The sequence below is a fragment of the Trichosurus vulpecula genome, chromosome 4, assembly GCF_011100635.1.
Source record: "Trichosurus vulpecula isolate mTriVul1 chromosome 4, mTriVul1.pri, whole genome shotgun sequence".
NCBI lineage: Eukaryota > Metazoa > Chordata > Mammalia > Diprotodontia > Phalangeridae > Trichosurus > Trichosurus vulpecula.
The window spans coordinates 162,321,599-162,392,476 of NC_050576.1; the positions used below are offsets into that span (position 1 = coordinate 162,321,599).

At 43.9% G+C, this 70,878-nt stretch overlaps 4 protein-coding genes across 4 annotated transcripts; 2 read left to right on the top strand and 2 right to left on the bottom strand.

Moving 5' to 3' along the window:
* The first annotated feature begins 7,846 nt into the window (after positions 1 to 7,846).
* LOC118846904 (ferritin light chain-like) lies at positions 7,847 to 8,594 on the top strand. The gene has a single exon (XM_036755583.1). It carries the CDS (start codon positions 8,007 to 8,009, stop codon positions 8,592 to 8,594), a length of 588 nt encoding a protein of 195 aa, XP_036611478.1. The 5' UTR covers positions 7,847 to 8,006.
* Positions 8,595 to 19,878: 11,284 nt separating this feature from the next.
* On the top strand, positions 19,879 to 20,520 carry DPM3 (dolichyl-phosphate mannosyltransferase subunit 3, regulatory). Its single transcript, XM_036757130.1, has 2 exons — positions 19,879 to 19,962; positions 20,120 to 20,520. Exon 2 carries the CDS (start codon positions 20,125 to 20,127, stop codon positions 20,401 to 20,403), a length of 279 nt encoding a protein of 92 aa, XP_036613025.1. The 5' UTR covers positions 19,879 to 19,962; positions 20,120 to 20,124; the 3' UTR covers positions 20,404 to 20,520.
* Positions 20,521 to 21,614: 1,094 nt separating this feature from the next.
* SLC50A1 (solute carrier family 50 member 1) lies at positions 21,615 to 24,166 on the bottom strand. Its single transcript, XM_036755967.1, has 6 exons — positions 24,041 to 24,166; positions 23,633 to 23,710; positions 23,347 to 23,470; positions 22,612 to 22,773; positions 22,076 to 22,195; positions 21,615 to 21,995 (listed from the first exon to the last, which is right to left on the bottom strand). The coding sequence occupies exons 1-6, from the start codon at positions 24,118 to 24,120 to the stop codon at positions 21,894 to 21,896; spliced, it is 666 nt and encodes a 221-aa protein (XP_036611862.1). The 5' UTR covers positions 24,121 to 24,166; the 3' UTR covers positions 21,615 to 21,893.
* A 3,184-nt stretch (positions 24,167 to 27,350) lies between these two features.
* EFNA1 (ephrin A1) lies at positions 27,351 to 35,172 on the bottom strand. Its single transcript, XM_036757505.1, has 5 exons — positions 34,931 to 35,172; positions 30,478 to 30,773; positions 29,426 to 29,491; positions 28,605 to 28,658; positions 27,351 to 28,166 (listed from the first exon to the last, which is right to left on the bottom strand). The coding sequence occupies exons 1-5, from the start codon at positions 35,020 to 35,022 to the stop codon at positions 28,054 to 28,056; spliced, it is 621 nt and encodes a 206-aa protein (XP_036613400.1). The 5' UTR covers positions 35,023 to 35,172; the 3' UTR covers positions 27,351 to 28,053.
* Positions 35,173 to 70,878: the final 35,706 nt, after the last annotated feature.

The following is a 70,878-nucleotide window of genomic DNA, read 5'->3' on the forward strand; positions in this document are numbered from 1 at the left end:
AGTGTCAAGTGTCTGAGGTCAGATATGAACTCAGATCCTCCTGACTCCAGGGCCTGTGCTCTTTTCACTGAAACACCAGGCTGCCCCCCCTCCCCCCTTTTTTCAGCTGTGTGACTCTGGGCAAGTCATTTAACCCTGTTTGCCTCAGTTTCCTCATCTGTAAAATGATCTGGAGAAGGAAATGGCAAACCACTTCAGTATCTTTGCCAAGAAAACCCCAAATGAGGGTCTTGAAAAGTTGGACATGACTGAAATAACCAAACAATATCACTTGGGAAATGACTGAACAAACTATGGTACGTGAAATGAAAGGAACAGATTTAGAGAAACTTGGGTAGACTTGTACAAAGTGATGCAGAATGAAGTGGGCAGAACCGGAAGAACAATTAGTATGGTAACTCACATGGGAAAAAACCTTTGAAAGACTTAAAAACTCTGATCAACGTGGTGGCTAATGACAAAGCCTGCTCCCACCTCTTAGCAGAGAGGCGATGGGTCAGGGGTTCAGAAGGAGACGTACATGATTGCTATCACTGCTTTATAGATCTTTCAGGTTTGCAAAGCATCTTACGGAGTGTTATCTTATTTGGTCCTCATGACAACCCTGTGAGAGAGGTACTATCATTATCTCCAGTTTACAGGCAAGTCAAATCAACAAGCATTTATTAGGTGCCTAGTATGTGCCAGGAACTATACTAAATCCCACAGATATAAAGAAAGGCAAAAAAAAAAATCTCTGACATCAAGGAGCCCACACTCAAATGAGAGGAGACAACATGGGAACATGCAACAAGATAGTTGCGGGATAACTTGGAGATCATTTTGGTTGGTCGTTGTCCTTCGTTCCTGAAGGGGACCAAAATGACATCACTATGCTTGAGTCAAGATTCAATGTGTCCGACTGTGGCTGATCAGGCCAATACGAGCTTGGAATGCTCTGCCACAGCTCAGCACAAATAGTCCATGTGAACATTTGGGGTGGATGCTCCAAACGCACACCCTGTGTTTCCTTTGAGCTGTTCCAGTTCTGCTTTGCTCAGAGAGCACAGCACCTTCTCTGATGTGGGCATGCCATGCTGGGTGGTCCTGTGCCAATGTCTCCCATGTCACACAATCAATTCCAAAGTTCTTAAAAGAAACCTTGAGTGTCTTTGTATCACTTCTTCTGGCCACCATGTGAATGCTTGCCCTATGTGAGTTCTCCCTAAAATAGTCTTTTAGGCAAGTATACATTTTGTGTTTGAACAATGTGGCCAGCTCATTGGAGTTGAGCTCTGCATTAGAGTTTGAATGCTTGGAAGTTTGGTTTTGAGAAAGGACCTCAGTATCTGGTATCTTCTCCTTCCAGGTGATCTTCAGAATCTTCCTAAGACAATTCAAATGGAAGTGATTCAGTTTCCTGGCATGGCACTGGTAGACTGTCCAGGTTTCACAGGCATACAACAGTGAGGTCAGCCCCACAGCTCTGTAGACCTCCACTTTGGTAGTCAGTCTAACACCTCTTCTCTCTCACACTTTCCTTAGGAGCCTCCCAAACACTGAGCTAGCTCTGGCAATTTGTGCATCAACCTCATTATCAATGTGTATGTACATCCCTGGAAAGTTTACTGCCAAGGTAAGAGAATTTATCCACAGCATTCAAAACTTCTCCATTTGCTGTAACCAGTGGTTCTATGTATGGGGGTTATGATGCTGGCTGGTGGAGAACCTGTATTTTATTGGTGTTAATTGTTAGGCCAAAATTAATACAAGCAGCACAGAAATGATCCATCCTTTGTTGCATCTCAGCATCAGAGGCTGCACTGAGTGCACGATCATCATGCATCAACCCTCCCTCCACTTTGGTCTTGGCTTGTACCCTTTTCAAGTTGAAGAATTTACCATCGGTGTGGTAGCTGACCTTGATGCCGAGTTCATCCTCATTGAAAGCATTTGACAACATGGCTGAAAACATCATGCTAAAAAGATAATTTTAGAGGAGAGAAGGAAGGAGACATCTATTAAGTGCCTACTATATTCTATATCAGGGCTGTCGAGAATGTGACCCACAGCGTGATTTATGTGGCCCGCCTGCAAGCATAGAAATTTACGTAAATGCTTTAGTAAAGGAAGCCAAGCTACCTCAGAGCTCTCACTAAAATGGCAAATCGAAATATATTGTCTATTGTTTCAATAAAAACCTAAGGTCGGACAGCCCTGGTGTACATATTGTTCCAAGACTTTACAAATATGATCTCATTTGATCCTCACAACAACTCTATGAGGTAAGGGCTATTGTTATTCCCATTTTAAAATTGGGGAAACTGAGGCAGGTGGTGGCTAAGGTCACTTAGCTAGGTAAGTGTCCAAAGCTGGATTTGAACTCAGGTCTTCCTGGCCCAGCTCTCTATCACATTGTGTCACCTAGCTGCTAATAGTAAAAAGGACTAGGAAAAGTTTTTTTGCAGAAGGTAGATTTTTAGCTGAGATGTAAGGGAAGCCAGTAGCAGAAGTGAGGAGGGAGAGAATTCCAGGCATGAGGGACAATCAGGGAAAATAATGAGGAAACCGAGGTTGAAAACCGAGGGTGCCCAGGGTTACATAGCTAAGAAATGTCTAAGTCAGGATTGGAACTCAGATCTTCATGCACCACATCCCATACTCTGTCCGCTGCAACACTTAGCTGATATTTTTAGACATGGTTAATGTCTGAATTTGTTTTGCTTGACTATACAAATATAACTCTGAATTGCTATGAGAGACACTCAAGTAGACAGTATCCCACAAATCCACCAACTAGTGACCTTTTGGAACGGGGAACTCTGAGAGGGGTTGGTGTGGATTTCTGGACGAAAATAAGAGAAAAGAACAGAAGGATCAGTTGGGGCAGAAGTTTAGCAAGAAGGCAGATAGGTTGTCACTGCATGGGTGGGATGTGAGATGTGCCTCCTACAGAATCCAACTCACCAGTTCAGCACCATTCTGGGAAAAGTCTGGGAAGATTCCTTTATCTGTGACAGAAGACCTTCAAAGCCATCATCTCAGAGTCCAGCAGCCTTATGCAGCATCTAGTCATTGTCCTTCTGCAAGAGGACTAAAATGACATCACTATGCTAGAGTCAAGCTTCAGTGTGTCCGATTGTGGCTGATCAGACCAACACAAGCTCGGAATGTTCTACCACAGGTCGGGCACAAATAGTCCATGTGAACATTTGGGGTGGATTCTCTAAATTTGCGCATCTTGTGTAGGACCAAAGAATGGGAAGAAAGGAATGTATGTAGACTACAGAAAAGGCTTTGAACAGAACTATAGTAGAACTGTACACCATTCTTGGGGTTGCCTTGGACTCCCTCCTGGGTAGGCTGTGGTACTCAGTCTTGGATTTACATGGTGGATGATACTAGATCCCTATGGCTGAGACAGACAACAAGAAGACTATTTTCATCTGCCAGGCTTGAGTTTACTTTTCAAGTGTGTGCCCCCAAGGCATCTGGGGGCACCTGGCATTTCCTAATGGTGATGGAAAAGTAGTCAGAGACTAAAACTACCCAGAAGCATCACGGTACCTTGATGACATTATTGGAAAGACACTGGAAGGACATGAGGAGAGAATGATGAAAGCATTAAATTAGCATGATAGTGATTGTTCCAGGATGATTTCTATCTGAACCTCTTCCAAAAATATCGGGAGGATGAGATAATAATGAGTATATAATTATGTAAAATAAATATTATAGCGATAGCTGACATTTATATGGAGCTTTAAGGCCTGCAAAGCACTTTATATACATTATCCCATTTGAGCCTCACACTATCCCTGTGAGGTGCGTCCTGTGGTCATTATAAACCCCATTCTACAGGTGATAAAATGAACACCTGGAGAAGTAAAGTGAGTCATCACACAGCTGCTAAGTGTGGAGCTGGGCATCAAAGCCAGGACTCAGGCTCTGAGTCCAGTAAGTACTCTTTCTTTTTTTAATTAAATTTTATTTTATTTTCAGTTCTGAATTCTCTGTCTCCCACCTCAGTCTAAGCAAGGACTCCTTCCTCTGTATCACATTGCCTACAGGTCTATTATCCTAAGAGTAGCTGATCTCCAAGGTCCCTTTCATCTCTTACTGTCTTATGACTCTATAACTTTATTAACAACAGACCTGGTTTATTGTGTTTCTTTCCTGAAACCTACCCTGCTTCCCCAGTTGCCGGCACTCCTTCCCCTTTATACCTCCCTCCAAGACCTTGAAAACTCCTCATAAAGGCTCAGATGGTTTTCTCAAGTACACAAGGCTTATTCTTGTGTCCTCCCTTCCTTAACCTTTCCGCTACACTTCATCCATTTTCTCTTTCCATCTAAGACTAAGGCAGGCTCCTCTAGGAAATCTTCCTGGAGTCACTCACCCCATTTTCTCATCAAGTAATCTCTGAACCACCTTTTTTCCTCACCACACTCCTGTCGTGTTAGAATTAGGTATTTGGGTTGATTATATGGGTGTTTGTCTTTTCTCCCCTATTAGACTGTGGGCTCCCTTAGGCAGGGGATAGGCACAATTCATTATCTGGTACTTATCTTACCCCCAAGGACCTACTAAACTGCTATGCAACTGTGTGCTCTCAATAAAGAATAGAAATGACACATGGTCACACAGGAATATGAACAGACATAGTACAGGGAAGAGGAAGGCCCCCTTACTTGGGTCAGAGAAGGCAAGGAAGGAAGGAAATAGGCATTCATAGAGCACCTACTATGTGTCAGGTACTGTGCTAAGCACTTTATAAATATTATCTCAGAAGGAAGGGAGAAAGGAAGGAAATAAGCATTTATAGAGTACCTACTATGTGCCAGCTGCTGTGCTAAGCAGTTTATAAATTTTATCTCAGAAGAAAGGAAGGAAGGAAACAAGCACCTACTATGTGCCAGCTACTGTTCTAAGAACTTTATAAATATTATCTCAGAAGGAAGGAAGGAAGGAAACAAGCATTTATATGGCACCAACTATGTGCCAGCTACTGTGCTAAGACCTTTATAAATATTATCTCAGAAGGAAGGAAGGAAGGATAAGCATTTATAGAGTACCTACTATGTGCCAGGTACTAGGCACTTTATAAATATTATCTCATTTGATGCTTACAACAGTCCTGGGAGATAGGTGCTTTAGGGAGGAAGGGAGTGAATGGAACCTCCCACTGCTCACCCCACTGCCCTAGACACATACTTTTACTAGGTCCTTGATAAAATATAAATTACTAAATTAACTCAGAGATTCTACTACTGGTACTTCTCAAGGAGATTATTGGCAACAATAGAAGATTCGTACTTATAGAAATATGCACGGCAGCTTCATTTGTGATAACACAAAGATAGAAGCAAAATATTTGCCCACAGTGGGGGACTGCCTGAACAAATTGCGGTAAATAAATATAATGGAATATTATCATTCCCAACAGAAATGACAGATAGGAAGAATTCAGAGAAACATGGGAAGCCTCGTATGACGCAGTTCGAAAAAGCAGAGCAAAAGAACCAATATAGTCAATGCCCAGAGTGATGTGAAGGGAGTCAACATAGAGAGGCAGTAACACTTGGGGGGTCAATTACAACAGTCTGGGTTAGTACTGGTGTTAGCCCGATACTGTAGAAGTTAAAGGGCAAACCCCTCATTTCTGTTAACAGTTAATAAACTGTTTGCATGGCATGTACTCTGTGCTGCCGCTCAGTCATTTTGCAGTCTTGTCTGACTCTTCGTGACCCCATTTGGGATTTCCTTGGCAGAGATGCCGGCGTGGTTTGCCTTTTGCTTCTCCAGCTCATCTGACAGATGAGGAAATTGAAGCAACCAGGATAAAGTGACTTGCCCAGGGTCACACAGCTAGGAAGTGTCTGAGGCCAGATTTGAACTCCGGAAGATGAGTCTTCCTGACTCCATGCCTGACACTCTATCCACTGGGCCACCTAGACTGTCTGTATATACTTTGTAGGGGATTTTATTCAGGAGTTTGTTAGGAAATGACTGTTGTATCAATACATTTTTAAAAACCAATGCAAGATATCCTTGATAAATGCAATAGAATAGGACTTGTCTTTTTGATAGTGCCAGGACTTCTTTCATAAGATCCCAGTTCTTAGCATTGTAAGAGACCTTCAGAGATCTCTGGAAAGTCCCCATAATGATCCAGATAGAGGCCGATAAGATGCCCCTTAGGTGTCTGAGCCTTTCAGAATGTCTGATAACTCTGAGAGTTTCCCAAGACTCAGTCCTTAATCTCCTGCCCTTCTCACACCTGGTATACTCTCAAAGATTTTACTCATTTTCATGGCTTCAACTACCATGTCCGTGTGGGTATCCAGGCCTATATCTCAAATTGTTTAGTTGACATTTTCAAGCAGATGTCCCAGTATGACCTCACACTCAAAATGTCCAAAACCAAAGCGACTGAGTCAGTCTCCTGACATACCTCCCTGTCTCTGTCAATGGCACCACCATCACCTAGTCATTCAAGCTGGAAAAATTAAGTCATCTTTAATTCTTCCTTCTCCTCCTCCCTCTTCCCCCATACCTAATCAGGCATGGGATCATCAAATCATCTTGATTTTTTCCCTTTGAAATGTGTAAGTAATTACACACCTCCATGAGGGCAGGGGCCATGACTTATTTAAACCAGGTCGCGTCCTCCATTATCTGGCACAGTGATCTGCACACTCAAGGCCTTTACTATATATTTGTTGAATAATTGGATGAATGAATGAATTTTATTATTTATCCCTTCCTCTCCATTCCTCCTAGAACCATTGGGATACTGGCCTTTGTCACATCTTGTTCAAATTCCCAGAATGATAGGTAAACATTGCTTTCAGCCCCTAAAAAGAAAAGAAATGAGAAGACATTCCCATAGCACCCCTCAGCAGAGGTAGGAGGTCTACAAGTTTTGCAAATTACACCTATTTTGAGACTTTTCCAATATATTAATCAATTATGCTGACACTTTTCTTTTTTTGAAGTACTATTTGTTTTATGGGATGGCTCACTGGAGGAGGAGGGGGAAAGATCCTAGAGGAAATTATGGTGATATTTATTTAAAAAATCTCAGTAAAAACTTATTTAAAAAAAAAACACATTGTGTTTATCCTGCCACTCCCTGGCTCAATGATATTCAGTGACTCCCATATTCCTACTGTAATGAGTTTAAAATCCTCTGCTTGACTTTCCAGGGCCTTCCACCACTCCCCATACACACCCTCTGATCTTGTCAGGCAGGTCTCCTCCGTGGATCTTGAACACGACCTGTTTGATTTGTGCCTTCATTCATATCGTTCCCATCACCCGGGATGCCCTCCACTCTTTGCTGTTATGAGTATCTAAATCTTACTCATCCTTCAAGACCTAGTTCAAGTCTTTCCATAACACCTTCCCTGAGCACTCGAGCCCTCATTGATCTTGGACTCAGGACTCCTACTATACTTTACCTCACATTTTAGTCTTTTGTTGCTCATTACTTATTCATGTGTGGTGACACTGTCTTCCGAGCTGAAGTGGAAACTCCTTGAGGTCAGGTCCTATGTCTTTGATTGTCCTCGTAGACCCATACTGGATTTGTGGATGCTCAAAAATATCTGCTTATTGTTCATCAGAATAGAATATGTTCTGCTCCATAATTATTAACTATTTTAAGGGATCCATCATCTCATTGATGTGGGTGCTCTCCCTAGACATATTTACATTCCATTCATATATTTTCATCCTATTCCATCCTTGTCTATGCCCTACCATAAATCATATAGAAAGGACATGCCACCACATGAAAAAATGCTCCAGAGCACTAATAATTACAGAAATGCAAATCAAAATAAATCATTCTGACCACGTCTCCCGGTTCTGGTTCTTGCTTCAACAGTGTTTGGACGGAACAGATCTGGGGTCCCCCAGCTCCCCTCGGTTTTCAACTTCACCTTTCTGCAGTCCGTCAGCCCCTGGGACCAGCCGACCCCCGCCTCCGGGACCAGCCGCCTCCTCCCTTCGCCGACGGTGCCATGAGCTCTAGCTCCCAGATCCGCCAAAACTCCTCTGAGGCCGAGGCCGCCATCAACCGCCTGGCCAACCTGTACCTGCAGGCCTCCTACTCCTACCTGTCCCTGGGTTTCTATTTCAACCGGGACGATGTCGCCCTGCCTAGGGTGTCGCGTTTTTTCCGTGACCTGGCGAAGGACAAACGTGAGGGTGCCGAGCGCCTTATGAGGCTCCAGAACCAGCGTGGGGGCCGTGTCCTCCTCCAGGCTGTGCAGAAACCTGCCCAAGATGAATGGGGCCGCAGCTTGGATGCCATGCAGGCTGCCCTGAACCTGGAGAAGGACCTGAACCAGGCCCTCCTGAAGCTGCACGCCCTGGGCTCGAGCCAAGGGGATCCACAGCTCTGTGACTTCCTGGAGAGCCACTACCTGGGTGAGGAAGTGAAGCTTCTGAAGTGCTTGGGCAACCACCTGACCACCCTGCGCCATGTTCAGGTGGACCCCCAATCCGGGCTGGGGGAGTACCTGTTTGAGAGGCTGAGCCTGAAGCGTGACCAGAGGGAGCGGCCTGGGCAGGCAGCCCCAAGGCCGAACCAAGAACGCCCACAATAAAGCTAGCTGCTCAAAAATCAATCAATCAATCAATCAATCATTCTACACCCCACAAATTAACAAAATGAAAACAGTCAATGTTGTGAATGGATAGGCACACCAATACATTGTTCGTGGAGCTGTGAAAAAAATCATTTTGGAATTATGCAAATAAAGCACCTAAAATGTCCATACCTTTTGAGCTAGATACTCCATTACTGGGCTTTTAACCCAAGGAAACCATCAATAAGAAAAAAGACCCCATATGCTCCAAAATATTTAAAGTAGCACTTTTTGTGATAGCTGAAAGTTGGAGACAAAGCAGACGTCCCATCAATTGGGAAATAGCCAAATCATTTGTGGTCCATGAATGCAAGGGAATATTACTGGGCTGTTAGAAATGATGCGTGATGAATACCAAGAAGCATGGAAAGATTTATATGAACTGATGCAGAGTGAAGTTAGCAGGACCAAGTAAACAATATACACAGTAACTAGAACAATGTAAACAAAAAACCAACAACCATACACCAAAAAAATTAAAAGTAAATTTAACAAAATTATAAAGAATCAAGCAAGAATCAAACTAAGAGAGATGAGATGTCCCCAACCTATCCCTTTGTGGAGTGGGACATCCACAGGTATTACACATTGCGTATGTTTTCAGCCCTTTTTAATCTATCAGTCAGGAATGCTGACTTTTCTAAAAAAAAAATATTGGTCATATGGAAGGGAGAGGAAGAGGGATGCTAGCGACAGCTATGGTGATATAAGAAATAGAAAACATAAATAAAAACATTAAAAAAAAAGAATATCCATAACATGTTAGAAGTTCTCCTCTAGGTCTTTTAACATTACCAGTATTATTGGGGAGTTCTGACTCAGGTTTGTTTTGGTAGCTCAGGTTCAAGACTTGAATGAAATGAGACACAGAATATTTAACAGATAACTAAATATGGCTTCAGACAGACATGCCCTTTCCCATACAGAAATGAGTCTGGTCATCAGGGTATGTTGACTCCTTTGTCTGTGGAATGTCTACTACTTGGTACTGAAGAGTACTGATTTCTTGTGGGCTGGCCTCTTTTATGACCTTGGGCCACCAGATAGCCAAGACAAAGTCTCAAGCCTTAAGCCTTATTTATCCCAGGTCATTAAGTCTCAGGAACAGATTCCTTTCCTTTTATTTGTTTATTTATTTTTGATTCCTTTCCTTTTAGAGAAGATATAATTAGCTTAGGTTTGGGTAGAGATTTCTCCTACCACAGCTAGGTACCAACACAGCACTTAGACTGTCCAAATGTTATCCCTTACTCTTTTTTTTATTTGTTTGTTTGTTTTTTTGGTCAGGGCAATTGGGGTTAATTGACTTGCCTAAGGTCACACAGCTAGTACGTGTCAAGTGTCTGAGGCTGGATTTGAACTCAGGTCCTCCTGACTCCAGGGCCAGTGCTCTACTCAGTGCGCCACCTAGCTGCCCCCTTAAACAATTTTGAAATTCTTTTTTTTTTTTGAGGGGGGAAGGCAGGGTGATTGGGGTTAAGTGACTTGCCCAAGGTCACACAGCTAGTAAGTGTGTCAAGTGTCTGAGGTCAAATTTGAACTCAGGTTATCCTGATTTCAGGGCTGGTGCTCTACTCACTGCGCCACCTAGCTGCCCCTTTCCCTTACTCTTAATGCATTACTAGACCATCTCCTTTTCCAATTGTACATTTTCTACATGAGACCTTTTATTTCACTTTTTTTATATGAATCATCTTTCCATCCAACTTCACATCATAGTCTAGACAAAAGACATTACTCATCCATTTGGTTTTTCCTGTGTGAATTGTTAGGCTTTATGGAGGAGGCAACACCTGAATGTGGCCTTGAAAGAAGAGAAGTGTTTTAGTGGGGGAAATGAGGGTGGAGTACATTACATGCATGGGAGATGGAGTGTAAGAGGGCACAGAGGCTAGATTGTCCATGAGGACAAAGACCATGTCTTAATTATTCTTTATCTCCCCTGGCGAACAGACTTTTATACATAGCAAGTATTTAATAAATGCTGAATGAATGTTGTTGTATGAGTGAATACCACCACTACCTCGAAGACGTGGCAGAAAGCAGCATTAGCCTGGGAAACCTAAAAGGGATGAGGCTCTGTAAGGTGTCCTCCCTCCCACTTCACATCTCCTCCCCAAAACCCTGAGCTGATCTCCACCTGTCTCAGAGGTTCCACAACTCCCTTGAACCTGCCCGAGTAAGAAGAAACAAAGGATGCAGTTTAATATAGAGGGATCTGGAACCTGGATTTATTCTTAAACCATAGCTTCCCCTGCCCAGTCTCCTTGTGATTTAAAAGGGGAGAATGGCAAGGAGTTAGATCAATTGAGAGTAGGAAGGGAAAGGGAGGCAGAGAAAGAAGAGATTAAGATGGAGACGAAAAGAGTGGACAGAATGAAGCCTAAAGATGTGTCACTTGAAACATACAAGAGAAAATGAGGAAAAAGCTCCTTGAAGGTCCTTTCTGGCTCTAAAATTCTGTCTCAGTCTCCAATAAAGGCTCCTACTGCTTTAGTAAGTATTACCTACTGCCTTCAGATGAATTGTGCTGAAACATTGCTTTGGTTATATCCCTTCCCTGCTCAAAAAATCTTTGAGGCTTCCCTTCACTTAGAGTGTAAAATTCATATCTCTCAGCTTGGTGTTCAAGTCTTTTCACAGTCTGGCTCCTATCCACCTTTCCATTTCACACTACTCCAGTAAAGTTCGGTTATCCTTCCTTTCTCAAATATGCCTGGAATAGCCTCCCTCACCCTATGTCTTCCAATCCAACTTATCCTTTCAAAGCTAGCATGTATATTAGTGACTCCATGAACCTTGCCTAATCATGACAGGCTGTAGTGTTAGGATCATACAGGATCACTGCAGAATACAGATCATACAGAATATACTTCTTATAACCCTTTCTATATTGTACAGTAATCATTCCTTGCAACTCTTGGGTTGTTAACTCTCGAATTGAGCAGTGTACTTGAGAATTGGAAGACCTAGAATCACGGGATTTAGAGCTGGAAGGTGCTTTAGAAATCACTTAGTCTAATCTCTATTTTACAGATAAAGAAAATACAGCATAGGAAAGCTAGTAGCCTAGTTTTCATGAACTTCAAAGACCTAAGGACACACTATTTGACAAAAATTACTGGGAAAACTGAAAAAAAAAGTCTGGCAAAAATTAGATTTAGACCACATCATATCATATACCAAAATAAGCTCCAAATGAATATGGTGCAGATATAAAGGGTGACATGATAAACAAATTACAGGAGCAAGGAAAAAAATTACCTTTCACAGGTATGGGTAGGTGAAGAGCTTATATTCAAACAAAGGACAGAGAAAATCACACAGAAAAAATGAACAGCTTTGATTATATAAAATTAAAAAGTTTTTATACAAACAAAACCAATGCACTTAAAACTAGGAGGGAACCATGAAAAAAAAAATCTTTGCAGCAAGTTTCTCTGATAAAAATCTCATATACATAAGGAATGGATTCCAATTTATAAATGCAGGAACTATTTCCTGGTAGATAAATAGTCAAAAGATATAAAATGAATGGGTAGTTTTCAAAGGAAGAAATTCAAACTATCAATAGTTATGTGAAAAATAAGTAGAGAAATACAAATTAAAATAACTCTGAGTTTCTACCTCACACCCATCAAGTTGGCAAAGATGACAAAAAAGGAAAGTTATTGTTGGAGGGCTGTGAAAAAACAGATGCACCTAAGTACTTTGTGGTGGAGTTGTGAATTAGTTCGGCCATTACGAAAAGCAATTTGGAATTACATTCAAAACTCACTAAACTGTGCATACTCTTCAACCCAGCTATTCCATTACTACACCTAAAATTCAAAAAAAATCAAAGAAAGAGGGAAAAGACCCAAATGGAAAAAAAAATTTTAAAGCAGCTCTTTTTGTAGTGTCAAAGAACTGGAAATTAAGGGGGAGCTCATTAATTAGGAGGGTAGCTAGATGGCAAAGTGAATAGAGCACTAGACTTGGAATCAGACAGACTCATCTTCATGAGTTCAAATTCAGCCTCAGACACTTACTAGCTGTGTGACCCTAGACAAGTCACTTAACCTGATTTGCCTTAGTTTCCCCATCTGTAAAATAAGCTGGAGAAGGAAATGGCAAATCACTTTAGTATCTTTGCCAAGAAAACTCTAAATAGGGTCATGGAGAGTCAGATGCAACTGAAAAATGACTTGATAACATTAATTAGGAAATGTTTGAAAAAATTATGGTATCAGTTGGTTGTTGTCCTTCACTCTTGAAGAGGACCACAATGACATCACCATGTTAGAGTCAAGTTACAATGCATTCGACTGTGACTGATCAGACCAATATGAGCTTGGAATGCTCTATCACAGCTCAGCACAAATAGTGCACGTGAACTTTTGGGGTGGATTCTCTAAATTTGTGCATCTTGTTTTTCTTTTGAGCCACTTCAATTCTGCTTTGCTCATAGAGCATAGCACCTTCTCCGATGTGGGCATGCCATGCTGGGCAGTCCTGCGCCAGTGTCTCCCATGTCACACAATCAATTCCAAAGTTCTTAAAAGAAACCTTGAGAGTATCTTTGTATCGCTTCTTCTGACCACCATGTGAGTACTTGCCTTGTGTGAGTTCTCCATAAAATAGTCTTTTAGACAAGTATACATTTTGCATTCGAACAATGTGGCCAGCTCATTGGAGTTGAGCTCTGCATTAGAGTTTGAATGCTTGAAAGTTTGGTTTTGAGAAAGGACCTCAGTGTCTGGTACCTTCTCCTGCCACAGCATTCAAAACTTCTCCATTTGCTGTAACCAGTGGTTCTATGTATGGGTGTTATGATGCTGGCTGGTGGAGAACCTGTATTTTCTTGGTGTTAATTGTTAGGCCAAAATTAATACAAGCAGCACAGAAATGATCCATCCTTTGTTGCATCTCAGCTTCAAAGGCTACACTGAGTGCATGATCATTCACAAACAAAAAATCATGCACCAACACTCCCTCCTACTCAAGACATCTCCTGACCTCATCACCAATACTGTCTTCTGCTTACCTAAATGCAATAAAACTTCGTGGATATACCCTCACAGCAAACAAACATTGTCATTTGGCATTTAACATATATGAATAAAATGGAATACGTTAGAATTCTTATTAGAAATTGTGAAGTAGTTTGGGACAAATTTGGGAAGCCCTGTATGAACTGATGCAGAGTAAAGTTATACAGTAATAGCAATATTATATAGAAAGGCCAAAAACAAAAAAAAAACAACCCAACTTTGAATAACTTGAGAACTCTGAACGATCTAGGGACTAATCATGGTTCTAAGAATAATAATTGATTAAGCACCTCTTGACAGAGAGGTGATGGAATCATGATGCAGAATAATTTTGTAGCAGGGACAGGGATATTGGGCAGCACAAAAAGAAAGAAAGAAAATAACAGAACTAAAAGATAGTTGCTGAGACACTTTTTTTAAGGCAGAGAAGACACTAGAAGGAAGGCCAAAAAGAAACATAGACATGGAAGCAAGACAGTTTTGAAGGCTATAGACTGAATTTTTATATACCTTAAAAAAGCAAGCTATATCAAATTGAGAACTACAGTTTTATATAATCTTCCTCTTCTGCGTATATAAAAATATTCATTTTATTTGTTGTTGTTTTTTAAGTTCAGAAGATAGAGATAGAGATTGAGAGAGAGAGAGAGAGAGAGAGAGAGATTTGTGAAAACGAATCGCAGAGAGAAGTGATTACTAGTTCAATACCAATACTGTTGGTGTCAGAGCTGGGATTCAAACCTAGATCTTCTGGTTTCAAGTCTAGCACTATTTCTGTAACACTCTCTGGATTTGGACTTTCTAAGGTCCCTTCTAGTTCTGACATAGATAGATAGATAGCAGAGATACATATCAGATATATATGTGTATGTTTTATATACATACACACACATATATTTCAGAGGTTGTGAGTATGGCATAGTGGATGAAGGCCTGGACTTGGAATCTGAATAACTGGGGTCTGAGTGCTGATTCAGTTGTGTTCTAGGTATGTGACCATAGACAAATGACTTCATCTCTTAGTTGCCCAGGCAACTCCCTAAGTCTTTAAGTTATGGACTGTTGCTGTGCGTCCTTTTTTGAAGAGCACCAATGACATCACAGGGTGATGTCTTGACTTGAGGGTGAATTGGATTTAAGTGAGGCAGAGCTGCACTAAGTCATCAGCCTCACTTGTCCATCTGTGGAAGGAGTTTCCTGACCAGAAATTCCTCACTCTAAGGAAATTGCAGGTCAGAAAAAAAAGAGATAAATCCTATAGATTATTTTAGCCTAGTTTCCTCATTTGTAAAAAAAAAAAAATGCAGGGAGTTAGCTTCTGTCCATTTGGTCCACAGGAAGAAAGCTATATTTCCCAGGAGCCTCTGTTTTTAAGCTTGATTGTATAGATAGTCTTCCTTTCTGAACCATATTTCTTCTTCTTCTTTGCTTCTTCTTCATCTAGGGAAGACCCACTGACAGCGAGCATCCCCCAAGGCTCTGTTTGGCCCCTCTTCTCTCTCTACACCCTGGCTTCTTGACTTTTTTTGTGTCATGGATCATTTTGGTGGTTTAGTAGAGCCTATGGACCTCTTCTCAGAATTTTTTTTTTAAACAAGTTTTATGGATGTCTTTTTTTTCACATCACCACAATTTCCTCCAACATCCGTCTCCCCTCCCCTACCAGAGAGCTACCCTATATAACAAATACTATTTTTTTTAAAAACCCAAAAAATCAAAAAGGGAAGAATCAGCATAACTCATTGATATTTTGAAAAATTCAGAAAATATGTCCAATGTACAACACTTGTCAGGATGTTTTTAAATAATTGAAAGAAATGATGAATTTCAGTTGTAGATTAGGGAAAATAAGCAATTTTTGTGCCTCGTCATGCCTACAATGCTCTCCGACCACCCCTTCACCTGCATACTAGCTTTTAAGACACTTCAAATCCTACTTTTTCTAATCTTTCCCACCCATCCCCTCCTGCCCTTCTGCTACAGTCTTCCCTCTGAGATTATCTTGTATTAATACTTAGTTATTTACATGCTGTCTCCACCATTAGAATATGAATTCCTTGGGGGAAAGGGCCGTGTTTTTACCTTTCTTTGCATTTCCGGTGCTTAGCACGGTGCCTGCCGCACTGAAAGTGCTTAATAAATGCTTGTTGACAGCAGGATAATCTGATAAGACTTACATGAACTGAGGCAAAGTGAAATGAGCAGAACCAGGAGAACATTGTACACAGTAACAGCAATATTTTATGATGATCAACTGTGAACGACTTTGTTGTTCTCAGCAATACAAAGATCTAAGACAATTTGAAAGGATTTAGGATGGAAAAATGCTATCCACCTCCAGAGAAAGTACTGATGGAATATGAGTACAGACTGAAGCACACGTTTTTACTTTATTTTTCTTGAGATTTTTTTTTGCTCTGTATTTTCTTTCACAACATGACTAATATAGAAATATGTTTTGCATGACTGCACAGGTATGATTTATATCAAGCTGCTTGCCTTCTCAATGAGGGAGAGAGGGAGGGAAAGAATTTAGAACTCAAAAATGTAAAGAATGAAGGTTAAAAATTGTTTTTACATGTAATTAAAAATATTAAAGACTTTAAATACTTTTACATGTAATTGGAAAAAAATAAAATATTTGAAAAAATATAGATGCTATTGACTGCACATCAAATGTAATTACCTGTTACACTGTACTATTTGACAAAGTTGTTGTGAAAATAAGATGACATGCTTTTTAACAGCAAAATAACTCATAAATGTGAATCTGAGGTACAAATGTAAATTATTAAGAATAATCAAATAATCATAATAATTATTATTACTTGTCTTTCATGTGTTTATGCCTTGACTCGTTGTCTCCTTAATTAGGCTGTAAAACCCTTAAGGGTAGAAACTCTGTCTGTCTCACTCCTTTGTGTGTATACCAGCTGTGGGCCAAGATACTTTTGGAATTGGGGAGCTAGAGTTAACTCCCCCACTCCCAGAATACCAGCCAGAGTTGTTGTGCGCATAAACACTATGGTGCAGACCTGGGACAATGCAAGTTGACTTTGCCCTCAGGTGTATTGATTTGACACCCAGCCAGGGATCATTCAATCAAGAGGAATATAAAAGTGGTTTTTAGGATTTTGGAAGGGAGATCTGGAGATCCCAAGAACCTCCTTGCCGAAAGCTTTTGCTTTCCTTGCCACTGGTTTTTATAGTGTATATACATATACATAAGCATATACATATACATACATGCATATGCACATATACAATGATCTCTACCCACCTACAAACACATATACACATATGCATATATATACACACACATATACACTTACATACATACATACATACATACATACATATATGAATTGAGTATTAGAACCCCCAGGCCCTGAATAATCCATGGCATTACATAAACAACTGTAAGCAGGCCAATGGTCTATACAGCTCATGTCATGGTGTTAGACACAGTAGGTGCTCAGCTTTAACTTTGATCAACAGGTATTTTATTGAGCTGAATGGAATCCTGGTTTTGGCTATTCCACTCCCAGTTGGTAATGACCTTCCTTCTCACTTAGACCCCACATAGCATTCATTTCTCACACTATTAGAATGTATGGTTTTGTATTAGTTATACTTGTGTGTGCTATATTCCCTACTAATAATAATAAACTGACATTTATATAGTCCCACACCATCCTTCTGCTTTCTCTCTCAGTAGAATACCTCAACTTCTTGAATTGGAAAATAGAGAGCCTTTCCTATGGATGTTCTGTTTTCCCTTCCTGTACATTTTAAAGGCCCTAGTCATCAGGTAGCATTCTCTCTGCCTTTACTTTTGTCTTTGTTGAAGAGATTATCCTTCCCCTCACCAAGGCCAACACCTAGACTTGTACCCTTGATTGCATTGTCTCCCAAAATTAGATTGCTCCCCAAAATCATTCACCCTCTTCTATATCTGAGTATCCTACCTGTGCCTGCATCTCCTCATCTTTGAAGAAAAATTCTTCCTCGATCCTACCATCTTTTCAAGCTACAATACTCTATCTGTCCCCCATGATTCCCCTTGTAATGTACTTTCACCTCAGCCTCTTAAAATCCACAGGTCCCTTCAAAGCTCAAGTCACATATCATCTCTTATCTGAGGCCTTTCTGATCCCTTGAGTTTCTACAGCCTTTTTCAATCTTTTTTTTTGAGGGGGGAAGGCAGGGCAATTGGGGTTGAGTGACTTGCCCAAGGTCACACGGCTAGTAAGTGTGTCAAGTGTCTGAGGACTGATTTGAACTCAGGTCCTCCTGACTCCAGGGCTGTCGCTGTCCTCACTCAGTCTTTTTCAATCAACCAATCACTCAATATTTATTAAGTACCTACTATGTGCCAGGTAGTGTGCTAAGGATACAAAGGATACAAAAAGAGGCAAAAGGCAGTCCTTGTCCTCAAGGAGCTTACAATTTAGTGAAGGAGACAACATACAAACACATTTATACAAAGCAAACTATATACAGGAAATAATTAACAGAGAGAAGGAATTAAGGGGAGTTGGGGAAGGCTTTCCATAGAAAGTGGGATTTTAGTTGGGACTTAAAGGAAGCCAAGAAGGTTGGAGTGGAGGAGAGGAAATGTTCCAAGCATTAGGGACAACCAGAAGGAATGCCCTGAGGCAAGAGATGGAGTGTCTTGTTTGTGGAACAGCTGGGAGGCCAGTATTGCTGGGTCAAAGGGTTTGTGACAAGGAACAAGGTGTAAGAAGACTGGAAAGGTGGGAAGGTGCTAGGTTATGAAGGGCTTTGCATGCCAAGCAGAGGATTTTGTATTTGATCCTGGAGGCCACAGAGAGCCACCTGAGTTTATTGAGTAGGGGTTCGGGGTGGCAGTGGTAGGGTGACATGATCAGATCTGTGTTGTAGGAAAATCACTTTAGTAGATGATTGGAGGATGGACTGGAGTGGGGAGAGACTTGAGGCAGGCAGATCCACCAGCAGGCTATTGCAATAACCCAGGCAGGAGGTGATGAGGGCCTACATCAGGGTGGTGGCAATGTCACAGAAGAAAAGAGGGAATATACCAGAGATGTTGCAAAAGTGAAATCAGCAGTCCTTGGCAACAGCTTGGCTATGGGGTGGGGGTGGGGGGAGATAATGAGGAATCCAGGATGGGGTTCCTGGGTTGCTAACCTGAGGGCCTGGGAGGATGGTGTTAACCTCTACAGTAACAGGGAAAGTAAGAGGCAAGGAGCGATTAGGGGAAAGAATAACGAGTTCTGTTTGGGACATATCGAGTTTAAGATGTCTACTGGACATCCAGACTTCTGAAAGGCAGTTGGAAATGTTAGAATCGAAGTCAGGAGAAAGACTGGGGCAGGAAAGGTAGATCTGAGAATCATCAGCATAGAGATGGTAGGTAATTAAATCCACAGGGGCTAATGAGATCACCAAGAGAAGTGTTACAGAGGGAGAAGAGAAGGTGGCCCAGGACAGAACCCCGAAGGACACCTACAGAGACATAGAAGAGAATCCAGCAAAACAGAAGGCCAATATATATAGCATATATGTAAGTTACATATATTTATGTCTACGTGTATGAATGGATAGATAATGTACGTTGTCTTCCCTAGAGCATGTAAGGTTTTATGTATATACACATACAGATACACATACATTCATGTATATATGAGGAGTCTAGAAAACAAAAATGACATCATGCCAGGCCATAAGCTCCAGCAGGACAAGGGTGGGGGTGGGGGGTGTCATCTAAGCTTTGTGTCTCTCAAAGAATCTAACATGTTTGAGCCCAGGGGCTTAATGGAAGGTGGGGAGGGTGTCTCTCTAAGCCCTATGAGTCATCTCAACGCGGGGGGGTGGTAGGTTTGCAGAAAGGGGCAGGGGCTTTGTCTGGGAGCACCAAGTGTGCTTCATTCATTCATTTCTTCATTCATTCATTCATTCATTCATTCATCTGGGGTAGTGGCAGTCGGTCTTTTGCCGTGGCTCTGGGAAAGGGAGAGGCTACGGCTTCTCCCTGCCCTCTCACCCCTACCTACTCAACCGTACCCTCTCTCCTTTCCCCAAACTGGGGAAATAAAGCGAGGTAGAGGAAAGTGGCGGAGATGCAGGAGAGCGCTCTGTGCCGCATCTCAGCAGGCCTCACGGTCACTCCATGAAAGACTACAACTCCCATGAAGCATCACAAGTATCGGCGCATGCGCAGAGGGTCCAGCTTTCCTGGTTGGGTCCGCAGCATCTGCAGAGAATTGTGGAAGGGGATTTCCTTTCTGGCCCGCGGTTAGAGTTGCCAGGTGAGGGGAAAGCGGCTTGTGGGCCAGGGGTTGGGGAGCGGAACTGGGGGGGCAGCGGGGGCGGGAGGCGGGAGGCGAGCGGAGTGGGAAGAGGGGCGTCCTGTGGCCCCCGCGGCTGCACTGCTCACAGCACGCGCGCTTCCTCCCTCCCCACCAGTGACCATGACCAAGCTGGAGCAGTGGGTATCCACGCTGCTGGTGCTGATGCTCATCTGGCTGTGTCTGGTGCAGGACCTGCTCAACCTGGGATATAGTAAACAATTCCACGATGTGATATTACCCTTACCCGTCTACCTCCTGGTCACCGCGGGCAGCTACACTCTGGGCACGCTGGGTTTGCGCTTGGCCAACTTCAGTGACTGCGAGGAAGCTGCCCAAGAACTGTTTACGCAGATCAAGGAAGCCCAGGCTGACCTGGCTAGCAAGGGCCTCACACTGTGATCCTCTTAGGCCCCCAAGCTTCCACGTCCTCGGCTGCCTGCCAACCACCCAGCCCTAGGCAACCCCTAGGGCCCCTCTTCGGCTAAATTAAAAGAGCAAATGCTGCTTTTCTCATTCCTTTGACTGGACATTTCTGGGGCAAAGGAATGGGGGGGGTGCCTAGGGAGACTGAGGCATATGGACAAGAGGTTGGGGAAACACTGGAGAAGAGGGGTCGCTTGGGGAGGGAGAGGACACTGCAGAAGATGAAGGGTGAGAGAGAGAAGGGAGGGACTGAGAGGTCACTGGAGGAGATGGAGAGCAGCAGAACTAGGAAAACTAATTTCCCTATGAAAGGTTGCTGCCTTACTCAGATTGAGGGATACCAGGGGTTCTTTAAGTCCTTCTGAGTTATGGACCTGCTTGGCAGTCTGGTGAAGCCTATGGGCCCTTCTCAGAAAAAAATTTCTAAATTTTACATAAAAATTTACATAAAAATATATTTACAAAAAATTTACATAAAGTAAAATACAAGATTATGAAAGGAAACCAAAGGCTACTGAAAATTCAAATGTAATTTTTCCCCACCCAAATTCACAAACCTTTTCCCCAGGCTATTAGATGTAGAGTTAGAAAAGACCTCAAAGGGCATCTAATTAGTCTAATTCAAGCTCCTTATTTCACAAATGATGAGCAGCCCAAGTGTTTTACCCATTAAAAGCTAAAAGGCCAAGAAGAATGCCTCCAAAGACTTTTGCTCTGGGGAGTATTTTGGGAGAATCTGAGCAGGAATGGATGGGTTGCTATCTATACCAAAGGCAAGAATACTAGGGATTCTTTGCAGCTCTGAGGCATGATATATTAAGCCACAGACCTTCCTGAGTTCGTTCAATCAATCACCAGAAGGCCTCATAGCATAGTCCAAGTGGAATAAGATTCTCCCCTTTTCATTATTTTCCAGGATGGACTGTTAAATTACCCCCTGCAGTCTCCCCCACCCCATCAGATGTCTCCTCATTCTTCCAAGAAGTCTTGAAGTCTAGCTTCATATCTAACCACTCTAGTCTCTGCCTTCCTCTTAATATCTCTTCCTCTCTCACTTTCTAAAACCTTCCCTTAATTCTCAATTCTGGTATTTCCACCCATCACCCCCTTCCCTTGACTCTAGATAAATTCCTTATTTCCCAACCTAATTTGGTGGAACCACAGAGAACAGACTGAGGAGTGCAGAGGAAGGTTATGTATGTGATAGTTTATTATAAGGCACAACTAAATACTATCCCAACCCCACATTAAAAAAATAATCTCTCCAAAAAATAAAAATGAAAATTCCTCCCAAATAAAAGCCCTCATTTTGGCCCCTCTGCTTTCCAAGAAGCCCCTTCCTCTTCTGCTCCACCCCACTGTGGTTAAGAAGGTTGAGCAACGAGGTATAGCTGAAGAGTCTTTGGCAACAGGTTGGCACCAAGGTAACAGGTGAAAGGATAGGTAGGGTATACCCTCCACCATCCTTAGGTCTGAAGAATGCTGTAAGTCTTTTCTTGAACCTGGCGGTATTGCCAGAAAAGTCCCAGGCGTATCAGGCTAGTGAGAATTCCTGGTATGTTGGGCACCTGGAAGGAAACAAGTTGCAATCAAGTGGGGGGCTGGTTTCCCATTCCATATACCCAATACTACCCCCACCTGGGCTCACCATAATGTAGAAGTCTCTGAGGTGGAAGCCATAGAGTGTCCAGGAGGCCGAGGCAAGGAAGGTAGCGACAGTGAGGGAGAAGGACAGGCATTGAGTGGACTTGGTCTGAATGATCTTAACCTGTGGGGAAGGATGTCATTAATGCCCTTCACACCCTCCCAAGAAGAAGGGTTATCACATCCTTCCCCCTGCCTCCTCTACTCAAGGTAGCACCTTCTCCTCCCCAAACCTAGATAGATGGTGGGATCTCTCCCTCCCCAACCTCCAGCATAACAAGTTCATAGGAATCAAAAGAATTTTAGAGCTTGAAGAGTTCTTAGACTAGTCTGACTAGATCTAGTCTGACTTCAATTTAGAGATGAGAAAACTGAAAGCCAGATAAAGGAAGGAACCTTGCTCCAAATCACAGGGGCTGACAATCACATCATCCCTAGTTTCTGTGCTGTTTCCTTCAGTGCCTATTCCCTGTCAGAGGGAAGGCCACCACCCAAGTGTCCATGACCCCTTCCTAACCCTCCCTCCCACACTGAACCCACCAGGTCAGCCAAGGGCGACAGGTACATGCTGATGGTGAAGATGCTACAGAAGAGGCCCAGCTGCCTCAGCCGGGACGACCAATCAGGTACCAGGAGCTGAAAGTAGCTGTAGCCCAGGAGGAGAAGACCAAGCAGGGCAGCAGTTTGCAAGAGGACAGTACGCTGTGGGGGAAAGGAAGTGACAGCAGTCCCACCAGTTACCCAAACCTCAGCAATCCCCAAGTCTCTGTTTCTGTCCTAGTCACTTGAGGGCTGGTGGACTGAGGAAGGAACCACGCATGAAGCCCCCAAATCTGATGGACCCGGAGCACGCTCGTCTGCACCAGTTCAAGAAAAGCCAACTAGACTGAGCCCTAGATAATTAGCATCTAGACATTCTCCTCCTCCACATTTCTGATCTGCATCACCACAACCACCTGGTACACAGTCTGGCGGATATTTAGGGGTTAATAGATGCTAAATTGAATTGGATCAGTGCTGAGGAAGTAGGAACCAATTCAATTAAACCATTCAATGATTGTGGAATATGGTTAGGGATCAGACCCTGAGGGGAGAGAAGGACAGAATACAGGAAGGCTTCCTGAAAGAAGGAAGCCCAGCTAAGACAGCCTTCCAGGAAAAAGTGGCAATCAATACCGGGTTAAAGGAGAATTCGAGGAAATGTTGACACTGCCTGGCCAACGTGGCAGTACTCCAGCAGGGCCTAAGAAGCTGGGGGATGGGGTTGGCCTCTACCTTTCGGGGACAGTAGTGGAGATATGTCAGCATATAGAGGGTCTGGAGCAAGGCTCCCAGGGCGTTCACCACGATGAGCGTCTTGTCTCCCTTAAGGAGCCCATAACCCAGCCAGCTTAGGTTGCTGCAGGCAGGCGGACGATGGGTTGAGTCCCCAAGGGAGTAAGAGAGAGAGAGGAGGCTTTAGCCCCAGTACCCCAGAGGCCAGGAGCTGAAAGCCTTCCCTCCCTCTTCTCTCCCTCTCCTCCCCAAAGTCTTGCAAAGACCCGTTCCCAGCTGGCCTCACTTGACATCCGTGGTGAGAAAGGGCAGGAATTGGATATTGTTCACACTCCGGGTGGTCTGCATGTGCCGGAGGTCCGAGCTGTAACGAGATGGGAGGGTTAGAAAGGATGCTGGGGCTAGGGCTGGGACCAGGGTGAGACACTCCCTGCTGGGAAGAAGCTCAAACCCTCACCTTCCAGGCCACTCATTTCTTTCGTGGGCTCCGCCCCCCAAGTCCCTTAGCTCCTCCCCCTCCTCCTACACCAAACCCAGCGGAGCCCACCACTACAGGCTTGTGGTCGTGGTCGTGGACGTGGACTTGGACTTGAACTTGAGGCTCTAAGTTCCCAGACCTGGGGCCTCATCCCTGGCTTCACTTCCCCCTCGGGACCTTCTAGGCTCCAGCCCCCAGCCCCGGTTCGGTTCTCACAGGCCGGTAGAAAACATGCAGAGGGTGAAAAGCACGCAAGCCCAGGAGAGTAGCGTGTCCGGAGCGGCGACTGACTCCATCTCGGCCCCAGCTCCAGGCCTGAACTCTCAGGCCTGGCTGCCTGGTCCTCGGAGCCCCGCCTCCAGTCGCAGGCCCCGCCCCAGAAGAATCCTCCGGAACCTTGGCCCCGCCCCCTTTCCGAATGTCGAGGCTGACCTGCTCCCCGCCCTGCGCATTGGGAACGTGCCCTGGACCGCCGCGTTTTCTCCGCCCACGCCAGCCTCCTCCCCAGCAGCCCAGCTCCGGGAACACGGGCTTCCCACAGTGCCTTGCACGGACATAGCAAGAGTTCCATAAGTGTTTGTCGATCGATTTGACACCCAGTTTTAGAGACCTCGCCTTCCCCCCACCCACTCGAGGAATCATTTCCCTGAACACTTTGTACCTCCCCCCTCCCTCTGGGCAGTCCTGACCAGGAAGTGCCGGCCTTCCAGGCCCCAGCACTCGGCTTCCCACGTGGCAGGTGTACGGCGGTTATAATGGCAGACGTCGGCTGACGATTTCAGAACCGAAAAGTGTCGTGCAGGGTTTATCTCGTCGGATTTCTCACCACCGCCCCAGGGGGCGGGTCCTCCAAGTATTATCCCCATTTTTACAGAATATGAGAGAAGTGACGTAATTCGCCCGTGGTCCATAGCTATTGGCATATATATCGCAGTCTAGATCCCTTCATCATGTCCCACGCTGAGACGGTTAGGATGGAGGGGTGGGCCTTGGATCAATTAATCAATAAGCATTTATCAGGTTCTTTCTACGTGCCAGGCCCATGTGTGTGCGATCGTTAGGTGCCTCTGTGGATGGAGTGCTGAGCCTGGGGTCTCAAAGACCCGAATTCAAATATGGCCCCAGATACTAGTTGTGTGATCCGGGCTAAGTCACTTAACCTCTACCTGGCAGGGGTGGCTCAGTAGAGCAAGTGTACTGGGCCTGGAGTCAGGAAGAACAGAGTTCAAAGCCAGCCTCACATAGTGGTATGAGCCCAGGCAAGTCACTTAACCTGTTTGACTTAAGCTACCAGGGAAGGAAATGGTAAACCATTCCAGCATCTCTGACAAGAAATCCTGTGGACAGAATTGGCCTGCTATGGTCCACAGGGCCTGGAAGAGTCAGACACAACCGATCACTGATCAACTGAACAACAGTGTGCCAAGCACTGTGCTAGGCACTGGTACGGAAGATAAAGAGCAAAAAATGAAATAATCCCAGCCCTTAAGGAGGTTACATACTCTAGGAAGACATGTGGAAAGTATATACCAAATAAATATGAGGGAAGGGAACGAGCATTTATTAAGCACCTACTACATGCCAGGCACCATGCTAAGTGCTTCACAAATCTGTTAGCTGTGTGTGTGTGTGTGTGTGTGTGTATGTGTAGGGGTAGGGAGTTAAGGGGAAGGCACCCGAAGCTGTAGGAACTAGGAAAGGCCTCCCCTAGGGGTGGGCACTTGAGCTAACCCCTTGTAAAAGAATCTAAGGTATGTAGATGAAGAGTGTGTGCATTGCAGACATGGGGACGGCCATGACCCAAGACTTTGAGACTGGAGATAGGACTGCAAAGTGGACAGAGGGGGAATAGCAAGGACAGTTTGGAGTGCTTGAAGGGGAGTAGTGTGTGGGTAATAGGTTGGGAGGGAAATGAGGAAAAGGTGGGTTGAAATCCAGGCTCTGACACATACTACTAGCCTTATGGACTGTGGATTGATCCTGAGGCAACTAGGAACAGAAATTACAGGTTAGTTGCTGATCTATGATCTGCATAGGAGGGGGCCACACCAGAACTGACACAACAAGGCTGGTGCCTTCCCCTCACCTCCCTACCCCTATACATACACACCTAAATCAATTCAAAAACATGTATGAGGTACCTACCGCGTGCAAGTGAGTTTGGAATTCTCTTTCCACCTCCCACACAGTAGTAGAAATGTGGAGTACACCCACATACCATAGTGCTGGCGTTACCCCCATGCCACAGCTGACTCACTCTTTCCCTGCCCAGACCAAGACCCCAGGCAGTTTGAGCACCAGAACCCTATAAACCCAAGGCTTCTGACCAACTATACCCTAGTATCTAAAGGGAAAGGGAGGAGGGCCTAGGAAAAGTCCCTTTTATGTTTCAGGAGGGCAACAGAAAAAAATTGCCTCAGAAAAGGGCTAGGAATTCAGGAGGGGTGACTTAAGGAGAGGGTGCTGTGCTCTCCTGGAGAGTGAAACAAGGGCGGGGGTGTAGTAGAAGGACCAAGAGGCTGGACATCAAGAGCTTCTTGACTATAGATGGAAATACTACAATCACAGAAGGTTGGAGCTAGAAGTATCCTGCTCCCCATCTTACAGAGGAGAAAAATCCAAGACGGTGGTAGGCAGGGCAAATGGGGAGAAGCACTAACTTCTTTCTTAGCACTCATAAATGGATCAATCATAGACATAGAACTGAAGGGGGCCTTCAAGATCAGATGACTCAGTGGTGGCAAAGAACTGGAAATTTAGGGGATGCCCATCAGCTGGGAGAGTGGCCAAACTAGCTGTGATACGTGATTGTGATGGAATACTGCTGTGCTGTAAGAAATGATGGGTTGGTTGATTTTAGAAAAACACACAGAAAGACTTGCATGAAATAATGGAGAATGAAATGAGCAGAACCAAGAGAACGTTGGATCCAGTAACGTCACTCAAAGAACAACCGAAAGACTAAATTATTCTGAATATTATAAATACTCAAATTAATTAAAAAGGGCCTTTGAAGGAAGATGCTATCTACCTCCAGAGAAAGCACTGATACATGTGTGTGTGTGTGTGTGTATGCATATGTCTATATACCATTACATAGACACATATAATCTGTGCCAAATAGTGGCTTTCTCTAGTATGGGGTGGGGAGGGAGGGAGACAATTCAGAGCTTAAAATATAACAAATAAAACAAATTAAAAAAAAAAAAAAGATCAGATGACTCAGCTGCCCCCTTTTACAGTTGAGAAAATGAGGCCTAGGGTGTTCAAGTGACTTCCCTAAGACCCTCAAGGTAGAAAGTAATAGAACCAGGATTTGGACTCCAATGACCCAATTCCAAATCCAGTGTTCTTTTCACTACACTATATTGTTCCCAGAAGAGGAGGGTCTCCTAAACATTCAGCCAAGGGGAGAGGTGATCCTGCATGGACAGAGAAGTAGCCTGGCAGGGTCTCCGAACCGTCCACTGAGGGGACAGAGGAAGGCCAAAACACGTAACACATAATTTCATTCTGACAAAGAGCACTTGTGTAAAAACAATTTTAGTCATAGAAACCTCTCCAGGGAGAGATTTTACATACAAATATATATACAATGGGCACTGCCCTTATACACAGCACATGTTGGGGCACTGCCCCTCCTTGCCTGCCTGGCATTGCTCTGAGATAGCCCCCCTGAGGGGTGGCTCTGAATTAGGAGAGCCCAGGCTGTAACCTTCTTTTGCCAATATGGCATTACAGATGGAATTGTATGTGAGTGTGTAGGGAAGGCAGACCCTGAGTGCACACAAAGTGCTTCTTTCTCCCCATCCTCCCCTTCCCACATGAAAAGCTCAGTTTCTTTTTCTGCTCCTTTAGAGTTCCATCTTGGGCACTCCTGGGTCTTCCATGGAGGGCATAACCATTCCATGCCCAGAGTCCATCCATAAGCTCCCCACTTCGAAGAGGAGCAGCTGCCCTTGGTTAATTTCAGGTTCTTGATCTTTGGCAAAACAGGAGGAATGAAGAGAGCTATATCCTCCCAACCACGGGGCAGAGGACAAGTTGGCACTGCCAATCTTTCCTGGCACCCCTAATACTGACCCATGCCACGAGGGTGGCAGGTTTGCACTACGCTGGATGGAGTTCCTTGGGCAGAGGATTCCAGTTTTCTCCTTTGGAAAGGGGCTGTTACCCCTTCCTTCCCCAGCCCAGTTCTAGTCCTCAAAAGCCGGGTTTGATGCCCACCTTCAGGGCGTGTGAAGCAGCATGAGGGGCAGAAGCAGCACAACCCAGGCAACTGGAAAGGTCCGAGGGGCAGCACTGTGTCCAACACTATGCAGGACCTGGACTTCTGCATCATCTGGAAGGAGGGAAAGAATAAATCATAGATTCAGAGATGGTGGTATGGGTCCTAGAAATTATCTAATCCAATCCTCTTATTTCACAGATGAGGGAGAATGAGGCATGGGAGAAGGGATATGCCTTTCCCTAGTAGGAAAAGCAGATCTGGATTTCAAACCCAGATCCTTTGATTCCAAATCCAGGGCTTCTTTCTACTAGATCAGATTGTTTCAGGAAGCACGGAAGACAGACCCTGGCCCCCTTTAGTGAGAAAGCACACAGCTACTGTAGAGATGCCACACTGCTATGTCATCTCTTATCACCACATCCCAATGCAGTCAAGACCACTAGCTCATGTCCAGTGTGGACCTCCCCAGTACACTAACTCTCCTATCCTACCATTCTCCTCCCTCTTCTGCTCCACTCCACCCCTTTCTAGTTAGGGTCCATTACCCACCTGCTGAAAAGTGATTCTCATTCTGTGGATTGGAGTCCACCTGGGGGCTGTGAGCTGGAAGATATCAAGAGAGGAGAAGTGAGAGGGGAGACACAGCAACCTGACAGATTGGGTGGGAGGGCGGGGAACGACTATGACAAACCATTCTGAACAAGCTGGGCGGCCCCAGACTTCTATATGCACCACCACTCATGGTCCTATGATCTAGAATCCCAGGGGTGGGGAAGTTGTGGCCTTGAGGCCACATATGGCCCTCTAGGTCCTCAAGTGCAGCCCTCTGACTGAATCCAAACTTCACAGAACAAATATCCTTAATAAAAGGATTTGTTCTGTAAAATTTGGACTCAGTCAAAAGTCTGCACCCAAGGACCTAGAAGGCCACACGTGGCTTTGAGGCCACAGGTTCCTCACCCTTGATCTAGACCTTCAAATTTAGAGAATCATGTAGCTCAACCCCTTCATTTCTCTCTTTTTTTTTAATTTTCGGAGGGGGGAAAGCAGGGTAATTGGGGTTAAGTGACTTGCTCAAGGTCACACTGCTAGTAAGTGTGTCAAGTGTCTGAGGCCATATTTGAACTCAGGTCCTCCTGACCCCAGGGCTGGTGCCCCTTCATTTCTCAGTAAAGTGAGGCTCAGGGAGAATGTATATGTCCGATGTCTCACAGGCAAGCTAAGTAAATGTCAGGGTTCAAATCCAGGTCCCTTACTATAAATTCAATGCCTCTTTCCACTTTGCCTCCTATCCTTAGGTCATGAGACCCACCATGGTGTGATGCTCAGGGGTGGTCAGTAGAACTGACACGAATAGCCCATATACTCACTGATTTTGCCATCAACAGTCACTTTCAATTTCAGGCACTGGTCTCCATGGTGATGGATGGGTTTGGCTGCAAAAGACACCCATATTGTGGTGAGGAGGGGCCCCCCTCAAAGGAAAATCCTGGTTCTATCCATTTGTCCTCCGTTTTTCTTAGTTCCTGGCTTTCTTAATGTTTCTAAGGAAATGCATTTCTTTTTTGGGGGGGGGCAGGGCAATTGGGATTAAGTGACTTGCCCAAGGTCACACAGCTAGTACATGTGTCAAATGTCTGAGGCCGCATTTGAACTCAGGTCCTCCTGAATCCAAGGCCACCTAGCTGCCCCAGGAAATGCATTTCTAAGACTGTTGAGGATACTTGGACACTAATGGTTTCCTTAATGGATGAAGGTGCCTGGGGATTAATGATCTGTATATGTCCCCCTGAGTCTCCAGCCTCATATCCTGGAAACCAACCCCCCAAATAAAGAAAAGTAGGGATATGAAAAACATAACCTGTTGTAAAGCTTTAAGGGGATAGGTTATCGAAATAGGAAATGCTATCAATCTCCCTAGCTGTCTGTCTGATCTGGCAAAGGGAGGGGAAAAAGAAATAGAGAGACTAAGCAAAGGATCCCTAAGACATGTTAATATATGTGTTGTGATTGGTTCCACCTAAGATTTGAGTATCTACCTTGCTTTGTTGCATTGGTGATACCATTTTTGTTTTCCTGGTTTATGTGTACCTGACACCTTAGACTCATAAAAACATTCCTTTGATCCAGTGTAGTCTAAGGTGGGCGGACCGAGTTGCTCCTCTGGACAAGTGTTTGGTTTAGGGAACCCCTGACCCATGATGCCTGAAGAGTAGAGTCTGAGCAACTTTTGAAAACTTTAGCCCCAGTAAGTGGGCCTAGATGCTTGGTTCCTGGCTGCCTACTCCATTCCTATCCTGGTCAGAGTATTCCACGTGCTCTAGCCAAGCCCTCCCTCCTCCCCAAAGTTCTTCCTTCTGCCTCAGATTAATTGCTTTTCCACACTATGCTCACCCCATGCCCAACGTGCCCATTGACTCACAGATATAGTAGTAGCTGTGTCCCTCCTTGAACTCTTTTCCCAGGGTAAAAGGGGTAAAACGTTGGAACTTCTCAGACAGCTTCTCAGGACCATGCCGGGCATTGGGCTGGTTGCATTGCCATCGCACCTGTTCCTTGGATTGCGGTTGGCACAGTTGGTATTCCTCATGCTCCACCAGATACAGCGTATAACGCTCCATGGCATCTGGGGCCACGGACTCATCCTCATAATGTGGACAGATGATGTCTAAGTAATCATTCAGTCGGACGTGGACTGTGTAGTCTTCACTCTGAAACCTGCACATAGAGCAGAGGAAAAAAAAGGGGAGGGGGTGTCAACTTGAATGCAATAGCAAAATCGTAGCATTCAAAGGATCCTTATTAACCATGTGGTCCAGTCTATGACCATTCCTCAAGGAATTCCTTCTACAACACATCCAACAAGTGGATATCCAACCTCAGACTTAAGACCTCTAGTGGGAGGGAAGGCATTCTGATTTTATATATTATTTCATTACTATTGAACTTTTAAATTTTATCTATTATGTTATTTTAGCTCTATTATCTATTAAATGCCTCCTCTTCAGTTTTTTATCACATCCTGAAAAATCTCACCAAGAAAGCTCTAAATGCTGCATTTGTCCCCCAAATCTCACCATGAAAGAGCTAAATGCTACTTTCATCCCCTGAATATCTCTCCACTAAATTCCCAAATATCAACTTCTCAATGCTGTTGTGGCTAATCAGTCTTGTCTAACTCTTTGTATCCCTATTGGGGGTTTTCTTAGCAAGGATACTGGAGTGGTTTGCTATTTTCTTCTCTAGTTCATTTTACAGGTGTGGAAAATGAGGCAAACAGGGTTAAGTGACTTGCTCAGGGTCACACAGCTAGTAAGTATCTGAGGCTCAGTTTGAACTCACCAAGATGAGTCTTCCTGACTCTAGGCTCCACACTCTATCCCCCATGCCACCTAACTGCACCCTCAAAAGCTCTCTACAAAACCCCTCAGTATAGGGATTCCTAACCTAGGGTTCATGAACTTCTATTTTTAATATTTTGATAACTGTATATCAATACAACTGACTTACTCTGCAATATCATATACTCTATTTCATGCATTTGGAATTATTCTGAGAAAGGATCCATAAAGTTTGCCAGACTGCCAAAGGAGTCCAGGACACCACAAAGATCAAGATTGCAAAATTCTCATTTCTGCTCTCTCCCTATCCTCCTTTCTATCTCTCCATCAACTTTCAAATCATTCCCCAAATCTACACTAACATCTGCACCTCCATCCTACTAATAGATACCCATTACCTTCATTCTGTATCCTATTCTTCTGTCTGATAGGTAGAAAGATGGAAAGATGGATAGGAGAGAGAGAAGAGGGAGAGAGAGGGAAGGAGAAAGAAGAGGAGAGGAAGAGAAGAGATAAGAGAGAGAAAGAAAAGAGGGGAGAGAAAGAGAGAGAGACAGAGAGAGAAAGAAGGAGGAGGAGGAGGGAGAGAAAGGGGGAGAGAGAAGAAGGAAGAGAGAGGAAAAGAAGAGGGCGAGAGAAAGATTGAAACTGATTAGGTATGTGGACCAATGGTACCCTGAAATCACTAAGGCACACCTACAAATGTTAAGTAACCACAAGGACAGTTTCTTCCAGTTGGCCCCTGAATCTCCCCAAGTACTCTGGTGTGATTTCAGCCCTTTCTCTAGTTCAGTTCTAATCCCCACAAATGTCTATCCGACCCATCAAACAAGGCTCCTTCACCAATACCCAATGTCCTCCCAACTCTGGTTCAAATCTGTCTTTCTCAGCCTTTTCAATCTACACTATCTCCCCAGATCATCTCTACCAACTCACCCAGCTACTCAAATGCTCCTCACAGCCATTTAAATCTATGCTAACTCATTCCCACACCTCTCCTCTCTTTCTTCTCTAGCTCTTTTCCAAAATTCCTCCCAATCGATCTTCCCACTCACAACTCTCCATGTTTTCCTAATCCTGTATACCCTAGTCCCTGAAATCCATACTTTTAGCTCCCTGAGAATTCCAGAAATGCTGGAGTTCTCTGATTAGCTGCAGCCCCCTTTGATGGTCTCTCTATCTCCCCTCTCCCCCTCCCCACATTTGCCCCCAGGCTTTACAGGCTCCAGCCTGACTGCCCACTAGCCCCTCCTCCCACAGACCCAGACACCTGGCTCCAGGCCAGGTGGGGTCCCAGTGTGAAGAGTAGCCATCTCAAACTGGTCAGCTTTCCAAAATGTTCTCAGCCACCACCAGAACTGGAGACGGGGTAGCAGCCTTGCTTGCCTATTTGAACAAAATCAATGCCAGGAGGGGCGGGTATCAGGGGGATTGGGTCAGGGCTTCCCAAAGAGATTTAAGTGGGCACCATATGCCTATCACATGGAGCACTGGTGCCCAGCACCACCCAACACCCAAGACCAGGCATGAGCTTGTCCAGCAGGGCCATGCCTGCAACCAGACTGGGCATTCCCAGGCCCTTCCCCCACCTCAGGGAAGAAAGAGAGAGAGGCTTTTAAAATTCCTCTCTGGAGAGATAAACATAGAAGCCATTTCAGAACAGGTATTTCAGCTCTGGGGCTGGCGTCTCTCTCCCTCTCCCCATGACAAGCACTGACTCACTCCCTCACCGCCTCCACCACTAGCCCCAGCCCCAGCGCCCCCCAGAGCCTGTGAGATATGCCAAGGTGGCTGTTCTCTGCTTAAGAACCCTGGTGGTAGTCAAATTGTCCATATATCCTTGGGAACCCCCAAGAGCAAGGTGACAAGCCTGTGTAAGCTTGCACAGCAGGGCCTCAGTCCCCTGCCCAAGGCCAAAGAAACATGTGCCCACTTCACATCAAGGCTTTTCTTCCTTCCAACACTGCTTCTGCCTGTAGGCTTAGAGACTGCTGCCCACTGCCATTAATCACCAATATAAGCCTCCTGATTACCCATCTCTCATAAATATCTCAACTTGTTCCAAGCTGGGTCCAGCCTCAACACCATCCTACTCTCACTTCCTCTGGGCCCACTTTCTGGTCTAGAATCGAGTTAAATATGTTTGATCTTGTGGGTAAGATGGACAGGGGTAGAGGCTTGGCTTGACTCTGGCACCCCTCACTCACTCTCCTTGGCTTGGGAAAGTCTCTGATTTCACTATTACTCTCCTTCTGGGAAGTGGGGGAGGAGAAAGGGGGGAGGTTGGCAAGGAAGAGGCTCCTTCCTGAAAGAGAGGAAACCTGGGAACTTGGGAACGGAAAAGGCCAGGGCTCCCCCCCTCCTTGCTAATGGTTTCCTGCTCCCCCTCCCCCTCCCCCCAGCACCTGGCATTGGGCATAAACAAGGATTTTGTACTCTCCCACTGTGGCAAGACCAGGTCAGGAGAGTAAATCCTGGGAAAGGAAGGAGGGAAAGGGCAGGCTCAGCAAGTGACCCTGGGCAAGAGGGCATTGCCCTTCTGGGATGACAACAGGCTGAGGACCTCCCTCCTCCCGGTAACACAGGATTGGAGGAGACCAGCTATGTTGAAGGACATGGAACTTAAAGCACTGGCCAGATTCTAGGTTCAGTAGCTCCAGCCTATGCCCACTTCTCTATTCCCTGCCCTCCACCTTTCCAATACTCCCCCCAAAACAGTTCCCACAATTTCTGAGGACTCTCAGGCAGGAACAAAGAAGCCGACACTGTCTCCTGTCCTTCCCAGTACCATTTGCCTCCTAGCTTCAAATCAGTCCAGAGAAAAATTAACTCCTTCCCACCCATTTTAACTCTTTCCTGATATTAGTGCCTGGGTCTTTCCTCCCTACCTCATCAATACCCTTCAGCAACTTCTCTTCCCAAATGTTCTCCCTGATTCTAATTGTGCAAAACAAACGCCTGCCAATCTTAGGCCAACTCGAATCCAATGTATGCCATTCACACCCCGTTTCGGGTCTCAGTAGATGGTATATGCTCCATTTTGGCCACAGTCCCAGCCCACCCAGAGCAAAGAACACTTTCCTCTATGACAACAAACTGGTTTGTGCCAGGTTTCAGGGAGAGCATCTAAATTCCAAGTATGAATGGACTCTGGGAATATTCGTCTAGAGGGTCCAAAAGTACTATGCATGCACCAAGCAAGGATTGGGCATGAGGGTTATCATTCCACGAGGATTTGTGACTGTTAGGCTGGGGGGGGGGAGGTCTAGGACTCACTGGCTTTTTAAAGTCTTGAGTACTCAAAGGCTATGGAAAAGCATAGGAAAAGCCAGGTTATGGGGACTGGGAGGAAGTGGGGGAGGGATACTCCCTGAAGAGGTAGAAGAGAATGGGAAGGGTTCACAAAATTATGCTTCTAACAAAACTCTCCTAAACGGGGAGGGCAGCTGTGGATTCTCTGCAGTTGCATCTGCCTGGGCAATGTCAGTTAAGGTGGCCAAATACCAGGGCTTGGGGAAGACTGGGGAAGCTTACTTGGGGTTTGAGCTGTTCCAGAAGACGGTGTGTCGATCAGCGGAGGCCAAACTGCAACATAAGCCCAAGAGTGGAACCCACAGTAACTCCATAACGTGGCGCCTAGCCGGGCCGGGCCGTGGCACACTGGGCCAGGTCGGGTTGGATATGGAGAGAGTGAGTGTGGGGAAATCTCTTACAGAGTCTGGAGCTCTTGTTCTTTTCTGTGGCTGCAGTCCAGGAGCGCGCTAACAACTCTGGCCCCTTAGCCCCACGGCTCCGCCTTTTGGGGCCGACACCGCCCCAGACACCCCGCCCCGCCCCTGCCCAACCCCGCCCCGCCCCGCGCTCCTGGTCCAGGGGGGTAGGGAAGGGAGAAACCTGAGGAGCAGAGCCCGCGAGCGCCTCTGTTGTGTTTTGTGTATGTGTGTATGTGTGTGTGTGTGTGTTGGGGGATGTGGGGTCGCTAGAGTAAACTGTATGGCTCCGAATGTTTCAATATTTGCTTATGTCTTTGTGGGTTTGTACCTTGTATTTCTCAGTTTGTGTCTGCGTAAATCTTGGGGTGAGTGTGTGTGTGTGTGTGTGTGTGTGTGTGTGTGTGTGAGAGAGAGAGAGAGAGAGAGAGAGAGAGAGAGAGAGAGAGAGAGGGACAGAGACAGAGACAGAGAGACACACAGAGAAACAGAGACAAGAGACAGAGGCATGAACACATCTATGTGTGTGCTTGTGTCTGGGGACAGAGGCTCTGTATACGCTGGGGAACTGGACAACTTTGTATTGTGACTGGTTGTAGATGTGATGTGTAAATAAATGACAACTCCAGAGCTCTTAGGTTCGGTTAAGTGTGCCTTTCCATATCCCTTCCCCCTTACCTCTTTATCTCCCTTTCCCTTTCTCTCCCCTCCCCCCAGTCCCGGACTCTGCCCGGGTTACTGCTCCTCCCGGCTCCTCTCTCACCAGGCTGTTTGTTTTTGTTAGGTTTGTCAATGTTGGCTTTGTGTAAAGGATTGTGTCATCCCTGAAATGACGGGAATTGTGTGTGTGTGTGTGTGTGCGCGCGCGCCTTATGTGTGTGATAATGAACTAGAATGTATGTATGTGATCATTTTCCTCGATTTCAGTCATAAGCATTAATTAAGCGCCTATTATGTCCCACGCACGTACTGCGCTAAGCGCTGGATGTGTGTATTCCTGGGTGAATGTGTATGCTTGCTTCACGACAATAATGATTGTTAACTTGATGGGAGTGCTTGCATGTGCCTGTGCTTCTGGCATGTGGTTTTGTGTGTATTCATGTATGTGTGTATTTATGTGCGAATGTTTGACTTGCAGCTGTGTTAATTTCGTATTTGCTTGTGAATGTGTATGTACGTGGATTATGAATGTAAAGGTGTATATATGATGGAGATAACTGCTCGTGAATGAATGTAAGGGGGTATGTGTGAGAATAGCTGTGCCTAGAAGAACCCAGAGTTTAATAGCAATGCAGGTGTAATGTTGTTTGTGTGTTCTATTACTGGGGAATATGTCACACACACGTATACGTACATGTGTACTGAACTCTGTGGTTGACTTCGTATACCTATCTGTGTGTGGTCCCATATCAGTGTATTTTTTGGTGTCCGGCTTCTTGCTCTCCCTGTGGCTCTAAACCAACTCTGTCGTGTGTCTCCTCTCCCCGTATCTGGGGGAAAAGGGGTGTGTGTGAACATTTTGTTTACTCCTCAGTCACAGTCACGAGGCCAGATCTGTCTCGCTCCCCACTCCCCGCAGGGACCTAGCTTTCACGGTGTGTCAGCGTGGGGCCCGCACGTGGGCCGGCCTGTCTGCGTGTCCTGGGAGGAGAGACTAGACCATGGGGCGTCCGAAGCTGTAACCCCATCCCACCCCTCCCCTTCCCACTCGGCTCTAGGGCCCTTGCAATCTCAGCCACCCCCTTTTACAGCCAGCCTGGCCGCTGCCTCTGTAATTACGCGCTTGCAACCGGACGCGGCCGCCGAGTACAGCGCTGAGGAGGGGGCGGGGAGGGGCCATGACCGTTCTCCCAGGCCGAGCGGGAAGCGCAGGGATCGGGACCCAGAAACTAGAGCTGGGTCTGATCCCAAACTACCCACGCCCACTTCTCTTGACACAAAACAACACGCCCCCCCGCCCCGTGCCTCCCCCCCTTCTTTGGGCTCCAGCTCCGCCTCCTTGTTTACCTCGTGGCGAGTCTGGGGCAGCGACCCTGCCCTTCCAGGTGCTCGGGGCCAAAGTCTCACTGGGTGACGCGGGCTCTTGGTTCGTGGGACCGGGCACGCACGCAGGCGGGGCAAGCGGACTCTTAGGGTACCTCTCCACGGTCTTCTCTTCTTTCCTTACTCCCTTCAGCCCTATTTCTCTGGCTCGGGATGTCCTGATTACGCGGGAGTGAGAAAAGGAGAAGCGGAGTCGGGGGCGGGGGTGGGGGGAGCGGGTTGTGATGTGTGAGGTCCTCGGGCTCCGCTGCTCCATGCCTGGCACCCGTTTGGGCTTGTCTTGGCTCTGTTGGGCCAAGCCCGCTCCTCGCCTAGCCAATGCTTATTGCCGAAAGCGGTTGGGGTGGGGGTGGGGGGCAAAACTGAAAATTCTGAGGATCTGGGGATGCTCCCCGTTTCTGCTCCCCATGGAGGATGCAAAAGAACCCTGATGTAATTGTGCAGAGGTACAGACCACAAGAAGGGCTGGTCTGAACTGGGGGCCTTCACATCCCCACCCCCGCCCACTCCCCAGCCTATAACCCTATCCTCATCCCCATGCCCGAACCCGGTCTATTCCTGGTGGACAGAGAGGCATTTTGATGGGAAGATTGGCAGCTAGAGAAACACAGCAGGGAGACCAGCCAAGTGAGAAGCTGAGAGCAAGACAGATGGAGACATGGGCGGAGCCTCCCTCCCTGCGCCCCTGGCCATCACCCTAGCTGCCGCCACCCAGCCCGCTGTCTTTCACCGCAGTGACCTCTCACCACAATGACGTGGGCAGCGCCTAGAAGCTGCCTCCCCCTCCCCCCGGGCTAAGGTTTATGCTTAGTGGTTTTTTTGGTGTGTGTGTGTGTGTATGTGTGTGTTGGGGTGGGGTGGGGGGGGCGACAACAAGCAGCTGTCTGAGTTGTCAGTCTGTCTGAGTCTGACTCAGGAGAATTCCTGAGGGAAAGGAAGGCTGGAACTTATTAGCCAGGTATACCAGCTTCACCTTCTCCTCCCCTACAGGCCTAGAACAGGGCTTTGTATACAGTGTAAAACGTCTGGTCTATTGAACTTCCCACTGAACGGGGGACAAATAGACCTGGAATTAGAGGTTGCCAGTCTGGTACAGATAGGACTTTCAGGGTTGCTACTCCCTTGCCCTAGGGCCCTGTGGTTTTGGGGTGGTGAAGGTAAGAGCTGAAAGGCCCTGAGGCACCATTTAAAACACCCTAAACAACCCCTGGGCATCACTGCTCACTGGGGTGGAGCAGTGGAGTGTACCAATCCCATGCCCCTGAGAAGCAGGTGAAGTGGAGTGTGCCCACTTACCATTCACTAATGCTCAAGTGCTCCTGTCCTCCCAGTCTGGACTAGTGTCTTCCAACCAGATCCACCCTCAACTTTTGGAACTTCTTCAACAAGTACTTATCCAGTCCCTATTACATGTCTAATATTGGGCTGAAAAATCCCTCCCTGTTATATCCCCTAGATTTTGCTACTGTTTGTTTCTTTGGCCTCTTCTTCTCAGGAGCTTTCCTCATCTTGCTTTCCATTGCTTCTGATACCCTATCTGTGCTGCCCTATCACCAAGTTTTCCCCCTGCTCAGGTCACACCTGCAACTAAGCAGACTAGGCTCCCTAGGGGACCATGGGCACAGGGCCAGGCAGCAGAGGGTGCCAGAACCCAGTATCAATTGCTCCTTTGTCTCTCTGAGTTGCTGACCTCCTCCTTCACTCTCACTTCTGCTCACAGGCCACACCCCAGGTGGGAAGGGGAAGGGACCCTCTGTAGGCCCCCCCCAAGTTCCTAGAAGTTTTTGAGACAGGAAAAATATTGATGAGAAACAAGTCTAGTTTCTTTAAGGTGTGTAAATAATCTTTTTCCTTCCTTCCTGCCTATCTACCTGCTCAGTCCTTGAGGAAGGAGTTCCAACCCCTAACACTTGAGAAGGTACCAATCTTAGCTTCTCCTAAGGCTGTTGATCCAGGAGAAAGAAAATGAAATTAGTAGTCAGAGTCATAGTATCATAGGATTTTGGAACATGAGAGAACATTTTCTGGTGACACTCTACATCAGAGAAGGTCTTTTACCATTGCAAAATTCTGTGGAGTAGAGGTCCTTAGATAGCATAAAAACCAACCCCGTTATTGTTCAAAATAGGAGACAGAAAAGTAAAATGAATCATTCAAGGTCCAGAGGGCAAGTTATGGGCAGTTAGGACTAGAACTCAAGTCTCCCAACCTCAGTCCTGTGTTCTTTCTTCCAGACTGCATTGTTTCTTATGCCACTGATAAATAGAGGAATCATTCCTTGATCAGGAGAAGTGATCATTCCATTGTCCCTTGCCCTCTCCTCCAGATGAAATTTCCCCAGAAAAAAAGATCAAGATGTTGAAGGAAATTGAAACTTCGATAAACACAAGGATTTGTTAAAGTTTAGCTTGGAGAAGAAAAGACAGGTGGGATATGATAGCTGACTTCAACTATTCACACAGCTGTCAGATGGAATTGGGATTTAATGCATTTATTATTGGCCTCATCCGGGAGAGCTAGGTTCAATGGATAGAACTTGGAAGGAAGCAGAGTTTTACTCAGTATGAGGAAGAACTTCCAACAATTAAAAATGCCCACCAGTAAAATGGCATGACGTAGAAGGTAGCATTCTGCACACCATATCCATATTATGAAGTTTAAGGTTACATTTGTTTCCTGCTCCCTGTAACAATATTGATTCACACTGAGTTCTTTCTGACAGAATTTTCTGCCTCACTGTGTGCTTTTCCCTTCCCCTGCCCCCATCCATCCACCCCAGAAGTCTTGCAGCCTCATACTCAATGCAGTTGATTTTTTGAAACTACATTTCAGGACTTGACTTTATTCTATTAAATTTCATCTCATTACATTTGCCTTATTGTTCTAGTCCAGGAGTGGGAAACCTTCGGGCCACACTTGAGGACTGAGAGGGCCACATGTGGCCTTGAGGGCCCAGGTTCCACACCCCTGTTTTAGTCTGTGAAGACATTTTTCTGGAATACTGACTCTGCCCAATTTTATACCATCTTTAAATTAGATATGTATACCATCTATATCTTTATCTTCAGCTTTGGTAAAAATGTTGATTAAATGGGACTGAAGTCAGAACTGGAATCATACCATAGAGAACGCCCTCCAGGTTGTTGATTCATTAAGCAGTACTCTTTGGGTCTAGGTATTCTGTCAGTGGTGGATCCATCTATCTAAACTTTCATCCAGCCTACATCTCTCCATCTTGCCCTGAAGAATGTTGTGAGTCTTTGTCAAGTGATTTCTAGACTTAGCACTGTATTTATCAAGGCCTGTTACAGGATATGGATTCCATGGGACCTGTTTTGTAAGTGTTCTGAAAGTCAATCCCTATGTCTGAGTCTCCCCTTCCAGTGCCCCAAACAACACTCTCTCTCTCTCTCTCTCTCTCTCTCTCTCTCTCTCTCTCTCTCTCTCTCTCTCTCTCTCCTCTTCTCTTCTCTCTCCTCTATGTCTATCTCTCTGTCCCTCTCTCCTCTCTTTGTCTCTGTGTGTGTGTGTCTCTCTCTCTCCACACACACACACACACACAGATTTTTTGTTTTATCCTTAGGTTCTTTTTAAGACTAAGAAGAAAGTTTGAAATAATAGTCAACACACTGAAAAAAGTTGCGGGACCAGAAAGGTCTTAGGGATTGGGTTCCATTCTTGGCAAGGAGTCGTTGTTAGTCTCTTGTTCTCCCAGAGTATCTGCACTGGTTGTCTATGAATGAAGAGCTACAACAGTTCTCCAGGGAGGACGTTCTGTTTACGGGAATTGAGAAAAATTTCAGTCAGAGAAATCAGGAAAGAAGAATGAGTATGTCTATATTTCTGATGTATATAGAGAGATAAAAAGTATGTCATAGAGAGAACTAGGGAGATACAGAGATGGAGTATGATAGAGAAAGAGGATAGAGACATAGAATGTACTACATGTAGAGATAGAAACATGGAAGGGGATGGAGTCTGTCCATGCCTGCCTGGCACCCTGCTGCACTTGGCCACTCTCGTTCCTTTTGAATCCTTCCCCTTTCCTCACTACTTAAAAACCTGATCTCTATAGAAACGACAGTCTTGTGGAGAGCAGGTAGTGGGAGGAAGGAGGGGAAAGGAGGGGCAGCAGTTGTCTATTGCTGTACCATAAGGGGGGGAGCAGCAGGCGATGTGATGCCTCCTCCTCACACAGCTAGTTTCTTCCCCATGCCAAAGAAAGAAGACAAGCCACCCAATCAAACTCCTAGTTCTTTCTGGGACTCATTGGGGGTGTCTCTGGGAAGAAAGGAGGAAAGGAGGCTTGGAGTCAGATAACAGGAGTGAGAGGCCCTGGGTACTGCCCACTACCCTCCGTCTGAATTTGGTATCAAATATCATCAAAGCCCTCTCTTCCATCTTTGCAGTGGCAGGGGACTGTGTGTAGAACATTGCACATACTGTCAGACTTAGTTACTTTTGCTGAATTGGTTTTCTCCCCCTCTTTCTTTTTTATTCATTGTCACAAGGGCAGTTTCCCATTGCTCACTGGCTATGGGAAAGATATTTGAAAATGAAGATGATCTAAAATGAAAATATAATAATAAATGTTTTTAAGTCGCCAGCACCATAAACCATGTCCCTGATATCCCTGTCCCAGAATAGTTATAATTACGCCTTCTACTTATGGTACCTTTGTTGTTGTTGTTTTTGTTCAGTCGTGTCAGTCATGTCCCACTCTTCATGACCCCATTTGGAGTTTTCCTGGCAAAGATATTGGAGTGATTTGCCATTTCCTTTTCCAGCTCATTTTATAGATGAGGAAACTGAGGCCAACAGGGTTAAGTGACTTGCCCAGGGTCATACAGCTAGTAAGTGTCTGAAGCCAGATTTGAAATCAGGAAGATGAATCTTCCTGACTTCAGGCTTGGTATTCTATCCACTGTACTACCTAGCTGCCCCACTTATAGTACCTTAGGCACAATTATTAGAGATTAATTTGATTATTAATTTGATTATCTACCTTGAGAACTATGAGATGCTTAGGGCTGCTTCTAGGACATGTGTGTGTGTATATGTGTGTGTGTGTGTATGTGTATGTGTATGTGTGAGAGAGAGACAGACAGACAGAAACCGAGACATAGAAATGTGAAAGAGAAATTTAGGGCATTTGCCACGTCCCTTTGTCTTAGGTTTGCCAACTAACTTCTTATATGACTTTGGATAAATCATTCCCCTTTCTCTTCTCTAGAACTCAGTTTCCTCAACTGTAAATTGAGGGGTTAAACTAGATTATTTCTAAAGTCCCTTCTAGCTTTGATTGCTTGAAATAAGACATTTCTGAGCTCTAAAACCCCCAGGTGGAAGGTTGGGTGGACAAATAGCTTTAGTGGAGACACAATCTAGACCAGGGAAAAGCTTAGAGCCAGCACTCAGCTGGCTACGGGCTCAGTAAAGGAGTGTCCTTAAGGTTAGGAATATGTCTGGTGTAGTGGAAAGAACCCTAGACTTAGAAACAGAAGACTGCGTTCAAATCCCAGCTCCCCTTTTTTACTGGCTCTATAGGCAGGGCGTCCTTTCTCCCTTTCAGCCTATTTCCTCAATTCGTAAGGTGGGGATAATATTTGTTTCATAGGGCTGTTGTACAGAAGGACCTTTGGGTAAATTGCTGTCTAAATTGAGTTGTTGTTGTTAGCATCATACATGTTTGTTTCTCTAATACTACACAGCCAGGGGTAGGTTTGAACAAGTTTCTTAAAAGACTTGTACAGGCAGCCCTGGGCTGGCACTGGAGGACTCTGCAGGGGCCTTAGTTAGGAGGTACCCTCAAGAGGTGGTTCTCAAAGAATGACCCAAAGATGCCCAGTTCTTAGAGCATCTAGGATGTCTTTGAGGAGAGACAATGAGGATCCTGAGATTAATCATAAAAACTTACACTGATACAATGTTTTATGGTAACACAGTGTGCTCTCAAATACCATTTCTTATCTCTTGTACATCATCGCCTTGTACATCTCTCATCACTATGCCTTAGCATAGGCTGTCCCCCTATGCCTGAGATTCATTCCCTTCTCATCTCAGAGCAGTAGAACACCTTGCCTCCTTCAGAACTAAGCTCACCTCCTACATGAAACCTTTCCTAATGCCCTCCCTCCTTAAATTACCCTATGTTGGGGGTCTCTGACCAACCTCCCAGTCCAGGTTGTCATGTCAGGAAGTAAGAGGCATATTAAGGAGGTGTTAAACTGAATATAAAGACTTGTATAAGCCCTAGATCCCTTTATAAAGAGTGAAACATTTCCTTGATTGAATTGGAATGGGCAACTACCATTGGCAAATTGAAGACTGGCCACATCCCTGGTCACACTTTAAAAGCTAGCTTGCAGGTAAGCTCTGCAGGCAAGAAGCCAGCACTGGAGGAAGAGCCTAACCTAACCCTTAGGAAGGAGTCAAAGTTAACTTCTTGGTGAAGAAAGGAGAGGATGTCACTCTCTCTACCAATGATGCTGGTGCTTTTCAGTGGAGCTATCAGAATCCATAAAGGATAAGTTTTTAAAATCTCAGTCTCCAGAAAGAAGGGGACACAGGCAAAATTCGAGGCAGAAAGCAGTTTCAAGAAGTGATACCTCTGAGAGCAGAAAAGAGAGCTTACTGTGGATTTAAGAAAAAATTAGCCTTGGAAGTTAATACTTGAGCTATAAAGAGATGGAGATCTAGGGAGCATACTTTTACCTAGTGGGAAACATCTTGAGAACTCCATAGGGAGAAAAGATGCTGAGGCTTTGCAGTTCCAGAGGTATGAGTTGTTTCAGCAACATGTGCTCCCTGTGTGTGTGCCTCATTACCACTGTCCTTTGTGTTTTTTCCCTATCTTCCCACTGATGATGTCTGTTTTTGTGGGAGAGTATGCTTCATGTTTATGGAAGAAATGTTGCTATGTCATCTTAGTAAATGCTTTGCTTTAAGCTCGTGTGTTTATTGGCTGACTTTTAAAGGCAAGCTCACTGGTGGGGGTTTGTGAGCTATGGTAGTCTACAGTTGTAGTAGGAATCTCTCATACTCATAAGGCACCTTGAAACTTCAGGGTAGTTTGTCTATGGGAACCCAACCTACAAACTCATGATTGTCAAGCTGGTAAAATAGCTCAAGGGTGTGGGGTGGGGCTATACTTGTATTTATTTTGTACTTCTTATCTATCTATCTAGCTATCTATCTATGTTGTCTTCCCAGAGAGACAGGTTTCTTAGCAGCAGAGAGTATTTTTTTCTTTGTATTCCAAGTGTCTAGCACAAGGCAGGAGATGAATAAATGCTTGTTGATTGATTTCAAGTATTATCATAGCTCTGTGTGACCTTAGACACTTAGGATCATGAGACTAAGGATTTAAAGCTAGAATATAGTCTGTAACAGAAATACTTAACCTGGGATCCATAAATTTTTTTTAAAAAGTTATAACTGTATTTCTGGCTTTTTTGTGGGGAGGTGATCAGGGTTAAGTGATTTGCCTAGGATCACACAGCTAGTAAGTATCTGAGGCTAGATTTAAACTCAGGTCCTCCTGACTTTAGGGACAATGCTTTAACCACTTTGCCACCCAGCTGCCCCTATAACTGTATTTAAATATAATTGGTTTCCTTTATAATCTTATGCATTTCATTTTATGCTTTTAAAAACATTATTCTGAGAAGGGGCCCACAGGCCTCACCCAGATGCCAAGAGAGTCCATGACACAAACAATGGTTAAGAACCCTGGTCTCTAGTGTACAGTATTACAGATTGAGAGGTCATATAATCCAGTCCTTTCATTTTACAGATGAGAAATGAGCCTAGAGAGGTGAAGATAGAGGCTGAATCAGTAAGTCAAATATCCAAGACCCAGGCCCATAGTGTCTGACTCCAAATCCAGCATTCTTTATACTATACCACACTTCCAGCTTGTAGGACCTGAACATCTAGTCAAGTCAACAATGATTTATTAAGGGTCTACTATGTGCCAGGCACAGAGTTAAGCTCTGGAGAGACAAAGAAAGGCCTAAAACAGTCCCTGATCTCATGCAGTTCACAGGCTAATGGGGGGGGGGGGACAACATTCAAACAACCATGTACCAGAAAGATATATACAAGGTAATATTATCCAAGAGGTGATAATATAGGAGGTAAGGCATGAAGATCTTCTAAGAAGCACTAGGAAAGACTTCTTGTAGGAAGTTGGACTTTCGCTGAGACCTGAAAGGAACCAGGGAAGCCAAGAGGTGGAGATGATGAAGGAGAGAGTTCCAGGAATGAAAGATAGCCAGTAAAAATCCTGGAGTTAGTTTCATTCAAAGAACAACTGCAAAAAGGGCAGTATTGCTAGATTGCAAAAGTGCTTGAGGAGAGTAAGGTATGTGTAAGGAGACTGGAAAAAGTGGGAAGAGGGTGAGTTATGAAGAACTTTAAAGCCAAACAGAGGATTTGATATTTGATTATGGAAGTAATAAGGAACCACGGGAGTTTATTGAATGGAAGAGTGACGCACCCTTTAGAAAGATCAGTCTGACAGCTGAGTGGAGGATGGACTGGAGTGGCTGGGGAGAGATTTAAGGCAAGGAGACCAACCAGCAGGCCATTGTAATAGTCAGGGTGTGAGGTGAGGAAATCCTGCACCAAGACTCAGAGGAGAGAAAAGGGTCCATATGAGTTGTTATGAAGGTAGAAATAATAAAACTTGGCAACAGATTGGATATGGGAGATAAGAAAGAGTGAAGAGGCAAGGATGCTTTGAGGTTTTGAGCCTGGGTGATTGGGAGAATCTGGTCTAACCATCTTATTTTATCAAAGAAGAAGCTAGGTGTTCAGTGATGCTATCCTTATTTAACTAATGGGGAAATTCGCCGGAGGAGGATCAGAGAATGTGATTTAACTAGAAGCAAAGTCTGTAACAATTGGTAGAGAGAGGATTCAAACCCAGGTTTTCTGATTTCAAATCTAGTGTTCTTTCCATTATATCACTCTGACCTCTAAGAGGAAAGGTACAGAGCTGCTGCTATGCAAAGGCTCCAAAGAACTGTGATTCCTGACAGGAGCAGCCCTTGGGAGGTGCAGGCAGACCCGATTGTGCCTGAGAGGAGTGATACAACCAACCATGTCCTTTTCTGAATGAACTCACACAATGACAATATCATGAACACACAAGACCTCTTCTCTCAGGGTCCTACAGTTCTTCCCGGGTTCTCAACCTCTGTCATCCTTTATTCTTCTCCCTGCCCCCATATCTAATCAGTTGTCAAGTCTGGTTAGTTCTGCCATAAAAAATCTCTCAGATCTGTCCTCTTATTTCTACTCATACAACTAACAACCTAGTTTAGGCCCCATCACCTCAGACCTGAACTATGGCATTTGCCCTGTATCTAATCTAAAGGGGCATCTAGATGTCAAAATGGATACAGTGTGGGCCCTGGAGTCCAGAAGATTCATCTTCCTGAGTTCAAATGTGGCCTCAGACAATTACTAGCTGTTTGACCTTGGGCAAATCACTTCACCCTGTTTGCCTCAGTTTCCTCATCTGTCAAATGCGCTGGAGAAGGAAATGGCAAACCACTCGAATATCTTTGCCAAGAAAACCCCAAATGGGGTCATGAAGAGTTGCACATGACTGAAATGACTGAACAACATCTAGTCTAAAACATGTTGACAAATACGTGAGTTTTCTTTCCTCCTCCTCAACCCCTAAGACTCAAACACTAAACTCACCTATGTCTGCACATATACTTAGTTCAGTGCAACATGTATTCAGTTCCTAGTATGTGGCAAAGCACTGAACTAGGTCCTGGGGACATAAAGATGGAAAGCCACACAGTCCCCACCCTCTATGAGCTCATACTCTACTGGGGGAAAGGCAACAAGCAAACAGAAACATATGACACGTGGTAGAATGTGATCAAGGCCAAGGAAAAATCCAAACTTGAGGTGGGAGAAAACCCTTTCAGCTGAATTGCTAGGTGAAGCAGTGGATGGAGCACTGAGCTGAGTGAGCCCCAAATAGGGTCACTAAGAGTGGAACATGAATCAACAACCACAAAATAGCTAGAATTTCTATAGCACTAATTTAGGATTTGAAAAATGCTTTACATGTTCTCTCACTTGATCTTATTAAACGAGCAAAGGGGTGTCAGTTATCCTTTCAGTTATTGTGTGGCACACATTGAATTGCCTGGATCACAGAATCAGAGGGTCTCCAAGTTGGAAGGGACCTTGGTGATTAGATAGGATTAGAGAACCCAAACTGGAGGATACTTCTAGGGGAGGCCATCTAGCCCAACCTGGATCATCTAGTCTAACCCATCTGAACTTTGGAATTCCAGCATTTTTCTTCATCCTCTGGGAGAGTTCAAGTCAAGCTATAGGGTATCTGTCCTCTTATTATATTATAAGCTCCTTGAAGGCAGGGGCTGTCCTTTGACTCTTTTTGTATCCCCCAGCACTTAGCACAGCGTTTGGCACATAGTGTTGTTGTTCAGCTGTGTCCATCTCTCTGTGACCCTATTTGAGGTTTTCTTGGAAGAGATACTAAATGGTTTTCCATTTCCCTCTCCAGCTCATTTGACAGATGAGGAAACTGAGGCAAACAGGGTGAAGTGAATTGCCCAGGGTTACAAAGCTAGTAAGTGTCTGAGGCCAGATTTGAACTCTGGAAGATGAGTCTTCCTGACTCGAGGCTTGGCGCTCTACCTACTTCACCATCTAACCACCCATGGTAGTAGGCACATAGTAGGAGGTAAAATAAATGTTTATTATTATTATTTTATAATAATAATAATAAATGTTATTATTTATTCTTTATTTAAATTATTTTTATTTTATAATTTATTAATTAACAATAAATATTATTAATTAATTAATTAATTAATTGACTCTCTTCAGTCTCCTTTCCTGGATCACTAAGCACATTGTATTCACCATGCATGGGTATACATTGGGGTTCTGTCATGGCCTCTCTTCTCTCTTGTCTTCATGCTCCCTTGGTGATTTCATCAGCTCCCATGAATCCAGCTATCATCTCTATGCACACAACTCCCAGCCTATAAATCCAGCCCTAGTCTCTCTCCTGAGGTCTACTCTCACATCACCAACTGTCCTTTGGACATAGTCAACTGAATGTGTGACTTTGGGCAAATCACTAAACCCTTCTGGACTTTGATTTTGTCATCTGTAAAATGTGGGTCTAAATCTTCTGCTCTAGGTCCAAAGTTCCCCTCCCCCACCCTGACTCTTTCCTCTTCTTTGATCTCCTGTTTTTGTCAGAGGTACCACCATTCTTCGAGTCACCCAGGTTTGATAGAGCTCAGAGTCATTTTGACTCTGCTGCATTAAACCAACTCCTGGCATTTTCATTGGTTGTCTACCATAATGAATTCTCTCCTTCCTCATCTCTTTCTCCAAGTCTCAGCTAAAGTCCCACCTTCTGCAAGAAGTCTTGTTCAGTCTTTCTCAATCTTAATGCCTTCCTTCTTCTCAAATTTATTCTTTCTATAGCTCATTTGTTTTCTGCATGTTATTTCCCCCATTAGACAGTAAGCTCCTTGAGAGTCGGTACTGTTTTTGTTTTTAGTCAATCAGTCAAGAAACATGAAGTGCCTACTATGTGCCAGGCATTGTGCTAAGTTCTGAGGATAGAAAAAGGGGCAAAAGATGGTCCCTGCCCTCGAGGAGTTTACAATCTAAGGAGGGAGACAAGCAAACAAATATGTACAAACAAACTATATACAGGATAAAAAGGAAATAAAAGAGGGAAGGCACTAGAATTAAGAAGGGTTGGGAAAAGCTTCTGGTAGAAGAGGGGATTTTAGTTGGGACTTGAAGGAAGCTGGGGAAGCCAGGCAGTCCAGGTGAGGAGGGAGAGCTCTCCAGGCATGAGGGACAAAATGCCTGGAGCAGAGAGATGAAATGTTTTGTTTATGGAACAGAAAGGAGGCCAATGTCACTGATTTTGTGTCCCCAGACCTTAGCACAGGGCCTGGCACATAGTAAGTACTTGTTGAGTCTCTATCTCTGTCTCTTTCTGTATTTGTCATCACTTTAGTTCATTTTCTCATTACCTTTCCTCTGTTCTATCAAAACAATCTCCTCATTCGTGTCTCTACTTCCAGCCTCTCCCCTCTCCAATCCATTCCACCATACTGTGGCCAAAGTGATATTCCTAAAGCAAAAGTGATCGCATCACTCTCTGGCTCCTAATGCTCCAAGTGCTTCCTCTTGATAAAGCCTCTAGGATGAAATATGAACTCCTCTGTAAGATTTTTACAGCCATTTACAGTCTGGTGCCAGTTTACCTTGCCAGGCTTATTTCACATTGCACCCCTTCTTGGAATCTGCGTTACAGCCAAATTGGCCCCTACTTGCTGGTCCCCATACAGGACATTCTCTTTCTGTCTCTCTCTTGTGCCTTTGTGCGGGCTGTCCCCCCAATCCCCTAATACACTCCTTCCTCACCTCCACCTCTCTTAGAATTTCTTCCTTCCTTCAAGACCTGGAACAAGAGCTATTGACTCCCATGCCATTTTCTCATTCAAAAGTAAGCTCTTTGAAGGAAAGGACTGCCCTTTGTCTTTTTCTGTTTCCCTGGCTTAATGGGGTCAGTTAAGTGGCACAGTGGATAGAGTGCTAGGCCTGGAGCTAGGAAAACCTGAGTTCAAATCCAGCCTCAAACACTTACTAGCTGTGTGACTCTAGGCAAGTCACCTAACCCTGTTCACCTCAGTTTCCTCATTTGTAAAAGTGAGTTGGAGAAGAAAATGGCAAAACACTCCAGTATCTTTATCAAGAAAACCCTAATGGGGTCATGGAGAGTCGGACAGGACTGAATAACAGCTATAAAACAAAACAAGGACTTAATGAATGCTTTTAGACTTGACTATGTGAACCTCCTCCCAGGGACTAGAGTCTTCCCTTTCCAATTATTTCCTATCTAGTTTTTACTAATCTATGGACCTGTGTGGTTAAGTTCCTTGAAGGCTGGGACTATTTAATTTTTGTGTTTGTATATCCTGAGCCTAGCCTAGTGCCTGGAGCACAGTAGACTCTTAATAAACAACTGTGGAATGCTTGGTCTCTGCAGCCTTTTAGATTTCAGCTCTAATGGATGTCCTTCCCTTTCCACATGCCCTTCCACAGATTTCAACCCTAATGGATATCCTTCCTCCATACACACCCTTTGCCTTTATGGAAGCATATTAAAAACCTTTTTAGTTCAAATGAAATGTTAAGAAATAAATATTTCTCTAGTCTAAGTTCTTTTTAGACTAGCTTGGAGGAAAGAAAGTTTACCAGTACTTAATAAATTGAAAAAAAAATGTAGGAAACAACCCCCTCCACTAAAATCCTTTTTTTCTTAGACCTAATTCCACCTCTTTCCTTTATTTAAGAAGGTTAAGAACAAAAAAAAAAAAAAAGGAACAAAAACTAAGGTCCAGGAAAATGAATTATAATCAAAGGGGCATACCTTTGATTCAGTCAAGATCTTAGCTTTCTCCCATCCCCGGAAGGGATTAGAGTTGTGACCCATTTAAAACTTCCCTTGATTTCTCCCTTTCTGGAAGGGATTAGGGTGTTGATGTGAGGAAAGAGGTCCCTTTGATTACTCTGAGTCCCAGGTGACCGCTGAAGGAGAGTCCTTGAGAGAACTGGCCAAAGCGGGATGTGTGGTTTTAGGAGCTTGATTCTCCTGAGGGCATTCAGGAAAGATTAAGTGATTATTAGTCTATTAGATTAGATGGAATGTAAATACAGCATTTTATCATATTCATTCAGTTAACCTGCATTTGTATGCAGCAAGGTGGATATGGATAGAGAGCTGGATATATTGTAAGGAAGACCCGAGGTCAATTCCTACCTAGGACACTTTACTACCTGTGTGACCCTGAGTAAGTCATTTGACCCCTTTCTGCTTCAGATTTCTTATCTGTAAAATGAGTAAATAATAGCACCTGTCTCCCAAGGTGGTTGTGAAGAGCAGATGAGATGATAGGGGTGATGATGATGATGGTGATGATATTTATACAGTGCTTACTATGTGCAAGGAAGCATGCTAAGTGTTTTACAATTTTTAATCTCGTTTGATCCTGAGATAATATTTGTAAAGTGTTTTTGCAGACCTTAAAGTGTTATATTAATGCTTTTGGTGTGTCACTTCAGTCGTGTGCAACTCTTTGTGACCCCATTTGGGGTTTTCTATTTTTTTTGAGGGGGGGAGGCAGGGCAATTGGAGTTAAGTGACTTGCCCAAGGTCACACAGCTAGTAAGTGTGTCAAGTGTCTGAGGTCTGATTTGAACTCAGGTCCTCCTGACTCCAGGGCTGGTGTTCTATTCACTGCACCACCTAGTTTCCCCTATTTGGAGTTTTCTTGACAAAAATACTGGAGTTGTTTGCCATTTCCTTCTCCAGCTCATTTTACAGATGAGGAAACTGAGGCAAACAGGGTTAAGTGACTTGGCAAGGGTCACACAGCTAATAAGTGTCTGAGGCTGGATTTGAATTCAGGTCTTACTAACTCCAGGCCCGGGGCTCTCTCCACTGCGCCACCTAACTGCCCTATGTGAATGCTAGTTATTATTATTTATTAAAACTTATTATGTGCCAGTTACAGTGCTTAGCACTGGCCGTAAAAAGATAGACAAAAACCTGGTTCCTGCTTTCAAGGTGTTTGAATGCGGGAGATGACATATAAAGAACTATGTTCATAAAAGATATATACACTGTAACTGAGAAGTAATAATATCACACTCTCCTTGGTCAATATTCCTAGAAATGTTACTTCAGAATGTTTTAAATCAAAAAGAGATGTCTGAGGGCGTGAGGAGACATGTCAATTTAGATGTCAATCTCTCTCTAAACGAGAAATACTTGGACTGCACATATATAACCTACATCAAATTGCTTACTGTTTTATGGAGGGAGGGAGAAAATTTGGAACTCAACATTTTTTTAGAAATGAATGTTAAAAATTGTCTTTACATGTGATTGGAAAACAATACTATAAATTAGAAATACTTGGATTAGGAGGATAATATGTTAATAAAAATTGTTTCTGGCAGACTTGTGCCTAAAACAGAGTATAGTCTTATTTTTTTCCTTCAGAACCTTGGAAATCTCAATTGAAAATGAAACCTTTTTCACCCTGATTCTGTCGGACTCTGGGGGCCTGGGGCCCCCATTAAGGGATAGAGGGCAAGGACTTTCAAAGACATCAAGCCAACTTGCCAAACTCCTCTTTTTTATGCCCCACTTACCTTCCCAGGCTGGGTACTGTTTATCCACCACAGACCAATCGATGGGTGCAACAAATGTGCCAGGAAGTTGTGTCTCTTACTCCCCTCTCCTTGGTTCCAGTGACCAGACATCCTAAGTTTTCCTAGATAGTTTCAATTTCAAGAAAAGAAAATGCAGTTCTAATAAGATTTTGTAACAGGAATATTCTCTGTCACACCACATACAGCAACTTTTACTTAAGAAAACAGAGACAATGTATCCATGGATTTTAAAAAGAAAGTATCCTGATAACCCCTGCATCTACAGCACCTTTCATTTCTAGATGTGCTCATCAAATTGTCACTGGTGATAACAGTTGTCATAATCAATATGAGAATATATCCCCTCTACTGTCTTTGTGGGTTGTGGACACTGAATGAGGTCATCAACCAATATCTAGATGGAAAAGCAACTCCAAAAGGCTTAGCTTTTAAAATTCTATAGAAATTTAACCTTTTGTCACAACATTCCTTCCAAAGAGGTGATAGTATTAATGTCCTTATTTCTATGTGAGGAAATTGAATCTCAGAGACGTGAAATGACATACCTATAGTTGAGAGAGCTAATAAGTATTGGCACCTGGATTCAAACCCAGGTTTCTTGCCCCCAGTTAACAAAAATAATGACTGATTATTCTCTATTAAAATTTGCAAAGTACTTTTTTTTTTTGCAAAACACTTTCAAAGTGCTTTGAAATGAGCATGTTCGTCATCTCATTTGAGGATCATGATAATGTTATTAGATAGGTTCTACAGGTATTTACAGATGAGGAAACTGAGGCTCAGAGTGGTTCGGAGAGCCCATGATCACAGACCTACAGACACTTAGGGACAGGATTCAAACCTGAATTCTTCCTGAATTCTCTTTCTTCTCCTACAACCTGCCTGCCATACAGGCACAACACTTTTTTCCTGGGGAGAAAAAAAGATGGTACATAAGGTGAGCACAGCATGGCCCTGGAGATTGTTGGCCCCAAATAAAGCACACCTCCACAATTTGAAGACAGGGTCAAAAGATGGCATTCCTCTAGAAAACACAATTGAGATAAAATTGACAAGAATCCTCTCCTAAAGAGATGTTGCATAGACATAATACCAGTAAGATAAGGTAACTCTCTCAAGATTCCATTAGGAAGCCATCTAACCAATGCAAGCATAATTGTCATAAGAGAGACTGTAGCCTTGGAAACTGTAATAAGTTAATAACAGATGAAAACAGAAGTGAGAAGGTATGTAGTCTGCCTAGAGTCTGATGAAAAGCAGAGTCATAGAATCAAGAATTTCTCAATCTCCTGAAATGCCAAGGTCCACATAGGATGCTCAGATTCTAGAGGACAGATCTTAGCTATTTAGTTAGAATGCCCTGATTGCTGAAAAGAGCAAGTCATTACTCCACAACAGCTTAATGGAAATGCCCCTGTAATAATATCCGTTTGCTCTAAGTCTGGCCTCATCCAGCAGCCTTCCGAGCTACAATTTGGTCTCCTGAGGAGGAGATCCACCATCGGGTGCATATGTTCCATGAGGATAACTTAATAATCCTCATTGTCATCAGTCATAGTACTTTTAAAAAATACTTTGACTGATATCTTTTGTTTTTATGTTGTCCTCATTTCTGCAAGAAGCCATTCCTAGTATGCTAGTGCCCTTAATGCTAGTGCCTTCCCTCTGAGATTATCCCTAATTTATCCTGTCTATCTTGTTTGTACATTTAAACTGAGAGCTCCTTGAGAACAGTTCAGTGGGTTCCCCCCCTTCTTTCTTTGTTTGCTCAAAGCTTAGCACAGTACCTGGCACATAGTAATCATTTAAAAAATGCCTGTGGGCTTGACTTGACTTGAATATATTTTTCCTTGTAAACTATCCCTTGTAACAAAGAATTAAAAAAGGATGAAAAGAGCAATTCAGCAAAATTAACCAATAACTTAGCTGTATGTGACAACATATGCCATTTATCATAGCCACAGTCCCCCATCTCTTCAAAGGATGGAACAAAGTGCATTTTCTTAACTCTTCTCTAGGACCAAGCTAGGTCATTTTAATTTTACAATTATTTATTTTCATTTTTTCCTTTTTTTTCCTTTTTGTATTGTTGAAGTCATTGCATATATTGTTTTCCTGGATCATCTTACTTCACTATTAAATTAGTTCATAAAGTCTTCCTAGGCTTCTCTGAATTCTTCATATTCATCATTATTAGGGCAATAAAAGTAATGCAATCTAATATTTGATTACATTTGCCTACTGTACTTTGTTTAGCCATTCTGCAGCCGATGGGCATCTACTTTGTTTCCAATTCTTTTCTGCCATGAAAAGGGCTGCTATGAATATTTTGGTGTATATGAAAGCTTTGTTCTTGTCTTATGATTGCCTTAGGATGTATACTTAGAAGGAAGATCTCTTGGGTCAAAAGGTATAGATATTGTAGTCATTTTTAAAAAGCAAATTCCAAAGTGCTTTACAGCATTATCGGATGAGTTTAAACCTCGAACTAACAGTGTATTCATATCCTTTTGCAGCTGTTCCAATATTTATCATTATAAATCAGTGAATCAACACTCAAGTGACCAAATCTCTTATAAGTTTAATTAGTATGAGGCAGTCCCACTGACTCACTCAGACAATGTTAGGTCTTGGCAATCATCTCATCTAATCCCTAATTTTATATGTAAACAAACCAAGGTCCAGAGAAGGGAAATGCCTTTCCTGAAGTCGTACAGCAAGCCCAGTGAGGATTAGAACCCAGGACTTATTTATCACTTGGAGTAGCTAGGTTGGTGGCACAGTGGATAAAATGCTGGGCCTAGAGTTCAAATCTGGCTTCAGATACTTACTAGCTGTGTGATCCTGGGCAAGTCACTTAACCCTGTTTGCCTAAGTTTTCTCATTTGTAAAACAAACTAGAGAAGAAAATGGAAAACTACTCTATTATCTTTGCCAAGGAAACCCCAATGGGGTCACAGGGAGTTGGACAGGACTCAACAACAAAATGAATGATAAAACTAAGTTATCCTATATTACTATCCTATTAATTCATATATCAACATCTGAAAATTAGAGGGGAAAATTGGTTCCATAAGAGCTCCAGGGATGTTAGTTTCCTCATTTGTAAAATGGGATTTATGACCTCCAATGTCCTTCCCAGCACTCAGATCTACAATTCTATAGACCTATAATAATGTGATGTATTTTGCAAAACTATAGCGGGAAAGTGATTGCTGGTGATGGGATTATTTTAACAACTGAAATGAGACTTCTCAGGAGCTGAAACCAAAATAACAGCTGGAAAAGAGGGGGCCTGGTTATTTATCTTGGCAAGGTCTTTGTTTGGAGAGATGGTGCCCTTTCCAAACAAACAGTTAGCTCAACTTGTTAAGATGGAATTATTGCTTCAAACTGGCCCACTCTTTTAGCTCTTTTGCAAATTTAGGAGAGATTATTCCTACAAGAGTGGTGAGCTGAGGGTTACTTTGATAATTGAATTTGGGTCCTAACCAAAGAAGCAGGTATTAAGAAAGAAAAATGTGTCTGGGGGTTAGGTGGGGGAAGGAGAGAGTGGGTAGAATATTGCACTAGGAATGAGGAACCCAGATGTTCCCTTTCTACTATTTACTAGCTGTGTGACCTTGGGCAGGTCATTTAACAATCCAGATTGTTTAATGCATAAAATGGAGAATAACAGTATTTCCCTTCCCTGAAGACCGGAGGCTGGATGCGATGGCTAGAGCTAGCTTTAAAATATTCAAAGCGTTTTACAGATGTTGTCTCAGGAAGGAACCATGATTGTTATTATGCACTCCTTGGAAATTTTGTGTCCTTTGTATTTGTAATCCCCAGTTTTTATTTAACACCTCTCCTGGAACATAGTAGGTGCTTTTGGTTGCTGTCATTTAGCTGTGTGTGACTCTTCGTGACTCATTTGGGATTTCCTTGGCAAGGATACTAGAGTAGCTTGCCATTTCCTTCTCCAGCTCATTTGACAGATAAGGAAACTGAGGCAAACAGGGTCAACACAGCTAGCAAGTGTCTGAGGCCAGATTTGAACCCAAGGAAGATGAGACTTCCCGGTTCCAAGCCCTACCAGTACTCTTTACACTGTGCCATTCAGCTGCCTTTGTTGGTTTGTTTATTAATTGATCATCAAGACCAGTCCCCTCAGTTTTACAGATTAGGAAGTGATTTGCCCAAGACCATAAAAGGTAGTGAATTGCTGGGAGAGGATTTGAACCCATATCCTCAGATGCCAATGCATCTTTTCACACTCCAAAACTCTGCCTCTCCCTTAAGGGGCTCCTGTTGTCCTGAGATTTAAATGATTCTTCTTTCTATAGATCCTAAGGCAGAAAGAGATCTAAAGGGAGAGTGTGACCTTGACCCTGTTAAAAGTCACTAAGCCTCTCTGGGCCTCAGTATTCTCATTTGTAAAATAAGGCAGTTGGATGATCTCCAAGATCTCTTTTAGATCTAGATCATTACAATTCTAGGACTCTAGGGTCAGTGTCCTTTCCACTATACCTCCTGTCTCTTCCTGCCTTAATGTCTATGGAGGGAACTGCCGGCAAATGGAGGCATTTAAATCCTGAGGATTTTGTTAGTCAAATTCTGACAATGAGCTGGCAGAGAAATGAGGGATAGTTTTTCAAAGGGAAAAGTGAGTTGCAGGCATTGGTGAATTCCCATATTCTACTAACTTGGAAATTCTCAGAACAATAACTACCTTGGGCATTGGCTGAATCAAAAATACTTAGAAGTCGGGTAAGGGAACACGTAGAGTAGATGCAATCTAATATGTGCTTTCATTGGCTCTTAGTTTGTCTCCTGGGCTTTGTCTGAAAGAATGTTCAGAGTTTCCTGCCCCTTTCCCTCCTCTGCCCCAGCCCCAGCCCCAGCTCTAGCCCCAGCCAGCACCTGGGATTGGGTATAATAAACAAGGACTTTGAACTCTCCCCATGTGGCAAGACTGGATCAGGAGGACAAATCCTGGAAAGGGAGGAAAGAGAAGGGCAAGCTTGCCTTCCCTCCTTCCGGGAAGGGGGCACTGCCCTTTGGGGTTGATGACAAGCTGGGAAACGCCCCCCTCCAATACACAAACAGACACTGAAGACAGAGATCCCAGTAGGCTAATGTCATAGAGTTAGAGGAAGCTGGCATACAATCTTTTCCCTTCAGGAATCAGCACAGTGCCCCAAACAAAGTAGGTGCTTAATAAATGCTTCTTGATTTGACTTGGTGAGGATACATGTGGGAGCCTGAGCCAAAGGGAGAGGGATATTCCCTAGGTATGAGAGAGAAGGATGAGCTGAGGACAGGGAGTTCAAAGGGAGTGACCTCTAAAATGCCTACTTCCCTCTTCTCCTGCCTCTTGTCCCCCACCCCAACTCTCACCCCTGCACCATCCCATCCCAATACTGTTTTTGTAAGATATTGGCTAAGGTGATTGTGAGTAATGGTAAGAATGGCAGGAAAAGATTAAAAGCCTACAAACACAGGACTGAAAAAAACACAAAGGGAATGTTTCATATGCATTCATTTAAGCATTTATTAAGACCCTCTACACCAAACATTGTGCTGGTTTTTGGGAGATACAAATCTAAGAACTAAAATAATACCTACTCACAAGGAACTCGCATCATATTGGGGGGAAATAGCACATACATTGAAAATTAAATATAAAATATAAACAATGTAGCTACAAAGCAATGCCTGCAGGGAAAGTGCCAGTAACTGGGGAATCTGGGTAGACTTCTGATAGCAGTGGCACCACAGCTAAACCTTGAAGGAAGTGGGGGGGGGGGGGTTCATGAGGCTGAGTTGTGAATGGTGTCCATTCCAGTTGTAAGGCACAGGTTGTGATAGACTCACAAGAGAGGAGGTGTACAGGGCACAGTAAATAGGCCAGTGTGGTTGGAACACAGATTGCTTGATGGGGAATAATTTGCAATCCATGTATCGTGGAGATCTCAAAGTCTGCCTTGTCAAGGTCCTCCCTTCTCCTCTCATGGTGTAGACCAGACCTCCAGAAACCATCCACCATCTCTTGAGGAGTTAAATTCCTCTGGAACTCCATCCTGGTACTGTACCAAATATGAAGGAATGCAAATTCACCCAGCCCACTCTATCCAGTTGGCCATAAACCATTGAAAGGAAGGAGTTCCTCCCCTAACACAAATAATCTATGAAGCAATCAATAGAAGATAAAGTTTGATGAGATAGTTTCTATCCAGTAATACCTCTATTCCTCTTCATTCCCCCACTAGACTGCATTTCTTTGCATTTTTCCATCATGCCCAGCATGGGAGATCATCTCAAATGATGCCTTTTTCATTTCAATCTTGCCTTCACTCTGGAAGATCATTTCAACCTTAGACCTCACACCTCAGAAGTACTGTGCCATGGGTACCATCTCCTCTCATCCCCCTTTTCCTCTTCCTTTTATGTGTTCTCTTCCCATTATAATGTAAGCTCCTTGATTACAGTGACTGTCATTCTTTTTGCTCGTACCAGTATTCCCAGCATATTGCATAAAGCCTGGTACATAGTCAGCTTACTAAATGCTTGTAGAGTGACTGACTTTATGATATGTGAATCTCTTTAATTAGATGGGGAAGGAAAGTGATATTGGCTGAAATCAGTCATCCCAGTTGAATAGTCCATCAGTCCAGAGGAGTCCAGCCCAGTAGTGGAAGATTTCAGATCTGAAATTGCGTCAAGTCCGTAAAAGGGAACAGCTTCTGGTATGAGGAGGGGTTTCTTCCTCTTTCTCCTCCCTCCTCCTTCTTTTCACTTGACCAAGTCACTAGAGAGAAGAGACCATCAGACCATCATCTAACCCATAGCAAAGAGAGACACCACAAGAAAAGCAGACACACACATGCAAAACCATTGCCACTTGAGGGAGGAAGCAACTTTAGGGAGTATGACTCCCCCTTCAGCCCTGCCTCACTGCCTTGGCACAAGAAAAGAATGCTAGTTATGAACTCAACAAAGGACTTCCAGTAACCAGAAATTGTGAATTTACCCTTTGGGCACATGTTTACCTCACTCCCATCACATACGTAAGCCCACTCTTCCCCTGGACCCTTTGTGTCCTTGTGGGAGAGTGTGCCTCAGGTTTTTGAAGGGGAATTATCTTATACCATTTGTTATCTTAGTAAATTTCCTTTTTCTAAAGATTAATTGAGGTGACTGGCTAATAAGTATACAAATGGTGACTTGTGGGTGATAGTACTACAAACTGCAGCCCCTAATGATTGCCCTTTGAACTCTGAGGAGCAAGAGTCAATGCCCTTTGGGAACCTAACCTCTAAGTCCGGTCTGGGTTAGGGGAATGAGTCCAGAGAGGGAACCGCACAATGCCTCATGTCTCTCTACCCCTGGACATGGTTTCTGCATTCTCTGTTTTCCATTTCCTGCTATGGAAACAATAATCAAATCATTACTGCCATTACTTCCAAAAGGGACATGGCGAGGAACAGGCTGGGTCCCACTCGCCATCATTGCGATGCCCTTGTCCAAATTCCCTTCCCTGGCCACGACGCCCATATTAGAAGGTAAGCTTCTTAAGGGATTATTTCACTTCTGTATTTGTATTCCCAGTGACTAGAGCAGTGCCTGGCACCTAGTAGACATTCAATAAATGCTTTTTCATTAATTCAATAAGCCTAGACAGTCTCATAAAGCCAGATTGTGAGACGCTCTAAAAGCCAAGCAGAGCTTCGTGTTTGCTTGCTTGCTAGGGGCACAGGCGAGTCACTGGAGGTTTTTGAACAGGGTGGTGACATGGTCAGACGTGTGCTTTAGGAATATCAATTTGTTACCCATGTGAAGGATGAATACAGGAGATCAACTGGGTGGTTATTGCAATAGTCCAGGCCAAAGGCGATTAGTGGCACTGTGAGTAAAGAGAACGGGACAGATGGGAGATACCTTTGGAAGGCAGAATCAGAAGATCTAGCAACTGATTGGGTGACCAGAGGAATGGAGGTGCCCTTAACAAAAATGGGAGAGTTAGGAAGAGGGGAGGGTTTAGGGGCAAAGATAATGCGTTCTGTTTTGCACATGCTGAAATGTCCACAGCATATCTAGCTGGAGACAGCCAAAAGGCCTTCTTGGGTCATGTCCAGTTCTTTGTGACCCCATTTGGGGTTTTCTTGGCAAAGATACTGGAGTGGTTTACCATTTCCTTCTCCAGCTCATTCAACAGATGAGGAAACTGAGGCAAACAGGATGAAGTGACTTGCCCAGGGTCACACAGCTAGTAAGTATCTGAGACCAGATTTGAACTCAGGAGCATGAGTCTTCTTGACTTCTTGACTCTAGGCCCAGCACTCCACCTACTATGCCATCTACCTAGCTATTATTATTAATAGGCCATGCAGATGAAAGTGTTGTCTCCCACCTCAAATTTTCTTTAAGCACTTTGCCTGGCTTTTTCCTTTGCCTCCATCACATTCTATCTTGTATTATATGTCTCTGTATTACATATCACGGTAGACTGTGAGCTCCTTGAAGGCAGGGGCTGTGTGGCTTTCCATCTTTGTGTCTCCAGCAGCTAGCTCAGTACTTTGCATGTAGTAGGCACTTAATACATGTTGTATTCAACTACATGAAGACATAGTGAGTTCAGTGTTTGAGTCTAGGTCCTCAGAAGCTTAAGAATGAGGATTGAGAAGGAGGAAAGAAAACTCACCCATTTGTCAACGTATGTTATTGCCTGAGGTTTGAAAGCAGTTCACCAGTCCCTTAGAGGATAAGATGGTCTGGGAAACTGGTTTGCTGTCTAACTGTAAAAGGGTAAATAAATTGGTGGTTAAATTCCTTTTTGGGGAGGAATGCAAGCTGGCAAGTCATCTTTTCATTTGATCAGAAAAGGTGCTGCAACATTCAATTCTGTGCATTAATTAGGATAAGACAATAAAAACTTTGGTGAATGTAAATCAGAATTTATGATGTTCATAAATTATGTAAGTATTTTTCTTTTCAGGAAGTATAGGAACATAACCGTGTTTGTGGCAATAGGTTGGTAAAAGACAAAATAGTGGGTATTAAAGTGGATAGAATACTGAACCTAGATTCAGGAAGACCTGAGTTCAAATTTTGTCTCAGACCCTTACCAGCTGTATGACCCTCAGTAAGTCATTTGAACTTAGTTTGCCTCGGTTCCCTCATCCACAAGATGGTGATAATGATAACACCAATATTCTAGGGTTGATATGAGGATAAAATGAGATGACATTTTTAAAGTTCTTTGCAAACCTAGGTAAATACTAATTATGATGATTTAATATTGTCTGTTTAATTGGTCTGAATGCTTTCTAGGTGCAATTTTGTTGAAAGGTGGTATAGGGTAATGCAAAGTTGCTGGACCTGGAATCAGGAGAGACATGGGTTCAAATACTGCCTGTAATATTTATGAGCTGTGTGACCTTGGCCAATCATTTCAACCTTCTGAGCCTCAGTTTCCTCATCTGTCAAATGGAGGTAATATTACCCGTAGTATTTAACTTATAGGGCTCCAATGAGATGATGAGCCTCAGTTTCTTCATCTGTAAAATGGGAATAATCATAGCATTTACCTCACTGAGTTGTTGGAAGGATGAAGTGAAATGATATTTATGTAATAGGGATGGGGCTGGCCTACGAAGAGACAGGCATTGAAGAGAGGGCAGATATTCCAGGCCTTTAAGCATGTGCCAATACATATCCCTTCATCTTGCTAAAGTTCAAGTGACCATATCAGACTTGAATAGCATAGTCCAGAAATAACCAAGCCCTATGTAGATCCAATGCAGGAACAGAACCACCTGTTTGACGTAGCTAAGCAGCAGATGGAGCCATCGAATCATGCCCAAACAAGGAGCAAAAGCTTTCTATCCAGTGGAGACATCATGGCCTATGAGGAGGAACCAGCCCAGAAGAGCAATGGAACAATTCCTCCATCACTGATGTAGTGAACTTCATGAGTATTCTAGAAAAGGAGAAAATGACTTGCAGGGCCAAAAGTTGGAGGTATCCTTTTGCCACATGTGTTATCTAATATGTGTTTCACTATCACTGTATTTAAATTTGAGCCCACTCTCTGCAGGAACCTTATATGTTCACAAGGAGGATATAGCCCTATTTGGGGGAAAATGTTTTGTACCAACTATTCTTCTTAGTAAATCCCTTTTCTAAAAACTAATTGATATTTACTGGCTAACTATTAATGGAGAACACACTTGTGGGGGCTCAGAAACTATAATACTGGAAAGCCCAGCCTCTCAGGGTTACCCCTAGGACCCTGAGGGAAGTAGTAGTTACCTACTTTCTGGGGACCTATACTGCCAATACCAGCAGGAATTGAGAAAGTGACCCCAGAGGGGAGCAAACATATATAGCTTGCAAACTTTACATTCCTTTGTAAATGTATGTTATAACTATTATTGTTAGTATGGTTCTCTCTCCTTTCATGTACTAGGTATGGACTAGAGCTGGTATATCATCCTTCTCTTCAGGATTCCATTTTTTGCTTTTCCCTTGTACCTTTTTCATTTTATCTTTTGTTTAAGTGCTTTAGTGAGCACAAAGTCTCCTTCTAAGAGACTTGCTGCTCTGCTGGTTGGATGGGTCATGGAGGGTGGGAAAAAGAGAACCTTCTCGCTTTCCCTTGGTTCACTCTGCTAGAGGTAGGGAAAAAAAGTCCTCAAGAACTAGGTTCTTCCTCCCTATCTGGCTCTCATCTGGACTACCAGAGATAATTTTCTTTCAATGACTGATGACATGGAGTAGGCTCTCACTTTCTAAAACCCACTGGGGTGAGGCTGATGCAGCCAGCCAATGGAGACCTGCCTATCATTTTCACCCCTACTGATTAAGGAACTTCTTCATATCTTTACATTTCCGTTTTAACTCCTTCATGTATCTTTCGAAGAATCTTTAAGTAATTCTGATGAATGCATGGGGAGCACCTTGTCAGAAAAAAAAAGTCCTACTGAATAAAAAAGGTTGTTTTTTTTAATTGTCAACAAACAATGGGCACAGTGTGATCTTGTATTCTCTACCTGTTTCAATCAATCACGTTATGGCAAAGATGTGTTCCACCTTGCAATATCATTTGTAGATGGCTGCCTGTTCTCTACTCATATCCTTAACAATACCCTTGATACATAAATAAAATGTACTTATAAAGCTCTTCAAAACATTTGTGACAGTTGTGTGAAGCCCTGGAACACTGAGGAATCTGCTGAATGTAATCATTGATCATCCAGACAAGGAATGAGTAGGTGAAGAATACCTTTTGTCCAGATTATGACATGAACTCAGATGGACAGCCCATAGAGGTTGTCCATCAGTATATATCTTTGACAAAGACTGCGAATGGTCAGTGCATTGGGGCAAGCATCAAACAGGAGGAGGAAAGCAGGTTGAAATGACTTGGGAAAACTGCAAAACTCTTTTAATGACTCCATATTTTTCTCTGAAATCAAGCTTCCTTTTTTTTAATACCAATATTCTACAGGTATGGATATATGGCTATGCACCATGGAACACTAGAGTCTAATGAATTTAAAATGAACATTACTCAGAGGGCCATGGAGAAGTATATGTAGGAGTGAATTGCTTACAACATATAATAAGGAAATATAAAGAAGAGCCAGAGCAAAGTAAGGCATCAAAAAATATATGATTTTTTAAAATGGTTGATCACATGACCAGAGTGAGGGATAATAAAAGGGGTAGCTCTTATGCTCCACTGGTATCCATGAGATATAAAGAGAAAGAAAGATCCTCTCAAGATGTTGGATAGACTCCTTGTGTTCAACTTGTAATCAAGATGCACTTGGGACATGGACAAGAGTCACATAGGACGAGCAAGCACAACTGGGTAGCAATCTCTATAGATGGAGGGGCCACCTCAATGAGATCCCAGATCTATTGGAGTATTTGAGTGCTTTATGTTTCTGACTGGTCAGACTCCATTATCTGTGAAAATATGGGTTCAGAAATAAATCATTTGCAGTACTGGATATAATCCACCTTTTTAATGTGTTGTCTTTCCCTGTTAGAATGTAAGCACCTTGAGGACAGGGACTATCTTTCTTTTTGCTTACATCTGTATTCCCAGCCCTTCGCATAGTGCCTGGCACATCATCTCTCTGTCTGTCTATCTATCTATCTATATCTAGTTATCTATTATCTATCATGGTCAAACTTAGTAAATGTTAGGAAATTTCAGGGTTGGGTAGATCATTTTTTAAAAATCTTTTATTGTTTTTATATCATTGTGACTTCCTACTACCCTGCCCCTATCCTCTAATTGTAAATAAGAGGTCTATTAAACTGCAGGTCCTATTACTACAGTTTTGTCTGCTTTGTGGTTTCCATGACCCTTCTTATTATATTGATAAAGATATGCTTGCTTAGAATTTTGTTAACTACTCCATTTTCCCACTAAGGAAGCTAGACAGGTAGATAGATAGATATAAAGATAAATCAATAATATAACCCGAGTTTGTCTGGGCATGTCCAGTTTACCTAACATGGAGGCAGCTTGAGGGGCCTCGGAATATGTCTAGGTTGCCTAAGATGGAGGCCTCTTCATCCCCTACCACATGACTGGGCATAGCCTCTGTTGATTGTTTGCCTGTGTCTTTACATCCAGGTGAGCTTGAGATTTCCTAAGGAAGTTGTTGGTGTCAACAGAAATGTGAACACTGTGGTTCTGGTATGTCCAAGTCCTCCAGTGATCACTGGAGCTTCAGCATTGATTGGAACGAATTTTAGTGTTTTCTCTTCTTTCTTGTGTGTGTGTGTGTGTGTGTGTGTGTGTGTGTGTGTGTGTGTGTGTGTGTGTGTGTGTTTCTGAATCAGGGTTAAATGACTTGCCCAGGGTCACCCAGTAAGTGTCAAGTATCTGAGGCCCGTTTGAACTCAGGTCCTGCTGACTCCAGGGCCAGTGTTCCATCCCTTGTACTACCTCACTTCCCCTAATTCTAGTCTTTTCAAAATTCTAGCAGGATATTTCCAACAACAAGCCGAGACCCAATACCTATACAGCTGACCATCCATGCCGACTGTGCAGTCTCACAAGAGGAGAGACAAGATGCTCCAGTGACCACAAGAGCCCCAACTGTTCACCTTTGAGCTGGATCCTGACTTTAAGGACTCCCCAGTACCACAAGAGTTGAAGGCTAAGGTTGAAACTTAGCAAAAGAATAGATGTGTTCTGGTTGCATGAGTAGAATGTGGGATGTGCTGGAGGTACAATGCATAGAATCCAGTTCAGTGATTCCTGACCATTTAGAGAAATATCTAGGAGGATTCCTTTGTCCATGATGAAAGACCTCAGAAACCATCTCCAAGAAGATGGCATCATCACAGAATCCAGCAGCCCTTAGGCATCACTCATAATGGTGGTGCCTAAGAAATATGGAAAGATACAGATGTGTCTTGATTACTAAATTTTTAAACAAAAGGACCAAAGTATACTAAGTATACCATGCCATGGATGCAAGACGTCCTGGATTGTCTGCTAGTGGTTTTCAGGACTGGACTTAAATGGTGGATGCTACCAGATTCCTATGTCTGAGGCAATACTGCCTTCAAATGTCCAGCAGGATTTTTACCAGTTTGAGCAAATGTGCCAGGGCATCTTAGGGCTATCAGCCACTTTCCAAAAACTGATCAAGTGGTCAAGGACATAAACTACATAGAAGTGTTAGTGTGCCCTGATGATATCATTGTCTTTGGTGAGACACTGGAAGAACATAGGGAGAAACTGATGAAAATGTTAGATTGGCTGGAGGAAGCTGGTCTGAAGCTATCAATTGACCAATGCCACTTTTACAGAATTTCTGTTAAGTACATGGGCCATATTGTTTCCCAAAAAGATGTGAGTACTGATTCAGAGAAGGTAGAGGTACTTCTCCATTAGCCATGCCCACAAAGTCTTAGAGTCTTAAGAACTTTTCAGAGATTATTGCAAAGTTGTTAAGAATGGTGCTGTTGTTTTGCTAAATCATTTAATGACCGCACTTCTACACATGTGATTGCAGAGCCCCAAAGAAAGTCAACTAATTGAATTGCTCTTCTCCCTTCTCTTCCAACTTCACCCTGGCCAGAGGCATTGATCTCCACCAATGAGGAGAGAGTCCCATACCAATGGGCTTTGAGATTCCAGTTGGCCTAAAATGGAGGTGCCCTGAGGAGCTTTTGAAGCATGTCCAGGTTGCCTAATATGCAGGCCACCACATGAATGAGTGAGGGAAGGACTTCCTTCCCCTGTTCCCCCTTTTACTCCAGCTCCAAGAAATGGGCTTAGGGGTGTTTGTTGCTGTTCTGGTTGTTTGTCCTCTTCATTTTCAGGTACCAGAGGTGATTTAGGCCAAAAAGGCATACTCAAGTAGCCTCATTTGGAAAACAATAGTCTGCCCTTGAAAAATATGTCATGGCCTCACCTGGTCCTCACCATGGTCCTCTCCAAGAAGGACAAACAACAGCAACAACTGAAAAAACAGAAGCACAAAGAAAATTGTCCCAGCTTTTAGAAAAACTAGCAAAAATCCCCAATTTTTTTTTTTTGTAAAAATAAGTGACCAGAAATTGTATTCTTGCGGATAGAGGCCTCATTGTAATGAGGCTATTCCCCATGGATAGCATGTTGTATGGCTCCAAGTGAGGCAGAATAGATAACTCTAGCTTCTTCTCCCCCCATCCTTCTCCAAAGGAGCCTTTATTTCCTGCCAGGAAGGGAAGCAGGAAGCTGGGGCCAGAAGCAGGGCCACTCTACTCTCCTTAGAGAGAGAGGGGGTACCAGACTAGAATTATCTCTCTCTACTTCCTTAAACTACCTTATTAGTTTATAGGATGTTTTTTTCAGGTTCAATCTATTCATTAATGGGGAAAGGAGGGTCCCAAGAACTCCCTTCCCACCAAATGCCATGTCCACAGTGAACAAACATAAGTAGCAAAGAAATCCTTTGATTCACTGATAGCAAAACAAATCAGAAAAACTATACATAGGAGAATATATCCCAGACAAGATGGAATGAAGGAGCCCTCCCCTTAGGAGCAAAATAACTGGGCTCAGCCAAGAAATAAGAGTTCCAGATCTCACCCTAGGGCAAATTCCCCAAAATCTCTAGTGTAGTGGGCTGGGGATTAGGGACATCATGGACACAGCTAGCTCCTCTCATGTCAGCTTCTTCCCAGAGTTTTATTCATCCCTCAGCAACCTGAAATGAGAGTGGTGTTTTCCATCTTCTCTCTCAAAGCTGCAAGCCAGAATCACTCAAAGCAATTACAGAGCCCAAAGAGACTGAAGAAATCGGACTTCTCTCATCTTGACAACTCCACACATACCCCACCAAACCCATGAAGGCCCAGGGCATTAATCTCAAACAAGGAGGAAAGAATCCCATACCAATGGCTTTGGGACTTAAATAGTTAGCTAGATGGATGGATGGATAGATGGGGGATGGGGATAGAGAGAGAGAGAGAGAGAGAGAGAGAGAATGAATTAAAAAAAGAAAGACAATCCTTGCCTCCAAGAAGCCTACATTCTAAGGAGAGGAAGATAACACATAATAAAAGGGGAGAAACAAAGGCAAGAAGGAAGGGTAAAGGACAGCTTGAGAAGGAGAGAGGGGGAAGGTACATGTTAAGGGAATAAGGCAGAGGAGTGGTCTAGGACGTTGTGTTTTGGTCAATGTTTGAAAAGAGTGTGATGATTGACATGGGTGCTTCCCCAGATGGAGGTTTGGAGAAGAAAGAAGCTTGGGGGTGGAAGTTCTGTCTACGAGAAAAAGGACATTGGGGCAGAGGTGGAGAAGTGCTCTGAGATGGTCTGGGACAGTATGGGTTTGAAGAGAGCTAATGAATTGGTGCTGCCTGCTGTAGAATATATCTGTACATGCATACATATGTACACACATACAGACGTATGTACACACTTCCTCAAGGTGTTTATATTCCATTGGGTTTAAGTCTCAAATATGTATTTACGCTAAGAGACAGACAAGAATTTAGGAAGAAAGAAAACTAACAGTGAGGAGGATCAGGAGGGGCTTCCAGGAGGAGATGGCACACTTCCAGTTCTGTGGGGGGTTGGGGGGGTGGAGGGATGCTTTTTCAGCCACAGTAACTCTTGGGACCAAGTTATAGAAAGGTTATGATCTGCGTAGGCAGAGGAAGTACCCACGCCCACAAAATTATAGATTCTCAGAAGTAGTTACATACTGTAGCTTATCCATGCTCAAAGATGGGAGCTGGGACTCCTAGCTTCTCTATTTCTGTCAATGATAATTCTATTCTTCCAGTCACCTAGGCTGGAAGCCATCTTTGACCTCCATAATGCCTTCCTCCCCAGTTGCCAAGTTCTCAGTTTTATCTCAGAAATGTCTTCCAAATCTATTTCTTTCTAACTATTTCCATTGTTACTATACCAGTTAAGATTGCTACCTCTTACCTGAACTAGAGGCTACTTTAATCAAATTTATAAATTAAATTACTTTTAATTGGTCTCCTGAGCTTGGCTTAACCTACTCCAGGCCATCCCACATACTGCTGTCTGTGTAATCTTCCTAATACAAAGTTCTAAAGAGGTCACAATCTTGCTCAAAATTTTCAGTGCCTCCCCATTGCCTATTGAATATTGTCCAAAAATAAAATAAAATAAGGGGCAGCTAGGTGATGCGGTGAGTCATGAGGACCTGAGTTCAGTCCCTGAAGTCAGGAGGACCTGAGTTCAAATGTGATGTCAGACACTTGACACACTAGCTGTGTGACCTTGGGTGAGTGACTTAACCCCAATTGCCCTGCCTTCCCCCCTGCAAAAAAAAAAAAAAAAGAATATTGTCCAAACTCCTTCACTTCAACCATCCAGTTCCAATCTACTTTTTTTTTAAAGACCTACCTCCCTCTCCTACTACTCCCTATGTCCCAGCTAAACTGGACTATTCTCTATTTCTTGAACTCATCGCCTCTCCTCCTGAGATTATGTTTGCTTGGAATAGTCTCTTCCTATTTCTGGGCATTGAACTCCTACCTATTCCCAAAAATTCAAGTGAAATGCCATAGTCTCCATTTAGCCTTCTTTGACACTCTCAACAAGAAGTGACCTCTCCATCACCTGAGTTCTTCTCTGCCTTCCTCTTTCACTTAGCTCCATCCCGGATCTCACCAGGGTTTCCCCTTTTCCCCTCCCCCCATCGCTACCCTTGTGGGAGGGGGCCCAATGCTCCTGTTCCACTCTCCCTTCTTTCCAGTGGTTGTGGCCCTTCCCCCCTCCAGCTACCAGCTGTCAATCAGACATCACCACTCACACATGAACACAGATCTAGTAAGTGAGGAAACCGCTGGACCTTAACATCTGCCCCATGGCAGAACATTCTAAACCACCTGGCCCGACACTCTACCCTGCAAATGCACTCTTAGGATCCCTAGTCCTTACCAGCTACCCTACTAATGAACCTTCGTTATTATTGCTGTTCAGTTGTGTCTGACTCTTCATGACCCCACTTGGGGTTTTCTAGGCAAAGAAACTGGAGTGGTTTGTCATTTTCTTCTCCAGCTCATTTTACAGATGAGGAAACTGAGGCAAACTGGGTTAAGTGACTTGCCCAGGGTCACATAGCTAGTAAGACTCTGAAGCCATATTTGAACTCAGGTCTTCCTGACCCCAGGCCCAGAGTTCTATCCGCTGGACCACCTAGTTGCCCCAAATGAACCCCACTATATGTATTATTTCCTTCAATTAGAATATGAATTTTTTGAGGGCAAGGACTATCTCTCTTTTTCTATCTTTATCCCCAGTAATTAGCATAATATTTGGCACTCTAAGTAAATACTTAATTAATTTTTTTATTCATTTCTTGGTAACTCCTCAAATCAAAACCCACAAGCATTTTTGAAGTGCATACTATGTATGTGGAGCAAGGCACTGAACTATGCTCTAGGAATAAAAAGACCAAACAAAAAACAGGGCCTGTACTCCAAGAGCTTATGTGGAGGGAGGAAGGGAGGGGACTCAAGGTCCCACTGATGACTGACTGGAGGCAGAGGACATAGGCACGGCCCCAGAAGCAACAAACAACAGCACACGGGAAGGGATGAAGGCCTCAGATGACGGCAGTAAACATCAGTCAGCAGAGACACAGGCCCCAGCAGCCTTGGCTAGGGGGGCAGCAGGCACTGTTGCAGGGCCCCAGCAGCAGCACACTGCTGCACAAACAAGGGCTCTAGAGTCAGTGAGTAGAGATATGGAGCCCTAGGGGCAGTATACAGAGGATAGGAATTGGCCTGGGCAGCGGCAAAAGGCAGACTAGCCTCTGACTCTGCTGCCAGAACAACCCCTAGTGATCACTGTATAAATCTCCCCCAGGAGGACTTGGAGCACCAAGGGGAGGGAGCGAGCTCTCTGGCAGCCAAGGGAGAGGGCAATGTGTCTAACTAAGAAAGGGGGGAGGGGCAGTAGCTCAGAGGCAC

What these genes read in the sequence shown, in the direction of transcription:
- LOC118846904 (XM_036755583.1), top strand. Translation starts at nt 8,007, where the DNA reads ATGAGCTCTAGCTCCCAGATCCGCCAAAACTCCTCTGAGGCCGAGGCC.
- DPM3 (XM_036757130.1), top strand. Translation starts at nt 20,125, where the DNA reads ATGACCAAGCTGGAGCAGTGGGTATCCACGCTGCTGGTGCTGATGCTC.
- SLC50A1 (XM_036755967.1), bottom strand. Translation starts at nt 24,120, where the DNA reads ATGGAGTCAGTCGCCGCTCCGGACACGCTACTCTCCTGGGCTTGCGTG. An exon ending in TGCATGTTTTCTACCGGCCT is followed by an intron (nt 23,711 to 24,040) that starts GTGAGAACCGAA and finishes ATCTCGTTACAG; the next exon opens with CTCGGACCTCCGGCACATGC. An exon ending in TGTCGCCCTTGGCTGACCTG is followed by an intron (nt 22,196 to 22,611) that starts GTGGGTTCAGTG and finishes CCTTCCCCACAG; the next exon opens with GTTAAGATCATTCAGACCAA.
- EFNA1 (XM_036757505.1), bottom strand. Translation starts at nt 35,022, where the DNA reads ATGGAGTTACTGTGGGTTCCACTCTTGGGCTTATGTTGCAGTTTGGCC. An exon ending in TGGAACAGCTCAAACCCCAA is followed by an intron (nt 30,774 to 34,930) that starts GTAAGCTTCCCC and finishes CTCTATGTGCAG; the next exon opens with GTTTCAGAGTGAAGACTACA. An exon ending in ACACAGCTACTACTATATCT is followed by an intron (nt 29,492 to 30,477) that starts GTGAGTCAATGG and finishes TGTCTTTTGCAG; the next exon opens with CCAAACCCATCCATCACCAT.